This window comes from Cricetulus griseus, chromosome 3, assembly GCF_003668045.3.
Source record: "Cricetulus griseus strain 17A/GY chromosome 3, alternate assembly CriGri-PICRH-1.0, whole genome shotgun sequence".
Lineage (NCBI taxonomy): Eukaryota > Metazoa > Chordata > Mammalia > Rodentia > Cricetidae > Cricetulus > Cricetulus griseus.
In genome coordinates, this window is record NC_048596.1 from 128,476,132 (window position 1) to 128,548,220 (window position 72,089).

Here is a 72,089-nt window from a genome sequence, read left to right on the forward strand (position 1 = left end):
ACTGTCGAGGCACATGTATAGAGATTGACAGACAATTTGGGGAAGTCAGTTTTTTTCTTCCACCATGTGGGTATTGGGGTTTCTTTAAAGTCTTTATAGTTTGTCTATACCATACCATGTATGTCTACTATGCCACATTTTTGGTACTTTCCACTCATCTCTTGATTGACAACTGGGCTGATTTCATGTCCTGGCAGTAGTAAACAGTGCAGTTATTAACAGGGATGCGTAAGCCTTTTGGTGGTATATTGATGGGGATATTTTTCTGTATGCTGTGAATATGTGTTTCTCTTATTGGTTGATGAATAAAGCTGTTGCAGCCAATGGACATGCAGGATGTAGCCAGGCAGGAAATCCAAACAGGGATAGAGAAAAGTGGAGTCAGGGAGATGCCATGTAGCTGCCAAGGAAGCAAGAGATCTGGGCATCACTGTTAAGCTAAGACCATGTGGAGATATGCAGATTAATAGAAATTGGTTGATAATTAAGAGAGAGCTAGCCAAATAGAAGCCTGAGCAATAGGTCAAATAGTTTATAATTAATATAAGCCTCTGTGTGTTTATTTGGTACTAAATGGTTGTAGCAGATGGGAAAGAAACTTCCATCCACAGTATATTAACTCAAATCCTTTTGGTATATATCCAAGTATATGGCTGGGTCATATGCTAGTTGATTGTTCAGTTGTTTTGAGTGACATCCATGCTGATTTCTATAGTGACTCACAAGCTTAAAATCCCAGCAGTAGCAGATAAGTGTTTCTCTTTCCCAACACCTTCATCAGTATTTTCTTCAATGTGTTACCTTGATAGTAACCAGAGCAGTCTTAATTTGCTTGTCTCTGATGGCTAAGAATGACGAATACTTTTTCAAGTATTCATTGACCATTTGTATTTCTTCATTTCAGAACTTTCTATTCAATGCATTGTCCCATTCTTGGTTGGATAACTTGGGGTTTGGTATTTAATTCTTGGAGTACATTGCATATACTAGACATTAATCTCCCATTTGATGTGTGGTTGTTTTCTCCCATTCTGTAGGTGGCTTCTTCACTCTATTGATTGTCTCCCTTGCTGTTAGGTGTTTTTTAAATTTTGTGGACTCCAGTTTGTCAATCAGTACATCCTCAGCTTCTTTTATGCATAATCATCCATCATTTAATTCTTTCCAAAATGGCAGCACAGTTGACACCACACTTCATTCCATAATTGGAAAAATCCAAAGGGTATGCAGACCTTACATGTTCCTTTCCTCATTGCCCTAGCTTCCAAGTCAGTCTGAATGCTCCGTCATTTGCTGAGAAGCAGAGCATGGACCTGTAACAAGACAGGTCATAGCACATCTATACCCAGCAAAAGACTCCCAGACATTTCTATATGACTCAATATAGTGGGAGCTAAAGGCTTTGGATTGGCCTGGAGCCATCTGAAGAATGAATTTCTCTGATCTTGCCTCCTCATACCCTGAACTACATTAAAACATCAAACACCTTCCGACCTCAGTGCCTTTGCATGTCTTCACCATGTACCCTCCCTGCCTTCATGCGCATGCACCCTGACCTCAGTGGCTTTCCTTGGTGTTTGTTATAAAGGAGCTCTGTGTCCTTGGCACTCTGCACAAACCCCTGCCTCACTTCCACTTCCTCTCAGCTTTATGCACTGGCCATGTCTGCAGACTCTGAGCTCTGCCTATGACAGAGCATCACACAGGCTGTATGTCCACAGTTAGAGGGACCAGCACCAGGCAAGTATTCAAATAGAGAAGAAACAGAATGAGTAAAAGGGCGCTGCTCCAACTGAATTTGAGAGAGCTACTTTCTATGGCACATGTGGGTGTCCAGTCAAAGGAAATCATGGCCACCATTTGGAAATGAGTCATGCTGGGGATACAGAGCTGGGCACCAATCTCATGCTTGTTACCAGCCTGACCCAGTCTCATGCTTGTTACCAGTCTGGTGTAAGCCATGGGTGAGTCCTTCACTTCAAGTGGCTAAGATGTTTTGTCAAAAGATAGATTTTATCACACTTTCCTCTAGTTCTGTGGAGTTTGGTCGGGAAGTGGGGAGGCACCTGAAAAAGACCAGGGCGTGCCTTTGAAGCCTTGCCTCACCTCACATGCCTCCAGCCACTTAGCTTACACATTTAGCGCTAATTGCTCTATGCCCTTTGCCAACATGTCCCCGGGATGCTGTCAGCAAAACAAAAAAGTGGCTATTCAGCTTATTTGACGAAGGCAAACAGAGTCCCCCTTCTATTGACCACTCACATAAACATCCTCCCTGCTGGACTTTGAGTCCAGCTAGAAACAGACCAGGTAACCACGTATTTACTTTCTGCTATTTGCAAGAGGGGAAGCTGCTAGCCTGGCCACTCAGCCCTTTATGTTGGCCAAGGGCCAGGAAGTTAAAGTACCAGGGCAAAAGTATATTGCACGCGTACCCAGAAAAGCAAATATCAGAAGACATATGTCGTGACCCTACAAGCCATCAAAGGCACAGAGCTCTGCAACGGGCCTCACAGTGTGGTTTTCTTCCAAAGAGCAACACATGAAGTTGGACCATTAACTCAAATGACAGGTTTCAGATTTACTTCATTGGCAGATAGAAATTAAATTGAGGAAACCCAACCAACAAACACATTCAATTTCATTTATTTTTAATTACACAAGGGGTATGTGGATAAATTTTCACTACATTCAGAAAATACAGCTTAAAAAACAAAAACTTCTTGGAGCCTAAGGAAAGAAGCTCAGTTGACAGTGCAGTTGACCAGCATGCAGGAGCATTGTCATACACACCTATAATTCTAGCACTCAGGAAGTAGAAGTGGGAGAAGCAGGAGTTCAAGTTCACCCTTGGCTACATAGCAAAGAGTTCAAGACCTGCCTGGGCTACATGAGATACTGCCTCAAAGCAAACAAGCAAAAACAAAACAAAACAAAACAAAACAAAAACACCAACCAAACCAAACAAAAACCTCTCAACTAATTTTCCCTCCTTAGAAGATACTGTAAAGATCAATATTAAGTGAATCCAGCCATATCAACACCTCAACACCAGTTGCATTCCTCATCACTAGCAAGACAGTTCACACTTCACAGTCACAGTTCACAGTTGGGTTCCAGTCAGAGAGGGTCAAGACAGAAAAGGCATGGAAGAGCTCATAGCAGTAGCAATGTAGCTGGGGCTCCTTATATTTCCATGGACCAGGACCCAGACAGCATGGGCCAGAATCGTGGCCAGCCAGAACTCCCCATGGTCCTAGCTCTGCAGGCTACACCACCATGTCCCCAAAGCTTTCACAGCCTTCTGAAACAGCACCACTAGCTGGGTACCAATTGTTCAACCACATGTACCTGGGGAGAGTGGCATTTCACACTCAAAGAGAACCAGAAGGACACTGAGAATGAAATTGGATGGAAAGCGAAGCTGTGATGGAAGCGATTAGATATCAACCTCTATGAAACAGAGGGAAATGCTTGACTCAAATCACGTAAAAGGCTAACCAGAGTCTTTGAGAGAGGCTGGTATACATCTCTGTCCCAGGCATACTTAACAACTTTTGCTGTCTGGCTTGTGTGTTTAGTCTCTTGTGTAATCCTGCTCTTGCTCCCAAGGTTAGACGTGCATTTGGTCTCCTGGTGTTTTTATGGTGTTTGAATTGTTAAGCGTATGATTTGTCTAGAATTTTGTTTACAAGCATGAGGGAGTGATGGATCTCTTCACCTCTCTGGATGGGTAACAGGTTCCTTCCAACACCATCCATGGGGTAGTCTGACATTGCACTCTGATTTGAAAGACAGCCCTTACTGTATGTCAATTCCCAGATTGTCACCTGTGACTTTCTGGGGTGTGTTCTGCAGCACTTACCTATTCCTATTATAGATACAGATATAGATATAGATATATAGATATAGATATAGATATCAGTATTCAACTGTCTCTCCCTTTCTAGAAGTCAAGACTATCACCATAGTGATGTCCATTACTGTACATTTTCCAGAATTGTACTGATTCAGACACGAGGTGCCTGCCTCAACCTTCGCCAACTAACATAGACTAAAACTGTGTCTTCATCACAAGCACCTGTTATTCAGAATTCAGATTTCAGCATCTCTGGAGAGCCCTTACTCTCAGCTTCTCAGAGTCTCCTTGGCTAACAAGGATACTATCCACCTTCTATCCCTTCCTCAGCATCCTGAGAAGATGCATCAGCAAAGCTAGCCCCTTGCGTCCAATCCTCCATCCTCACCTACCCTCTGTGTTAGGAGATGCCTCTTCTGGGGACTCCCCTTGATATCCTGAAGGTCCTCTGGATGGCTCAGTGACTAGATTTTTTTCTACTTTTCTTGCTCCTTTTAGCAGCATTGTTTCACTGGGAATTGGGGGGAGGTGGGATGGGATTATGGGGCACACTCTTCCTCTTTAACAGAGGGCTGCAATGGGATGTTCTTGTTGTCCATCCCTACTGCTCAGCAGACAGTGCTTCATGAGCCTAAACATAGCACCATCAAGATGGCTCAGGATCTCAGATATTCAGTCTCTGTTCACAGAGCCAAGGCCTCTCTGCTCAATATTCAAGGACTTACAGGAGGTGCAAACATTTGTTCATTTATCTCTGCAAACTGGGGAACAACATCAGAACACAATTTTCTGAGAATTAGTGACACTACATTCTTAGCTCAGATACCATTTACCTCTCATTCCTCAGTAACTTAGACCATGCCCAAGTACGCACCACATCTCTTCTAAAGATCCTTTGGCTCTTCTCATTCTCTCCGTATTGTTGGTTTGTTTTTTAAATCAGACACATAATTTTGTTGTTATGGTTGATTTCTTTGTTGATTTGGGGGGGTGTTGCTTCCAGTAAGGAAAGATTCATATTTTCAGAAAATATTTATTGTTTGTTTGCTTGTGATCTTTTGGAGACAGGGTTATATTTTGTAGCCCAAGCTGGACTCAAACTGGCAGTCCTCTTGTCTCAGCCTCCTAAGTGCTGTGTTTACAGGAATGTACCCATGCCTGCCAAAATGCATAGTTAAACAACAGTGTTGGGATCTTATTTAGATCCATCGTCTCTTGATTGTCTCATGGAAACTGAATCAAAAATCACCCCAGAGATTGGTCCCTGAATAGAATTCACAGCTTCATTTTATTATAGTCATCAAAATTGATGAGGGCTATGGGCTTCTTTGTAGTGCATCCATGGGCAATATGACTGGAGGTCAGTCTGATTTCTTCCTATAAAACCAGACAACAGCCATTAAACAACAGCTGCATCACAAGAAGAAGACAATGAAAGTGTGTGCCACTTAGAGACATGTGGGTTAACTAACTATAAGAAGATAATGAACTTATAAGCTCTGTTTTCTGAGAAGATTTTTATCTCAGGTCAGATAAATAACTATATGTTATGATAATGTAGAGAGAGATTTTAGTTAGCTATTTAGTTACAGTTCTGTCTCACCTGTGCCTAAATGACTTTCAGATTACTTGGAGCAAAGCTATGCAAGGTAAAGGGCTTTTGTCAAAGGGAACATTGCTAATGTTTAGTAACAGTCTCCACATTTTGTGTGTGTGTGTGTGTGTGTGTGTGTGTACTCATGCTTTAGTTCCTAAGCATGTCCGTGTGTGTTTCATCCATCTATTAATTTGATTTGTTTCAAACCTTCCATACTTTGACATTGTGAAAAACTCAGCTGTGAATATGAGAATACCAATACCTGTTGAACACCCTGGTTTCAATTTGGGGGTTTGTAAACAAGAAATAACATTTCCCAGTCATACAGTGACATTGACCATGAGTTTACCTATTGAGAAAATGTTTAACTGCAAATGTAAATCTTTAACAAACAACTAACCATAGAGTAAAAGGATTAGAACCCAAGATCACAGATCATGGTTTATTTCATACCAGAGAGAGAGAGAAGAGACAGGAGAGAGAATGAGCACATTTTGTGTTGGGAGTATCACACAGAGTCCAGCAACGGGGAAATGGCTAGTCCTTTCCTTCTCTCCCCTCACATGCGATGCCAGAATTGACCTCCCCATGATAGAGGTGTGTGCTGACTTTCCCTGCTACTTCAAGTTCAGATGAGATACCAACACTTTCCTTTCCTCCCCCTAAGGGCTGGCTTGTTGAGCATGCCCATATGATCCCTGGGGTCATTCTGAAGGGAACCTTTCTAACCCTGCAAAAATGTTAATATTTTTTTAAAAAAGGAAAAGAAAGAAAGAAAAGAAATGGCACAGGGCCAAGAATTATAGTTGACCTATGACTTCATGGACAGAGTCAGGTATCTTCTGCATGTTGCACCTATGGCCTGCGTATGGGTCAGATGGAAATCGATGATACCCCCTGGAATCCAATTGTGGAGAGGGAGGAGGGATGAGCAAAGAAGCCAAGATGTTGCTACAGAATCCCGAAGAAACAGTTGACCTGACCTAGTGAGAGCATGGAGACCCTAGTCATAAAGTTGTGGAAACAGCATTGGACCCAACCAAGCCCTCTAAATGTGGGTGCCAGCTAGGAGGCCAAGACAGTCTATGGGACCTCTAACAGTGGAGCCAGTCTTTATCCTTAGAGCACAAATGGACTTTGGGAGTCCATTCCCTATGGAAGGAGACTATTGCAGCCCAGATACAGCAAGGAGGGCCTAGGCCCTTCCCAAATGATTTGACAGACTTTGAAGGTCCCTGGTGGAGGGCCTCACTATCCCTGGGGAGGATTTGGGGATGGGTTGGAGGTTTGTGGGGAACATGGGAGGATTGGAGGATGAGGGAATGGGGGGATGGATATGTAAATATGAGTAGTAATTAAAAATTTAAATAATAATAATAAAGAAATTCTAGGTAATGTGGCACACAGGTGTGAAAAAGTGTTCCCCCACGAAAGGTAGTCGTCCTTGCAAAAAAAAAAAAAAAAAGTCACTGATACAAGATGGATAATATATTGCGGAATCTCAGAGCACACACTGATGCCTCGATTTTAATGAGCCTGCCTCTGCTCAGCCAGGAAGCATCTGAACAAGCATCCTTTCTGTGAGTATGTTGACGGGAGAGCCTGGCATCACACTCCTTAGAGGCAACCAGAAATCACAAAGTAATGAGAGAGGAGAATCGGTCACATCCCAAATATTTACCTTCATTTGTAGGGAGCTGGGATGCAGGTGGAGGGAAAGCCCAATGTATTAGCAGCAAACCCTTCATGGGGCCAGCATAGAGCAGCAGCCAAGCAGAATGAATGGCCAGGAACCACTGATGGGTTCCAACTTTTCCTTCCTATTTCCCTGAATAGTTATCTCTAGATATAGTTGTCTCACATAAATTTCTTTTGGGGGGTGCTGGTGGTGATTGAGCTCCTGGCTTTCCACAGGCCAGGCAAGTGTACTGTGTCTCAGCTGCATCCCCAGAACTCTTTCCTACTTTTTATTTTGAAACAGAGCTTCACGACATTTCCCAGAATAGCTTTGATAACACTATGTAACCCAGGCACGCCTTGAAATTAGGATCCTCTTGACTCAGTCTCCTGGGGTAACAGGCCTATGTCACCAGGCCCTGCCTCCACAGACATCTTAAAGAAAGCAAGTTCTTCCTTTTAAAAAACTTGTGATCCCTTGATAAGAAAGACTAAAGGCAGCTGACAAGGTTTCTCAATGGGTACAGGCACTTACATGTGGGCCCAAGAATCTGAGTTTGATCCCTGCATCCCAGAAGGTAACAGGGAAGAATTGACTCCCAAAAGTTGTCCTCTGACTTCTATGAATGTGTCTTTTCACATGCATGCCTACACTCTAAATAAATAAATAAAAGTTGAGTCATTGAATGAACCTTCACAATTTAATAGAAAACAAAAAACAAAAAACTCTCCTCCTTAGACTGAAATACATTTTTGTGTATCAGGAAGTAAATTTTGACACACAGAACTATGAGACATCATTCCATTCTTTTGTTAAATAAAAAAGAGGCTCTTAACCTTTTCAAAAAAAAGACTATAATATCAGCAGTTTCTTGTTCTTGGAATATACACCAGAGAGAACTAGTGAGGATTTAAGTTTAATGCATCAGTCATTCAAATAAAGCTACCTTCCTATCACTACCAGGTACTGAGCAGAAAGTGCAGTGAGAAGTCCATTGCAACATCAGCCCAACATCCACCTATCCCATTTAATGGAACCAGGACTAGTATCTACAGGGAATGTACAGCTAATATCAGTTTATATGAACCAAGCCTCCATTGTTCTCTATGGCTAGGAAACTCCTTAAAGTACAATTTAACAGTATGTAAATTGAAATCCTTTCCTACTGAGTCAATCTTTTGCTGCATCCAGGAAATAAAAAAGAAAAACATTAGCCTGTGTCATGTGTGGTAGTCAACTGCATCATACATTGAGCTTATTAGCGAGTAAATATGTTCACGTGACATAGTTACAATGGTGAGGGGTATTTGACACATACAAGAAAGCGCCAAGAACTGAGCAATGTAACTCAGAGATCTTGTGGATCCCCACTGGAGAGTGAATTACAGAATCTGACTGCCATTCCTGAGCTATTATTTCCTGGGAGATACATCTCCATCTACGGTCCCCCAAGGCACTATCCAGACTTTTCTATTTTTCTCTCTGTATATGGGAGGAGATTGTTTTTCTCTTTCTCACATCTTGGGCTATAGAGATGAAGGTGGGTGATGGTTTAAGAGCTCTGTGACCTGCACCCTCTCCCCCTTCATAGTCCAACAGAACTAGCCTCCCAGTTTCAAATGCATAATTCTGATATTTCCAATGTGATTCCCCGCCTATGAGACCTTGGTGACTAGAGAAGGATGTGAGCAATAGCCTCCACTACTGAGCACTTGTGTGCCTGTCTAGATATGAACCACATGTTCTGCACCAGATAAGAAGCATAAATACAAGTCAAATGAAGACAATGTATGCTGCAGAGGATTTAGAGGAAGGGGAACACTTCTCCATTGCTGGTGGGAGTGCAAACTTGTACAGCCACTTTGGAAATCAATATGGTGTTTTTTCAGGAAAACGGGAATCAGACTACCTCAAGATCTAGCAATTCCACTCTTAGGCATATACCCAAAAGATGCACATTCATACCACAAAGACATCTGCTCAACTATGCTCATAGCAGCATTGTTTGTAATAGCCAGAACCTGGAAGCAACCTAGATGCCCCTCAGCTGAAGAATGGATGAAGAAAATGTGGTACTTTTACACAATGGAGTACTACTCAGTGAAAAAAAAAAAAACCAACAATGACATCTTGAAATTCTCAAGCAAGTGAATGGAACTAGAAGAAACCATCCTGAGTGAAGTAACCCAGACACAGAAAGACAAACACAGTATGTACTCACTCACAAGTGGATATTAGACATAGAGCAAAGGATTACCAGCCTACAATCCACAACCCCAGAGAAGCTAAGAAACAAGGAGAACCCTAAGAGAGACATATATGGACCTCTGAGAAGGGGAAAGGGACAAGATCTCTTAAGCAAATTGGGGAGCACGGGGGGGGGGGGAGCGGTAAGAGAAAGAGGAGGGGAGAAGGGGAAGGGGAGGGGAACTGGGATTGGTATGTAAAATAAGATTGTTTTTCATTTAAATAAAAAATTTATTTAAAAAAATAATCACAGAAAAGGGCACCACCACAATACTCTCACAAGCCACTGACATACTGTGAGGAGTAGCACTGAAGCTCAGCCTCTCAGAACTGAATTGTTCTCTTCTTCTCAGGGGTGTTTTGTTTAACTTAGTTATTAATTACAATGCTATTGGTTTGCATTAGACACATTTCTATTGCCATCATAAAACATCATGACCAAAAGCAACATAGGGTGAAAGTTTATTTTGGCTTGCACTTCCAGAGGGTAAGAGTCCATCACAGCAGGGAGGCAGGGCAGCAAATGACAGGCTCCCTGAAAACAGAGATCACATTCTCAGATGCAAGCACAAAGAAGAAATTGTAAACTGCTCATAGGTTGAGGCTACGAGCTCCCAAAGCCTATCCCCTGATGACTTCTTCCAGCAAGGCTGTACAAGCTAAGCCTCCCTAGATACTGTCACAACTGGGGACAAAACTATTTATTCAAATACCCTAGATGAACCTAGGAGAAGACATTTCTCGTTCAAAGGGAGGAATTGGGGCACTGTCAGAAAAATACTAGGCCAAAGCCCTGCAGGTAAACACCGAAACCTAAAACCTGCATATCTTTACTTCCAAAGGGTTCATAAGGTTCTCCCCCTCAACTTTGACGCCTGCACCATACTTCTCTCTCAGTCTGGCTCCACACCATACATACAGATCTCCTTAGCATACATTTCATGAAATTCCCAGTGTCTTATGGCTTCCACTGCAACACAGGCTTTACTTTCACACCTCCATGCAACAGCCTCCTACAGCCTCTTGCTCTCTCAGGGGATTTCCATAGAGGCTCCGCTCCCAACCACTGCCTGTTCCCCGTGGCTTCCTGAAGCTGCAGAAGACGAATTCATGACTCCTTCGCCCTTTCATCCTTCATGTCTCTAAAACCAGCCCTACGTGAATGACACTGCCAAGATGGGCTGCTTCCTTAGGATGGAGACAAGCCTCCTTGAATCATATTTAGCAATGGCACTTTTATTCAGTTGCTTTCGAGGAACAGAAAACACCCCCAGGCTCTCTTTCGGAAGTTGGAAGCTTATCTGGGCAGGGTCTTTTCCTGATGGCATCTTTCACTTGTCACAATACAGATCAGGGGTTCTCTCAGTAACTGGGCTTATATCCCCAGATTCGGGAGCAACTTTAAGATTCTTGGTTTTCCTTTTTCTCTATAAAATGTACATTTTGTATTTCTTTCTGCCCAATTTGTCTTTTTTCAATGTTGACCTGTGTGTTATCAATAATTAAGCATGGCAGAAACTCAACATAATGCAATCCTGAAATTTCTTCTGCCAAGAAAAGCTCATCCATTACTTTCAAATTTAGCATCAAGCAAGTTCTCAGGACATGGGCAAAAAAGCAGGCACATTTGTAGTTGGGTTTTTTTTTCCTCTTTAGGGGCCCACCACCCAGCTCTCAAATAAATACATGGAGATTTATTCTTTCTTATGAATGCCCAGCCTTAGCTTGGTTTGTGTCTAGTAAGCTTTTCTAACTTAAATTATCCCATTTCTCTTTAACTATGTTTTGCTTCTGGTATTTTTTTTACCTTTTTTATTCTATATCTTTTTTCTTTCCTTCTTATTCTGTGTCTTGCTATGTAGCTGTGTCACTGGACTCTGGCATCATCCTCTCCTCCTTTTCTTGCTCCTCTCTCTTCTCGAACCTAGATTTCTCTCACTCTTTATTCTCTCTGCCTGGCAGCCCTACCTGTTTCTCTCTCCTACCTAGCTATTGAACGTTTAGCTCTTTATTAGACTAATCAGGTGTTTTAGGCAGGCAAAGTAATGGAGTTTTACAGAGTTAAACAAATGCAACCTAAAAGAATGCAACACGTCTTTGAATCATTAAACAAATATTCCGTAGCATAAATGAATGTAACATATCTTAAACTAATATTCCCCAGTACATATTCTTTGTCAAACTATCACCTGAATGGCCTCTAGCCCAGATGCTAATATTGTTTCCCTCTGATACCTCCTGAGCTGGACTTTCACAGTACACACTGCTTTCAGAACTACTGTATTCCAAGCTTCTATTAGAATGGCCCTTTTAGCTTATTTTATTAAATCACTTTCCCAAAGTTACAAAGTCTTCCACATTCCTCCAAAAAGCAGCATTGGCAGGATCTCACCAGCAACAATGTACTCCCTGCTGTGAACTTCTCTATTACCTACATTTCTATTACTGTGATAAAACCGTATGACTATGGCAACTTTGGCTTATGGCACCAGAGGGACAGGAGTACAAGGCAGCAGGGAAGTATGGCAGCAAGCATCAAGGCATGGTGGCAGATCCAGAAATCTGAGAAATCACACCCACACCACCAAGTGTGAACCAGAAAGAGTGACCTGGAAGTAGGGCCAACCTCCAGTGACATGCTTCCTCTAGCAAAGCTGTACCTTCAAGCTCTGGCCAAACAGTGCCACCAACTGGGGACCAAGTATTCAAACACATGAGCCAGTGGAGGAAATTTCCCAAACTATCACATACCTTAAGAAAAGTCAGAAAGTCCCTCTCTGTGAGTCTCATTGGGTTTTTCTTTTTGTCACTAGTGATGCTGTTGACCATTCATTGTATACAATAAATGTTTCATGTAATCATAAATTATTTCATGTAATCATCAAACATCCATTTTCAAAATCAGAGGCTCAACTACATCAAGCAGTTTAGCTAAGATAATGACACTAACAAATGGTGAACCTATGAGTGCTGTCCTCCCCACTAGGCTGGCTGAGCTGTCCTTCTTAGGAAGTTTGATAAGGCTTTCTTTCTTTTTTTCTCCATTTTTTATTTAAATTAGAAACAAGATTGTTTTACATGTCAATCCCAGTTCCCTCTCCCTCCCCTCCTTCCCTGCCTACTACTAATACCCTACCTATTCTATCCCCTTTCTGCTCCCCAGGGAGAGTGAGGGCTTCCATGGGGGGGTCTTCAGAGTCTGTCATATCTTTTGGGATAGGGCCTAGGCCCACCCTCATGTGTCTAGGATGAGGGAGTATCCCTCTATGCGGAATGGACTCCCAAAGTCCATTCCTATGCTAGGGATAAGCACTGATCTACCATGAGAGGCCCCATAGATTTCCAAGGCCTCCTCCCTGACACCCACATTCATGAGGTCTGGCTCAGTTCCATGCTGGTTTCCCAGGTCAGCTGTTTCTGTGGGTTTCACCAGCCTGATCTGTGACAAGGCTTTCTTAAGCCACTGTCCAAATAGGTTATACCAGGCTTCCTCTCCCCTGAAGAGCGTTTTCTTCCTATCCTCACCGTCTCTTAGTATTTTTAGTTTCTGTCAACCTGTGGGAAACAGAATCTTACTGTCATCTGTATTTTCATTTCCTGGAGATGCATAGTGTTTTTTTAATGTCCTTTTGGGCAATTTAGGAATTTTGTTCTATAAATTATTTGTTTATGTGATTTGACCCTTTCTGTAATGGAATTATTTGGCATCCTGTTGTCAATTTTTTAATGTTCTGTATTATATATAAGTATCTATTGCAAATATCTTCTGTATATACCCGACCTCTTTTCTCCTTTACTTCTTAGGAGTATGGAGGTTTAATTGGCCATTGCTTGTTTATTCTTTTTAACTCCCTTTGAGACAGAGTCTCGCCATGTAGACTTGCTACCCTTGAACTCACTTAGGAAGTTTGCTGGCTTTACAGTCACGTGTCCCCATGCCTGGCTCCAAGAGCACAGAGCTCAACTGTTGTTTCCCTGATGCTGGGGATTGTACTCAGGGTCTTGAACATCCTAGGAATGTTCTCTACCACTGAGATACATCCATGTCTTGGATTTTTTTCAGACAGGATCTCATAACATAGCCCAGAGTGGCTTAAAATTTAGTCTTCCTGCTTCAGGGTGCTATGATGGCAGGCATGAGCCATCATGTCCAACTGAAAACATTTTCAGATTCTCATCTGCTAAGTGTTCCAAGAGATATTTTGTTATGAGGTTTAAACATGCATGTGCACACACACATTCGTGCATGCATGCACACACACACAGCATGCTTTAATTGTATCCACATCTCTATTTTTTTTTCAATTTTATCTTCTTTGAGTTCCTCTTGTGTCTTTGTATAAAGAAAACATTATTCCACCTCAAGTTCACAAAGATATTTTCCTACACCTTTTTAAGAAGAAAGATGAGGTCTTACTCATATCTTTGGTCTTTTCTCTGTGGGTCAGCTACCACAGAAACACATTATACTGTCCTTAGTTCTATCTCTTGGATGACCAAGAACATTAGAGAAATTTTTTAATTAGTTCAAGCCACTCTCTTTATCTCTATCCTCTTATAATGGAGGGACAAACTGCTTCTCTCTGTTTAGACATTTCTTTCTCTCTTTAATGTGCACAGGCTTGGATTTCCTGCTTGTGTTTGTTTCATGCTGATACACTCTGTGTACACTATAAGGCTGCTCTAATCCTTTTTAGAATGAAGTAGAGCATAAATAAGTAAAAGTCCCATCTCAGGAGCTGCCTTTCTTCATGCCAGAGTTTTCAGGCCTTGGGCCTGTGGGGACTCCACTTAATAAATTACTGATTGTGTGTATCCTGAAGGTAATGGAGCTTCCAGAGGTGCAGAACAAACCGCCAGGGAGTAGTTTAAGTACTAGAAAAATCTGGCCTGATACATTATTCCAGATCTATATTTATGTTCATGGCTTACAAAGCACCCCAGAGCCCACTGGGATGAGAAAAGCTGCATGAATCTAAGAAAATATTATTAAATGGATTTATTTGGGGTTGCAAAAGAGTATGCAGCTCTCTAGAGAACCACTGGAGAGGAGTGAATTATTTTCTGCAATCTCTAACACTTGTCTTCCTAAGAGTCTCTCATTGAACCCCTGGTGCCCACCCTAATAGTGCCAGTTAATCCTGTTGCTATAGTTACAACAATTAATTATGTGCTTAACTAGCCTTACTTAGTACATTGCAGCAATTCAATTAAAAACTGATATTGTTTCCACCTTAAGCTTTGAAAACTGGCCATAACATGGGTTCAAAGAGTCCTGGAAGCTGTTCAGTTTCCTGGTGGTGGCATCCTTGGCTAGAACTTGATGGGATAGGAGGACACTGTTGTTCTTACACAAGATTTTGGTATCAGAGACAAACCATTTGGGAGACTGACTCCAACAGCTGAGTGAATCATAAATTAATACCCTGTGGGCATCACTACTTAGAAGAGGTTTTACCCCCTTCTTAATTTTAGTAATGCATTTAAATTTGAATGGGAATATATACATGATCCTAAATTAGTGGCTGTGGCAACCCTTGCTCTGCCACTTTGGAAGCCTCAGAGTCCTCAGCAGCTATGCCATATGGTGAGAATTGCCTTAGGGGCCAGGCAGACTTTGGGGCAGGGGAACACATCAGCGCTCCAAAGTGACTGAGACCATAGAAAGCTTCAGGGGTCTATAGTTGGAAAGACAGCATTGTTCCTGACCAACAGTGTTGGGATGAACACCCGATAACTTCAGTGAGGAAGGTGAAATTTTGAAAAGACTTCTTTTTTTAATTAAGAAAGACATCCAGCCACAGAACTAACACTGATTTTCTGTTCTGTCTACATATTTTAAAATAACTTCCTATTACTTTGTCCCCATGATAATGAGAGCTAATATAGATGAACTTGGACAGACTGGTAAGTGGTCTATGTGATTGTTTCTGACATTTGACTTTTTCAGATATAGAATGGGGTCTGTCAAAGCACAAGGAGTCTCAGCTGGATGGCAAAGCACTGTCCCACCTGACCTCCGGCTCTGCCTAGTTCTTTATCCTCTCAATTCCTGCAAACACCATTTCACTCTGACCCTCTTCCCTTAATGACCTCATGGTCTCAATCAAGCTCTAGTCTCCACCTTTTGGAGAGCACCTCCATGATCTAACCCTGACTCTCCATCAACCTGGGCCACTAGCTGCACCATCGCTGTGCCTGTCCTCCTAACCATCTTAGCTTTAACACAAGATTTACCTTCTTTTCTGCCACGAAACCCTGAAACCTTAATTTGTGTTTGCTCTTCCATTTCACCTTCCTAGACTCCCCACAGTCGCTCACTCACCGGGCTCTTACCTTGGCCTGGTGTCACATAATTTCATGGCCATCTCTCTATGTCCTAAGTAGACAGTTGATGGTGTCATTGTTGAATGCAAATTAAAAAAAAAAAAACTGTTCTTTTCCAAAAGCCAGTCTGTAGATTTGCTAAGAAATTGAGTATACATGCAACTTCCTCTTCAGCTTGTCATATGGCTTTGGTCTTAGAGTACCATCCTCTTTCTCTAGTTTTCAAAGAGACTTGGAGATTCTGTATCTCCAAGTAAGCATAAGTAAGCATAAGAATTTGTCCAGACCCACTGGATGCTGGCCTCCAGAACAAGTTTTCTGTTTCTTCACTTAGACATGGCATCCACCCTTTATAGACATGTACTGTCTTGTGTGCAAAGTCAATGCGTGGTAGGCACTGAATACATTTAATTTCTAAATTAGAATTTACTTCTTTTCAGTGAGATTATTATTTTTCTGCAGGCATTCTTCTAATTGAAGGAAATATTTCAGAAATGTGTGTAAGAGAGAGGGAGGATGTTTACATATGCACTCACAGAAGGAAGACTTTTATGCTGTATTGGGATTTTCTCAGTAATTTACGAGATATTTATTAAGTGTCTTATATCTGCAAGGCGCCATGTAGGTGTAAATATTATCTATCTACTAGGTAAATATTCATTAAAGAGTTCATTTTAATATTCATTAAAACAAGTAGATGAATTATTTACCCACTTGGGGGCCATGATGAGCTCAGAGAAGAAAGCAATACTTTTTGTTACCTGTGTGTACCCTGAATGTCTAATGAATGTTTACTGGGTGCTGGGCACCAAATGGGACTGAGTAATGCAAGACAAGGAATATTTTAGGCAATGAATTCCTTGGAAGCAGATTAACTTCTTGTACTGAGGGCCGGGGGTAAGGGAAGAAGACACTCATGAACTACATTAGTCCTGCAGGGTCTTAAACCTATATTGATCATTTGCCTAAAGTAAGCAGACCCAAGACCACTGGATCAGGGAGATCCTTCCCTTGGGATACTCCTAGGAAACCTACTGGCTTCAATAGCAGCTATAGACTTTATAGCTGTGACTTTCTGATACTCTGAGAACCTCTCCCCCATGACATACACATATCCATTCAATATCAAAGACATGCTTCCAGGAGTCAGTTAAGTCTTCTAATTGGTGGAATATGATCCCTGTGAGAGGCACGTACAGGCCATCACCAAGATCCCTGGGGACAACAGAGGTGCACCTGTCCAGGTAAACTCCATCGTGCTGACCAATTGCAGTGTTGTTCTCTGCTATTGCTAAGGCATTCTAGAGCCCCTTGTTTAATTTTCATTACTCGGGCTTGTATAGAGATGGGCTTAATCATACAAACCCAGCTAAAGGAAAATAAAAAGAGAAAAATTCTCCAAGAGTGAGAGATAGCTAGAGATTAGCTACCTGAAGTTCACCATAGGTGGTATCCTCTGAAATCTCCATTTTAGGAAGGAGAAAGTATCACAGTAACCCTCCTAAGCATTTGAAATACCATGTGAAGGAAAGAAGGAAGGCACATCACAATTTCTCCTCAATGTTTAAAATGCCACACACACAGGAAGAAGGTGGAGGTAGCAGGGTTTGTTGAAGCCTAGCAAGGAAACAATGGCCTCTGTAAAGCATGGCCATTTTAAAAAACAAATTTATTTATTCTTATTTATTTTCTTTTCTTAACTTAAAAATAAGTATACTCTGTCACATATTCTATTTTTTAAAATGGGGAGGGGGGTCCAATTTGTCTCTCTAGCTTTGAATTGAGACACAGCATTTTTGGCTAAAAAAGAAAGGCATACAATTGTTCCCTCCCATAAGAGTTAATTTTAGCCGGGCGTTGGTGGCACACGCCTTTAATCCCAGCACTCGGGAGGCAGAGGCAGGCAGATCTCTGTGAGTTCGAGGCCAGCCTGGTCTACAGAGTGAGTGCTAGGATAGGCTCCAAAGCTACACAGAGAAACCCTGTCTCGAAAAAACAAAAAACAACAACAACAAAAAAAAAGAGTTAATTTCAATCAACCTGTCAATCACCTAGAAAGAAAATGATCCCTTAGGAAATATCTTTGTTCTAGAGATTTGAAAACAGTACTAAGTTTCACCACATTCCTGGGCACAAGGGCCCCTTTGCCATTGCCCATTCTCACCCTGCAATTACTTTTCTCTGCAATGGGATCTTTAGCTATAGCTAATCTCATCTCTTACTACCCTATAATAAATTCTCTGGATTCTACACCCTGTGGCTATACCATCATATTCCTCCCCAGCCAGCTCGTGAAATACCAAGAAACAGCTCAACAGAGAACTCACCCATGGGTCACCTCAGGCTCATTGTTGGGATGGGCTCAGTGATGACACTTCTGAATAGTCCTCTTTATTGCCCAAACACCCCTTTTGTTAAACACTGAATCCATGTTAGGAACCCACCCTGTATTTTATCTGTTTTCTCTCTTGGGACATGTGCTACAAGCCACTTAGATGATGGATGACGCGCCCGCCCCCCCAAGCCTTGTCTACCTTCTCTCTCTTCACACAGCCACAGTTTCCAATTGTGGAAGCCAAATGTAGGAGATGCTCGCCACCTTGAAGTCCCATCTTTGTGCTCTCAGAATCTTGAGGCAAGTACTCTTGAGTCAGTCAGGCCATGCACTTCCTCTCTTGCCTTGCACATCATGGATTGTTTCTCTGGAGGCTCCCTGGTCCTTCACCCAAACTCAACCCTATCTCTTCTTTCTCTACTGCTGCAGAATGCTTGGGTGAGATATTCCTGTAAGTACAACTTAAGCCAACCAATGACAGGGAACTTCATTTACTCACCCACGTTTATAAGAAGAGAAGGAACAATCTGTGTGGGTTTACAAATGGCCTTGCCTGTTCTCAAAGACCTGGATCAGAGGCTGAAGTGAAGGAGAGGTGTCGCTGTGAACTGAATGTTGTTCCCTTAAACCCATCCACATCTTCTATTGTGACGAATTAGTATTGGTTACTAATACTGAGCTGTATCTGTTACTTCCCTGTTGTTGTGATAAAACAGCTTATAGAAGGAAGGCTTTACTTAGTCTTAAAGTTCCAGAGTGTTCAAGTCTGTAATGGAAGGGAGAGTATGGAACAGGAAGCTGAAGCCACAAAGTAAGGGAAGCAAATAAGTAGGGGAAGCTTTTTAATCTCAAAGCCAACACAGAGAAGGCTTCAAACAACAATCTTCCTCCAGCAGGGCCCAACCTAAACTTCCCAAACAGCACCATCAATTGAGGATCTGATTGTTCAAAAGCCCAAGTCTTTGAGAGAGTTTTGTCATTCAAACCACCACAAGAAGTAATTACGATTATTACAAGATTTGGCATAATGTGGTGACATATGCTTTTAACCCCAGCACTCAGAAGGCAGAGGCAGGTGGATTTCTGTGAGTCTAAGGCCAGTCTGGGCTACGCAGTGAGACCCATATATATATATGGGCACATGGTGCAGCCTTAATGTAACAAGGTTGAGCATCCTTAGGTAAAGAAATAGAGACATCAGAGGGCTTGATTATCTCCTCTCCATGGGAGGACATAGTGAACAAGTAGCTGTCTGTCTACCAGAACCCAAATTGGAAAGGGACTTGATATCGACTATCCACCATCCAGAACTGTTAGAAATGAGTGCCCATCACTTAGGTCAACAAGCTTAGGACATTCTTGGTATAGACTGCTAGTCAGAAAGCAGGGACATCTGGGAACCACATGATGTGCTGGGTCCATTTGCTTACACTACTTATTTCTATACCTGAGTAACCTTCCGTATCTGCATATCTATCTTCAGGTTACCTTCTGCAGGACTAGATTTATGGATAGGTAATGTTTACATTTGACTTTGTCATGAAATACTTTGCTTTCTCTGACTATGGTGATTGACAGTTTTGCTGGGTATAGTAGTCTAGGCTGACACCCATGGTCTCTTAGTGTCTGCAAAACATATGTCCAGGCCCTTCTGGATTTTAGGATCTCCACTGAAAAGTAGGAGGTGACTCTAATAGAACTGCCTTTATATGTTACTTGGCCCTTTTCTCTTGTTGCATTTAATATTCTTTCTTTGTTCTGTATGTTTAGTGTTTTGATTATTATGTGGAGAGGAGATTTCCTTTTCTGATCCAATCTATTTGGAGTTCTGTACCTTTGTAGGCATGCCCTTCTTTAGGTTGGGAAATTTTTTTCAATGATTTTGCTTAATATTTTCTCTGGGTTTTTGGGCTGGGTTTCTTCTCTTTCTTCTACTCCTATTATTCTTACATTTGGCCTTTTCATAGTGTCCCAGATGTCCTGGATGTTCTGTTAAGAATTTTTTAGATTTAACATTTTCTTTGACTGATGAATCTATTTCCTCTACTGTGTCTTCAACGCCTGAGATTCTCTCTGACATCTCTTGTATTCTGTTGGTGATGTTTGCATCTGTAGTTCCTATTCACTTACCCAGATTTTCCATTTCCAGAATTCCCTGCATTTGTGTTTTCTTTGTTGCTTCTATTTCCATTTTCAGGATTTGAGCAGTTTCCTTCATCTGTTTCTTTCTTCTTGACTTTCTTGGCATTTTATTAGGGATTTATGAGTTCTTCCAATTTTTGTTTGCATTTTCCTCAATTTCTTTAAGGGATTTTTTCACATCCTTTTTAAATACCTCTGCCATTTTTATAAAGTCAATTTTATGATTGTTTTCTTGTGCTTCAGCTTTTTTGGATTGTTCAGGTGTGGCTGTTGTAGGATAGCTGGGCTCTAGTGGTGTCATATTGCCCTTTCTGTTATTGATTGTGTTCTTACGTTGGTGTTTAGGTATCTGGATTCTGGACAATTATAGGTCTAGGTATTGACTGCTACAATTGTCTTGGTTGGATTTAGATGGGTGTTTTGTTCCTTGTTCCTTGGTTTTTCTTTTCTCTCTGGCCTTCTGGCCTAAATGGCCAAGGGTTATGGTGACTAACAAGTCTTCAGGTCCAGAAGGGTGTCTCCTTTGGGATTTTGGGGGTCTGGGGTCCCTAGATCCAATCTGTGCTCCTGTAAAGCAGAAGTCTGCTTCGGAAGTTGTAGGCCTGGGATATGGAGTCTGCAGTTGTTGGGTAAGTTTTAAGAGGTGTTGGCAGGCAGTGGGTATCTGACCTCTTTTGAAGCACTCTTTTGTGTTCTTGTGCCTTGGTGTTTGCTTGGTTTGTATTGAGTTTGAGAGGTTTCATTTTTATTCGTATGCATGTATTTTACTTTACTCTAGAACAGTGGTTCTCAACCTTCCTAATGCTGCAACCCTTTAATACAGTTCCTCATGTTGTGGTGACCCCAACCATAAAATTATTTCATTGCAGCTTCATAACTATAAATTTGCAACTGTTGTGGATCATAATGTTAATATATGATATCTAGGATATCTGACATGCAATCCCTGCGGGGACCATGGCTTATAGATTTAGAACCACTAGTCTAGAGGCAAAGAACCAAGAAAATCTCTCTATCTATCTCTCTCTCTCTATATATATATATATACTCTCTCTCTCTCTCTCTCTCTCTCTCTCTCTCTCTCTCACACACACACACACACACACACACACACACACACACACACACACACATATATATAATATATATATATATATATATATATATATATATATATGGTAATTTATTAAATGAGCTTTAAGACAGTGACCCTAGTCAAATCACACTAAGAATGTGAGAAATTGGGAGTTTCTTCTTCCTTGAGCCTGCTGCCTCAACAGTCAAATAGGGAGTAAGCCCACAACAGCTGCCTGTCACAAATGCTGGCAGGCTGCCTCCGTGCTCCCAATTGGGTGCCAGAAACCCACCTGGAAGATTCCTGGAGAGCCACTGGTCCCTGGTCCACAACAAAAGCTTGGAAATGCTAGGTCCACTGTCAGAGATAGAATCAGCAGCAGCAAGAATGGAGGCCAAGCAAGTAAATTGCAAGATAAACTTCTTTCTGACACACCCTTTTTAAGTCTGGGCTGCTACCAGAAGGTGTCACCCACATCCAGTGTGGGTATTGCTACATCAATCCAAACAATCAGGATGGTTCTTTAGCTGAGACCCCTCCATCCTCAGGAAATTCTAATTCACAGCCAATGGAAATTAACATCAAACATAATAACAGAATGCATGGGTCTGTATTTTATTTTATGTTCTGATTAGCACACACAGAACTGGATTTTATTACAGCATTTTCAAGAAGAATTTGTTTTTGCTGATTCTCACCCCTCCTCTTGTCCGCTATGACCTTAAATTCTCCTTGTTCCCATCTCCCTCCATCACCTTTTTCTGCCTTCATGTCTCAAGTATCTGGTTTCAGCTTCACCTTCGTCAACAGAGATGGTACATTTTTAATTGACGTATTTAGTCCACTGACAGTCAACACAGTTGCTGATATTTTGAGAGGTTTTGCCACCATCACGCTTGCATTTTTTTAAAAAAGATTTTGAATTCTCTTCCAGTTCCAACTACCTTGCCTCCTTAGTTATAACATCTTTCCATTTCCTTTAATGACTACCCAGTGATTGTAACAATCTGTCAAAGTCCAATAAAAATGGTTACTTGACTCACTTTTCATACATGAAAGAACTTCGAAAAGTTTAATTCTATTACCTTGCTGTCCTATTTTGTGTGGTTTTATCTATTTATTCCCTGTGTATTTTAAGTTATTATTGTGGTATAGATTTGACATTTAAATTTGTCTACATATTTGCATTTTCTGATTCTTTTCATTTCTTGTATTTCCATATTTTTATCTGAGATAAGCTTTCCTTCTGCCTTAGAAAATCCTTTAATATTTCTTTTAATGTGTGCTTAAAGGCAATAACTGTTTCGATTTCAGTTTGTCTGAACGTGTTTGTATTTTCTTTCATTTGAAAGGGAGGTTATTTTACTTGCTAGGACTCTAGGTGAGGCTTTTGGGATGTGTTTACAAATAAATACAGAACCCTCCAGGACAGGATTAGTGCCATTATCAAAGAGGTCCCAGAGAGCCTCCTTGTCCTTGAATATATTATAGTTTTTTTTTTTAAAAAAAGTCTATCCAACCATGTTTATGCCCAAAAACATATCCAGAAACTGCTTTGACCAAGTAATTGTAGCAAATCAGGGGAAATAAATTAAAATGTAGAGAAAGCAGCATGTAGTAAGATAAGCATCACATCATTATTTGTAGGAGTGAAAATTGGAAACAAATATAAAGTCTGACATCCAAGCAATTATCAAGTAAATTATGCCCATCTATATAATGCAATATATTGTAAAAGCAATAAAGTGATGTTTCTGGGGAAAAGTTAGTGCAAAAATTCTTTGTATTATTACCAAAAGTGACTTCAATCTATTGTGTGATATTTAGTTAAATGACAAACCTATAATCATAGAAAAAGGCCTGAAACTAAAACTGTAACTCAGCTAACTGTTTTCTGTAGGCAAGAGTCACCGCTGTGTTATTTTGCAATCATTGGAACATATGGTTCCCATACATGACTAGAGTAGATCCACTTTTCTTTTTCTTTTCCATTTGAAATTAGAAATTTAGATCAGTTAAAGACATTCAAAGAATTAAAATCACCATCATTGTCCTTACAAAAGACCTATCCATGGAAATATTATAAAAGACTCATTTACACTAACCTACATTTTTCTATGTCTCAAATCACTGAAAAAACCCCTGCACAAAATGGCTGGTTCATACTCAACAAGTCCTCACAAAATTCAGGAGGTGGGCCTCTGAGAGGCAGCAAGATCATGAGGATGGGGCCCTCAAGGATAGGATTAGTGCCCTTATCAGAAGTCCCAGGAGGCTGCTTGCCCTTTACAGCACCTGAGGATGCAGGGAGTCAGGAAGTGAGTTCTCACCACACACAAAGCAGCCTGTTCATGGATCCTGGAGTTCCTAGGATCCCAGTTTGAGAATCGGTTTGTAAACCACCAAATCTATGACATTTTTTAAGCTGAAATGGGCTAAGGCAGTGATATAAACACAATGATCTTTATGCAAAATGTGTGTCCCAGGATTTATGTAGAAAATTACATTCCACACAGATTTCATCGGGAGTTAAGAAAAAATGATATCCACCATTCCACATAATACTAATCACTTTCTGAACCTCATTAGGGGCGGTAATAATGCTTCCCCAACAGGAATTAATTTTATGCTAATCATATATGTCAGTGACTCTCACAGCTGCTTCTCAAAAGCCAGGATTTTGCAAATTAGTTGCTTTCTTATTTGGGAAAGGTGTGGGATGGCCCAGAAGCAAAGGCATCACTGGGGCTCACATAATTTTTTGGACTTGTTAATTAGCCTAACAGTCTTGTTTTATCATTTCATCAGAAGATGGTTTGGGGCTTAAGCCATCCTGAGGTCATCAATTCTGACTCAGCTGATTAACACTGGGCTCGTCAGATAATTGGAAAGGTCAGACAAAACACTGTCTAGTCTTTCTCCTAAAGCAAAAATTATCGTTTGTAATTTTTTTTTCTAAGGGATACTCCTGCCCTGGCTGGAAAGAGCTTGGGAATTAAGCAGATCTTAACTTCGATCCTTGGTCCCTGATGTGTGGCCTTGGGAAAAAAGTTGTCTTTATGAACTTAAGTTCTCTATACAGTAAAAATGGACATAAACTCACCTCTCAGATGGTAAAGGGTACATGATATACATGAAGCATGGTGTCCAGAATGCTGTCTGGGTACAATGCATTTTCATTGGTTTAAACTTTCTTTCCCAGCACTCGGGAGACAGAGGCAGGCGAATCTCTGTGAATTCGAGGCCAGCCTGGTCTACAGAGCTAGTGCCAGGATAGGCTCCAAAGCTACACAGAGAAACCCTGTCTCGAAAAACCAAAAAAAAAAAAAAAAAAACAAAAAACAAAAACAAAAAAACCAAACAAACAAACAAAAACAAAAACAAAAAACATTTCCTAGAGGCCAGGCGGTGGTGGCGTACACCTTTAGCAGAGACAGGCAGATCTCTGTGAGTTCAAGACCAGCATGGTCTATAAGAGCTAGTTCCAGGACAGGCTCCAAAGCCACAGAAAAAACCTGTCTCGAAAACACAAAAGCCACTGGTAGTGGGTCAGTATTTACCCCTAGTACATAAATGGACTTTGGGAGCCCTCTCCACATAGAGGGATACTCTCTCGGCCTAGACACACTGGGGAGGGCCTAGGCCCTGCTCCAAATATGACAGACTTTGAAGATTCCCATAGAAAGCCTCCCCCTCCCTGGGGAACAGAAAAGGGTTGGGACAGAGGGTCGGTGGGGGGGGCAGGGGAGGAGGGGAGGAAGAGGGAACTGGGATTGACATGTAAAAGAAGCTTGTTTCTAATTTAAATAAAAAATTAAAAATCAAAAAAGAAAATAATATGAAAAGGCCAAGAAGTCTCAACTTCTAAACTGACCAAACATTCTTCACTTTGAAGGTCAGGCTAGGTTGGCTGCTCTTGGTTTTCATCCTTAAAAGTCCAATGCAATGAATGGGGAGGTATGTCAACGAATAATGTGCTTCTTGTGAAAGTATGGCTACGAAATTTGGATGCCCAGAACCCACACAAATGTTTAACAAGCATTGTGAGCTGTCTGTAATCCAGAAACTAAGGAGGCAGAGACCGGGTATCCCCAGGGAAAGCTGCTGCCCAACCCCATGTACACATATACAAGCATGCATTTACACTTATGAACACACATGTATACCATATATGCCATGTATACCAAAAAGGTGAGATGTGGTACAGCACGTGACTTTAAGTGTGGGTGGGAATGGTAGAGGGATGAATGCATCAGCATCCTAAATTGCAGCAAAAGACAGAGGCCTGGCATGAAGGATAGGATCCAATGAAGGGATGAGGGGAGCTAGTTGTGTTGATGTATGTCACTAATGTTATTAAGCACGTGGGTAGGCAGAGTTAGATTCAGAGAAGAAAGTAGAGATGAGGCATGCCCCGCCCCCTCTGTCTTTTAAAGACTTACACTCTAGAAGGGAAAGCAGGAAGTGGAGTGATCTGAGAATGACTAGAAATTGGACAATTGAAGATGCTAAGGAGGAGCAGAGACCTCTTGGCCAGAGAAAACATGCTCCAGACAAGGGACAGTTTCAGTGAAGAGAAGCCAAGTAAGAAAAAGAAGTGATGTTGAATCAGGCTGCCAAGGGGCTGGGAGTCATGGTGGAACCACTAAGGATTTGTACATAAAGTCACACATGACTTTAGAAACCCACTGGTTTTTATAAACCTTGATTATCACATTGTATAGTCTTTTAAGACATTTAGTTACACTTTTAATCATAAAACAATTATAGGTTCACATGTGTGAAAAATAGGGAGGTTCTCTACAGTTTCTCCATTCCACTAGTGCTGATATTTTGGCAAAGCATCATAACCAGTAAAGGGACAGTAACACAGTGAAGATGCAGAGCATTTCCATTACCCTGTCTATGACTACACCCACTTCCTATCAGACCTCAACCTCTTCTTAACCTACTAATCCATTCTCCATTTCTATAATCTGATTTAAGAACATTTAAAGCGCCTTCTGATACCTATATGCCCTATATTGATATTTTATATTTCATTTCTGATACTGGTGAATTGCATCATAATTTTTAAAAAAGATTTATTTTCATTGATGCATATGTCGGGAGGTGGTAAGCATGTAACTTCAGGTACCCTCAGAGGCCAGAAGAGATTATAAGAGTCCCTGGAGCTAGAATGATTCACAACTACCCATGTAGGTGCTGGTAACCAAACTCATGTCCATTTAACTGCTGAACCCTCTCTCCAATCTTTCATTACCTTTGAGTATATATTTTCTTATATATTTTCATTAATTTTGAGAATTTCATATTGTGTATTTTTAATCATATCCAGCCCTAACTCCTCCCATTAACTCCTTCAGATCTACCTCCATCTCTCTATTCCTTCCCAAATTTGTGATCTATTTTTTAAAATATCCTATCAAGTCCAATTTGTGCTGTCCTGTGCTCATGGGTGTTGGGCCATCTACGGAAACATGATCTACCTACTATGGATTATACCCTGAAAGAAAACTGCTTCTCTTGAAGCTTCAACAGTTTTTAATTCCTCAGTTAAGACGGGACCTCATAATACCCTACCCCTTCCATGCTAGAATGTTGACAGCTTGATCTTGGGCACACAGCCATAGGTACTGTGAGTTCAGGCATGCAGCCATGTTGTTAGGACCAGAAGACACTGTTTCTCTCTGGCCTTCTTGACCTCAGGCTCTTATAATCTTTCTATCCCCTCTTCATTGATGGTCCATGAGATGGCATAGGTGAAACAATAGAGAGGTCTCATTTTAGCTGAACAGTGACTTATTCTTTTCACTTTGACCAGCTGTGTGTTTCTGTGTTAAACATTCTCCACTTTTCAAGGAAATGTCTGTGGTGAGGTCTGAAAGCTGACATAATCTGATGGGGGATTTCCTTCTGTATATATGTTTCTCTTATTGGTTGGTGAATAAGACACTGTTTAGCCTATAGCCGGTAGAGGCAGAAAGATAGGCAGGGCTAGGAGATGAGGAGAATTCTGGGAAAGGTAGGCAGGAGGAGACAACATGTAGCTAGCCAAAGGAGTAACAGTTCCAGGCATTCTCCAGTAAGCCAAGACTATGTGGAAGTACGTAGGTTAATAGAAATTGGTTAATAATTAAGACAGAGCTAGCCAGTAAGAAGCCCTAGCCATTGGCCAACAGTTTAATAATTAATATAGCATCTCTGTGTGTTCATTTGGGGCTGAAGCAGTGGAACCTGGTGGGACAAGAAATCCCACAACAACCTATGGGTATATGGATGTGAGTGTAGAGGGCAGTTTGATTATTTCCATTCAGCAAAAGAGTGATAGTGGTTTCAGTCCTGGCACCTGTAAGCTCCCCAAACATGGGTTACTTCAGATTTTTCTAGATTAATGGAGTACAGTACTAGAAGTATTCCCATGAAATAGTTCGAATTCCTTTGGCATCTATTGTAATGTTTCCATACTCATTTATGATTCTGTCTCCTTATAGCTTTTTTCAATCATCCTTAGTGTTCTTTATCCGTCTTCCCTCCTCCCTTCCTCAGGGTGTCCTTCCTCCCTCACCTATCTCCATATAAAGTCCTCCCCCATTTTCTCATTCATAGTATCTGTACCCTGCTATCGTCCTCTTGACATCTCCTTCGCTCCCACCCCCACTCTGGAAGCTTTTTTACTTTCCTAGTTTCAGTAGTTACTCTGGGATATCTACAAACCTCTGTATTTGGAGCTAGAATTCCACATTGTTCAATACAGCACTTGAAGTCCTGGCTGGAGCATTTCAGCAAAGCAGAAAGATGAAACATCAATATACCCTAATGAGCATCTTCTTACATTGCCAAGTCAAACAGACTGAGAAAGAAATCATAGGAATTACTCCAGTCACAACACACACACACACCTTGAACTAACCAAAGAGGCAAAATGTGAAAGACTTATACAATAGAATCTTCAAACACTAAAGAGAGAAATCAGAAAGGCATCAGAAGATGGAGAGACTCCCATGAGCATGAACTAATAAGAGTAAAACTGAAAAACGGTCATCTTCCTGAAGGCAATCCCTATCAAGATCCCAATACAATTTTTCACGGAAATTGAAAAAAAAAAAGAACCTTAAAGTGTGTATAGAAGCACAAAAGACTCTGGATAGCCAAAACAATCCTGAACAAAAACATTGCTGGATGATGGAGAGAGGGAACCACCCCCTGCCAGCTCTCTTCCTCTCTCCCATGCACATGTACACACACATGCACACAAAATAGATAAAACATATAATTCAAGCTCAGTTCCTGCCTTCAGGTTCCTGCCCCACATGGCCTTATCTTACTGAAGAATGCCTCAGCATCCTACCTTCCCAGCAGCAACATGGTATCTCTCTCCTGGCTCCTCTCTCTGTTCCTCTTCCAGCATTCTCCTAGTCAGGTAGCACTGCCTGCCTGACTGCATCCTCCTGTCCATTGGCTGAATTGGTTTATTCATCAACCAATAAGAGAAACACATATTCACAGCATACAGAAGAACATCCCCCATCAGATTTCTTCATAGTCTTTTTCAAAACAGCAGGGAGAGAGAGAGAGAGAGACAGAGAGAGAGACAGAGAGAGAGAGACAGAGAGAGACAGAGACACACACAGAGAGAGAGACTGGGCCTCATGTGAGCTTTTTAAAACCTTCAAGCCCACCCCCCAGTGACATACTTCCTTCAACAAGTCCACACCTCCTAATCCTTCTCATCTTTTCAAGCAATGCTACTCCCTGGTGACAAAGCATTCAAACATATGAACTTATGGGGGGGGTCATTCTTTTTTTCTTTAATTATTTTTTTATTTTAGAGGCACTCATATTTACATATCCTTCCCCCCATTTCCTCGTCCTCCCATCCTTCCATGCTCCCCACCAACTTCTTCCAACCCTAGGGCCTAGGCCCTCCACAGGAAACCATCAAAGTATGTCATATCATTTGGGGGAGGGCCTAGGCCCTCCTTGCTGTATCTGGGCTGTAATGGTATCCCTCCATAGGGAATGGGCTCCCAAAGTTCATTTGTGCTCTAGGGATAAACAATGGCTCCACTGTTAGAGGTGCCATAGACTGTCTTGGCCTCCTAGCTGGCCCCCACATTCAGAGGACTTGGTTTGGTCCAATGCTGGTTCCCCGGCTTTACGATTAAGGTCTCTGTGCTCTCACTAGGTCAGGTCAACTGTTTCTGTGGGTTTTTCTAGCACAATCTTGGCTCCTTTGTTCATCCCTCCACCCCCTCTGCAACTGGATTCCAGGAGTATGGTTCAGTGCTTAGCTGTGGGTGCCTGTTTCTGCTTCGATCAGCTACTGGATGAAGGTTCCTGGGATGGTAACCAAGGTAGTTATCAGTCTCATTATAGGGGAAGGGCATCAAAGGCAGTCTCTCCACCACTGCCTAGATTCTTGGTTGGGGTCATCCCTGAGGATCCCCTAACATTTCCCCTGTGCTAGACCTCTATCCAAACTTGTACTGTCTCCCTCTATCTAGGCATCTCTTTTCTTGCCCCTCCTCTAAACTGAGAACCTTCTGTAAGGCAAAGGACACAGTCAGCAAGACAAAATGGCAGTCCACAGAATGGAAAAGGATCTTCACCAACTCCACATTTGACAGAGCACTGATTTCCAAAATATACAACGAACTCAAGAAGCTAGCTACCAAAACACCAAACAATGCAATAAAAAGTGGAGTGCAGAACTAAATAGAGAATTCTCAATTAAGGAATCTAAAATGGTTGAAAGACACATAAGAAAGTACTCAAAATCCTTAGCCATCAGGGAAATGCAACTCAAAACAACTCTGAGATACTATCTTACTCCTGTCAGAATGGCTAAAATCAAAAACACCAATGACAATCTATGCTGGAGAGGATGTAGAGAAAGAGGAACACTCCTCCATTGCTGTTGGGAGTGCAAACTTGTAAGACCACTTTGGAAATCAGTATGTTGGTTTCTCAGGAAAATGGGATCAGTCTACCTCAAGATCCAGCCATTCCTCTCTTGGGCATATACCCAAATAATGCACATTCATACAATAAGGACATATGTTCAACTGTGTTCCTAGTAGCATTATTTGTAATAGTCAGAACCTGGAAGCAACCTAGATGCCCCTCAACTGAAGAATGGATAGAGAGAATGTGGTACATTTACACAATGGAGTACTACTCAGCAGGAAAAAAAAAAACACAATGGAATCTTGAAATTCTCAGGCAAATGGATGGAATTAGAAGAAACAATCCTGAGTGAGGTAACCCAGTCACAAACAGAAAAACATGGTATGTACTCACTCATATATGACTTTTAGACATAGAGCAAAGGATTACCAGTCTACAGTCCAGATGAGCTAGTAAACAAGGAGGACTCTAAGAGAAGATTGTATAGTCCTTCGAAGAAGGGGAGGAGGACAAGAACCCCTAAGCAAATTGGGAGCATGGGTGGGGAAGGGAATGGGAAGGGGACAAGGGAAGAAGGGGAGGGGGAAGGAGAACAGGGGGTCATTCTTATTCAAATTACCACATACCCCTCTCTACCTCAGACCACTTTCTTTTCTCTGTTGTCTTCTTCATCTGATATTACTACTACCATCTTTCCTTCCTAAAAGTATTTACAATATTTACCTTTTTTCAACTTTTGCCTTTAACATGTCTATGAATTATATTTGTAGTGAATTCATTATAAACAGCATATAGTTGCGAATTTTGTTTCAAAATTCATCCTGTCAACTTCTGTCCTTTAGTTTAAATGTTACATTTAGTGTAATTTCTGATATAGTGTAACTTAAACATGCCTATATGTTTGTATTCTGTTTATCTTCTCAGATCTTTTTTTTGTTCCCCCAATGAATTGATATTGTGTCTTCATTAGAGTTACTGTTTCTGTTATGAAACACCATGAATAAAAGCAATTTGGGGAGGAAAAGGTTTATTTCATTCACAGTTGCATAAACAGTTCATCATCAAAGGCAGGAATTTAAGCAGGGCAGGAGCCTGGAGGCAGGAACTGATGCAGAAACCATGGAGGGAGTGCATCTTACTGACTTTCTCCCCATGGCTTCCTCAACTTGCTTTATTATAGAATTTAGGACCACCAGCCTAGGGATGGCACCACCCGCAATGGAGCTGTTAGTGATTTTTAGTGATTTCTCTAGGTGTTACATTATGAAGAGAATTGTATATATATATATATATATATATATATATATATATATATATATATTTACGAATAGCTTAATTCAGTTGTTTTATCAATTACAGTCAAGCATAACAAAACTCATTTCCCTTTAAGCCTATTTACTTATCACTATTGTGCAGCCTTGTTTATATGTCATCTTGACATGGACTAGGGCAATCAGGGAAGAGGGAATCTCAAATGAGAAAATGCCCCTATCAGATGTCCTGAAGGCAAGTTTGTGGAGCATTTTCTTAACTAAGAATTGATGTGGGAGAGCCAGCCCATTGTGGGCAGTGTCACACCTAGGCAGGCAGGTCCTGAGTTCTATAAGAAATCAGGCTGTGCAAGCCTCAAGGAGCCAGCCAGTTAGCAGCACTCTCCACAGCCTCTGCATTAGCTCCTGCCTCCAGGTTCCTCTCTTGCTTGAGTTTCAGCACCATGACTTCCCTTAGTGAAGGAGTGTAACCTGGGAGTACACTTTCTTCCTCAACTTGCCTTTGTTCATGGTATAATAGTAACAGAAACCCTAACTAAGTTGACCATTTATAATTTATTTTGAAGCATTTTTCTTCACACTTTAAGAACAATATCACACAGTCTAATTTTTTTGTTTTAAGTATCAAACATGGTTTATAATCTCAAGAGAAAGCATACAGTATGTACCTATACCTGCCCATGGCATTTTTCTCTTCTATCTGGTATTTCAAGATTTTTTTTCCTAGAGTTTCTGCTTGTAGAATTTTTAGCCATTGCTTGAGAGTGGGTAGGCTAAGGATAAATTTGTTTTGTTTTCTTATTCTGAAAATGCGTTGTGTTCCCATTCCTAAAAGATATTTTGGCAAAGTATAGAATCGCATACTGGTGAGTTGGTTCTTTTCCCTTTCTTACTGTCACTATTGTTACTGATGAAATCCGTGGCCATTTTAATTGTCTTTCCCTGTATAAAGTATGGCTTTTCTCTGGCAATTTCCGAAGTTTTCTTTCCTTTTAATTTTTAGAAGATTAAATATGTGTCACATCTTGGTATGTTTTGAGGACATGTGTCATATATTTTGCCAGGTTTTTCTCATCTTTTAGATCTATAAACATGTCTCTTGCCAAAGTCAGAGCACTTAGCTGTTTTTCTTAGAATACTTCTTGAACTTTCCCTCTTTGTTTTCCCCTTCCTGGGAAATAACAAAGACATTTTTTTGTTGTTTTGTTTATTTGGTTGTCCCACACACACACACACTCTCTCATAGGTCGTAGCTCTGCTTATTTTTCTTTATTATTCTAATTAGACAATTTCATTTTTTCTTGCATTTCCCTTGCTTTTCTTTCCTCTCCATCCCTCCACACAGTCCATCCCCTGACATCTGACATTCTTATTTCAACTTCTGCAGTTTCCAGAGATGCAGCTTTCATCTTTATACTATTGTATCTTTATAGCTCATATATATATATATATATATATATATATATATATCATAAGGATGTATACGTTATTTGTCAAAGGTTTTGTTTGCATGGTTATGAGCACATCTGTTCCTGCTCAGTAAAATCCTGTCTGTTTATTAACCTTCCTGGGATAACCTTTATGCCTTAGTCTGTCACCCTGATGCTCTGTCACCTTGATGCTGGCATTTCTTGCAATTTTCATTGAGGTTGAAGTACTTCTAGTTTCATTGTATGATGACACATATTTTTCTATTGAATGGATTTTGTCTTATGTTCCAAGACTCAATGTATTTTTTTTATTTTAATCATATGGTTTTGCCAACCTTCTTTGAAATCACTCTGCCAAGGATAGAGTTGGTGCTTGTAACTTCCAGGTGGGTGTAGAAATACCAGTTCTCCACTTGATCTTTGTAATACCGAAGGAAGAGAGGACTCCTGGATACTACTAGGTGGAGGCAGGCATTCACCTCCCTCCATAGTCTCCACTGGCACTAGAGTGAGCTGGGTACCCATAAGCAGTAGGCATAAATGTCCTACCTCTATACTTGATGTGTTCTCTACTTGGCATACCAGAAGGTGCTGTTGGGTTATCACATTATAGCCTTATGTGGCTGAAAATTAATTCCCAGATTTTGCTGGAGTTCTTAATAGTGAAGTCACAGGGGGTGCTGTGACATGTTGGCAGAGCAGAGTAGTTGCTGTGTGAAAGCCCCCTTTCTCTCTGGTTCAGCTACAGAAAGGAAGCTCTTCCTGGGGCTGTTCCTGTCTGAGTCCCTTTACATTTCCAAGTTACTGGCTTCTTTAACACCTAATCAGGGGTATATGTTACAATGCACAAATCCAAAGAATTCATCCATATACCATTCCTCAGGTCCTGACAGCCTTGGTTATGTATTTTCTTTACCTTTCAGAATCATTTATATCATTTTTAAATGATGAACAATATCCAAGGAATTGAAGTACCCATCGGAAGGCTAGGAGACACATGTCTGCTCTGTCTTCTCCTCTATCATCATTGCTTTGACAGGAAAAGCACATAAAGTGTGACATGAGGGGCTTTTTGTATTCACATGAACTTGTTATGTTTTATGTATTGAAATACAGACTAGACAGGCAGAAGCTTTGTTCTGATCACACATCTGCCAAGCTGTTAGAAGCAGCCCAGCTAGAAGCCAAAAGACTAGCTGTCTAGCCAGGATTCTATCATCTTTATTTATTTTATTTAATGGTTAATGTGTATCTGAGTGCATGTGTGCACACGTGTGGGGTGGGGGGTGCAGATGCTAATGTGAACCCAATAGAAGCCAGAGGAGGGTGTCAGGTGTCCTCTGGGTTTTTTGTTTTTGTTTTTCTTGCTGGAAGTTTCCATTCCCCTGGGCGCTGTGGTTACAGACTCAGAGCTGAGGTTACAGAGTGGGAAGGTCTGCCAGACCTTCTGAGATCCAAACCCAGGTCCGAAGGCTTACAGCGTGCATGTTCATGCTTCTAACCACTGAGCCAGCTCTCCAGGTCCTCCTCTGTCATCTGTAAATCGCACACCAAAGGGTTCCTTTACCACCAGACATGTCTGTGAGATGACTGAAACCTCAGTGTTGACCTCAGTGCCTCCTTTGAGGTCAGGCCAAGGTCATCTGACTGTTCAGTAACCATGTTCAAGCAACTAAGCCAAGTGTCTGCACTCAAGCTTAGCTGACACTGGGGAGACAATTTTTTTTTTTTTTTTTTTTTTTTTTTTTTTTTTTTTTTTTTGCACATGTGGGCTGTGGGGTAAGAGGCTTAGACAGGAAAGAAACCAATTGTTTATTTATGCAGACTAAAAGAAAAATTGCTTGGACTTGCTTGCTTCCTCTAGTGCTTAGGGGCTGGCATTTGTGGTTGTTCTTGGTGGTCACAAATGCCAAAGGTGAGAGAGAGAGAGAGAGAGAGAGAGAGAGAGAGAGAGAGAGAGAGAGACAGAGAGACAGAGAGAGACAGAGAAGGAGACAGAGACTGTTGGCTGGAAGGGAAGGTAAGAACATTTGATCTCATTCCATTTCTGACCCAGAGTTCCTAATATTTGAGTGAGATACTCTTGGGTAATTCTAAGGTAACCACAAGCTGAAGATGTGGGGGATGTTGCAAGGATGTATTTCTCAACAGCCCTTTCCAAAATGACTGTGACGTCTTGTGCAAGTGAGCATTTAAACCCCTTTCTGCATCAATTCAAACAAGAAGGTAAGCCAAACCTTTGAAGACACAAAGTTGCTTCCTCTCAAAGACAGGCTTTCAAGGGGCCAAAGGCAAGATGCTTAGATAACTTGACCCTTCGAGGTAGCCTCAGAGAGGGACGATTTTTAATTCCCAGTCCAGGGGAGGGAAAACATCAGGGTGCCTTTCTTATATGCACACCGATTCCTCACTCGTTTATGCTGGGGGATTCATTTTTTTTCTCGCCTTTACTTCCTGTCCCTGTCCAGTGGATAACCAGTGTAGCCTCCCAGCTTCCAGGAAGGATGTCAGCAGAGCAAAGACAGCGCCGCCCTGTGGAGCCATCTGAAATTTGATCCTCCAGGTACATGAGAGAGCCTCAGAAAAGGCCATGCTGTCCTGAAACACACACACACAAAAGAGTTCCTGGAGCTGGAGTGGATGGGAGTAGGAGGCGATGGGCATGCACAAGAAGCAGAACTGCCTGTGCTCTCTAAGCAGGGCTGGCAGGCAAAAGGACGTCTGAGTGTTAGTCCAGGCCCACAGAGCAACAGGCACTTAGGAAAAACCCCTGTTCCAAGGAGGACTTGGAAGAGCAGGTCCACAGTGGGAATTCCGTGTGGCACAAAAAGAAGCTGTGTGAGCCAGCTCTGTGTCTCCCATTGAGCCCAGAGTCCTTGCCTGATTTTAGAAGGGGCATTCTTAAAAGAGATGGCTAGATGAGGAATCGAAAGAATGATAGTTTTTATTAAGAATATTTGCTGCTTCCCCCTGGGTTTGTGGTTCGTGGTTCACACTCTCAGGGGACTTCACGGTGTACACTTGTTGACCTGATAGCATCCTTTTTAATGACAAAAGCCAAATTCTCAGAATCTCTGAGACTTAAACCGGGTCCCATGGCAAAGTGACAGTAGAGCAGGGGCTGCAGCTACATCTCACTCATCTCACTCCAGATCCAAAAGTCCCCTGACTCGCCCAGTTTTCTGTCAAGGCCAGTCACTGACCAAACGGGTGCTATGAAAGCAGAGATTTGTTGAAGGGACAAGATTAAAGGGACTCACTAGGTCGCCACCTTTCCTCCTTCAAAAATAGCTGTATCTTTCCAGCCCTCGCTGCATTCCGGGGCGGGGCGGGGTGGGGGTGGGGGATAGTGTCTTTTTAACAAGTCTGCTCCTCACGCCTCTGCTCATTTCAACTCATATGCATTTGCATGTGAAAATTGCCTTCCTAGCTCCTGAACTGATGTCTGCATGCTCGAGGAGAGAGACCCCTTTCTTTGAAGCTTGAGAAGACATTGCTATGAAAAATAATTATCGTTTCCATTCGGATACTCACCCTGTGGCCTCTTGTACCTCACACATCAGAGTGTGCCGACAAGAAACCACACACCCCAGCAAGCATTCACTTTATTTTAAGCACCGGCCTTCTGAAACAAGCAGGCATTGCATACCTTGGATTTGCCATGATAAAACCTGGACCTCACAACTTGCTTTCTCCTGTTTATGTGTCTTGTGTCATTTTCTGATATCTGCTAGAATTTGATTTCCTAGTTTACAAATCCATTTTGCAGACACTGTGGGGGAGGGGGGTTCTCTCTTTGTATGAATACAAGAATACCTCGAAGCCCAATGAACAGGATAACTTGGCTGAAGTTAATAACAAAGGTACAGAAGGCTCCTTCCTGCTAGCCATCTGTCTCACCCTCTACCTCCCCATAGCAGGGGTCCAGGACACAGGTAAACAGGAAGGTGGGGGCTGACTCACTTTCACAGCCTGCTTGTGGTGAGGATAACAGGGGTGGTGAGTCTCTCATGTGATCTCCCTTTTCAGGGTGGCTTTCTACTTCATCAGTGGATTAATCCTATCAAAAACACACGAGGTAAATATGGCCATTCCCATCTGAAATATGAGAAGTGCAGATTCAAGGTATGTTTTCTGCAGACACATAGTAGGCATGGTGTGAAGGCACAGTGTTGGCAGACTCTGCAAGAATGGTGTTTCTAGAGTCTGTATGAGGATGTTTATGCAGTACAGGGGTGCTGAAAGTTCTGTAGCTCTGTGTGACTCCCTGAAAGTCCTAGGACATGAGAGAGAGAGAGAGAGAGAGAGAGAGAGAGAGAGAGAGAGAGAGAGAGAGAGAGCGCAACAACACCTGGACCGCAGCACTACTAGCTAAGCAAGGGCAGTCCATGTGACACTGTGTTGAGAGTCACTGCTGCCCACGCTTTGTACCTGACTCAAAAGGGACAGACTAGGGAGCCACACCCAGAGGGGCCTTCACACTGAACAAAGCTCAGGGCATCCAGAATACATAGCCAACAGCCCCTCGTCTATATTAAATACAGTCATCCCCTGTGGGTTGATGAGGTTTTGGCTAATGAAGGACCACAACTGCAGCAGCATGAGACAATAACCAACCTGAAAACTCCTTATGGTCTAAATGCTGTAGCCATGTCAGTAGCACTAAACATTACCAAGTGTTTGTGGGTGTCTTAGCTGGAATTTCTATTGCTGTAATGAAACATCATGACTATGACCTAAAGCAATTTGGGAAGGAAATTGTTTATTTCATCTTACACTTCCAGATAACAGTCCAAAACTGGGGAAGTCAAGGCAACAACCCAAACAGGACAAGAACCTCAAAACAGGAGCCAAGGCAGAGACCATGGAGGGTGCTGCTTCCTGGCTTGTTCCCCATGGTTTGCTCATCTTGCCTTCTTACAGCACCCAGGACCACCTGCCCAGGGATGGCACCACCCCCAGTGATCTGGGCTCTCCCACGTCAATCATCAATCAAGAAGATGCACTGTATGTTTGCCCACAGGCCACTAGGGTCATTTTATCAGTTGAGACTCCCTCCTCCCAAATGACTCTAGCTTGTGTTAAGTTGACATAAAAGCTGGCCATACAGTTGGGATGCTGGTCTAATTACTCCACTCTGCTGCTTGTAACCCATGAAATAAACAAGCTTGGAGACATCATAAAGAAAGAGAAGATTCCACTCCTCATGTCCCATCAGGACAGCCATATTGCTCTGTGTCTCTTTCCTGAATAAGCTGTTGACCCTCACGGTAGTACCATTGTGGTCACTAAAAAAGGCAAGATTAGACCCCAGAGAAGTCATGTGATGCCCTCAAGGTCATTACTCCAGACATTGGCAGGATCAGGTCTCACACTCAGGGTTTCACACTCAGCATCAGGTCCAGAGCTGTCCAATACTTACCAAACACCAAGAACATATGGCAAGCCTCCTGGAGAACACCAGATGGTCACTGATACAAGCATGTCCTTTGTACATTTGCCACACCCACAGAATAACATACAGACAAACATGCTAACTACGGTATTTCAAAGAAGGAAATTGCCTATCTGGATGTTAGTTTGGAAAAGCATCCTCCTGGTAAGTATATTTAGGGCCTGCAGCAAGGAATTTCAATGACAAACAATACTTTGGAGTGCAGAGGTGAAGTAAGACTTGCCTCTCAGTTGACTTTTTTTTTTCTCTGCCCAGTATATGCAAAGCTCTGTTGCACAGACAATGACTTCTGGAGTAGATTTCTATCTTCAGCATAATCTGCAGGCGGGGCGTGCATCAGTAACTGTCTGAAAGCCTTTGGACGATGTAAGTATGGGAAAGCACCATTCCACGTAGCAAAAAAGGAAATGAAGTGGAATTGGTGGCTGGAACATATGCAGCCGAGAGGAAGCACTAGGCTCATAATCTTCAAACAATGGAAGTTACATATCTTCTCGTATCTGGGCACAGTAACCCATGAGGAGAAAGCTGCTGAATATAAAGTGGGGGTACCAGGATTCTCTATTCTCCACTTGCGATTGTGGTGTAACCCCCACCAGCCTATGAATTCATTGATACAAGCCCAGAGGCAGAAAGAAGTCCCTTGGAATTCCTCAAGGATATTTAACCTATTTGCAATTCAGGGACTAGGGACTGGTGCAAACCTCTACTCTGGGAAGCAGAGCCAACTGTAGAAGGAGAGTTAGCACAGCTAACCCTGGGAGGGAGGCTATAGGACTGGACTGGGATCATTGAACTACATGAATGAGTGTCTTCTAGCAGCTGCCTCATCTGCCTTAGGTGTGCTGGGTGTGGCTGTGTAGACGACCCCACCCATTCAATGACCCCACTTCGAAGTTTTAGAAAATAATCTTGGTGATATTTAGCGTATAAAAAGGTTTATGATGTGTTGGTAAGTCAAACTGAAGGTCATCAAGCAGAATGTCTGCACATCCTTTCCTGTCTCATTACCTGTGGTAGTGTTCCATAAAATGACTGCACTAGGAGAATTAGTGAATGCTGAAACCATTGCTTGTTCAAGGAAAAAGAAAGGTTAGGTTCCCGCCAGCCACTGATCACAACACTATTGTCATGAGCATCTTGTCAATCTTGATCAATATATTGCCTTGTTTTATCCACGGTTCTGCCTAGAGAAACCCCACTTAATGTAATTTTTGATGTACTAACATTAAGCTCGCCAACATCCCTGTGCCCGAGGCCTGAGGTTTATATAACTAACATATCTATTTCCTCATCACAGCCTTCTTGTGCCTTATGGCCTTGAACTAGCACGTTGGATTTGTCCCATGAAAATGCATGGCACCAAACAGACATTGACAAGGTACTTGTTTACTGAACACAGAGGACCATTTAAATCATTTTGGCCCTTGTCATATGTTACGTTAGGCCTTAGCCAAATTTGGTTGCCCCAACGCTGCTGTGAGACCTTGGGTGACTGTCCAGGTTTTCTGCTGTTTCTGTCTTAGCTTGCACCTTTAAGAAGTCACACGCTTGCATTTCCTGCCTACTCTAGCATTGCTATTTTCCTTCTCAGGGTTTTGGTGAGGCTGAAGAATAGACAGTTATAGCTGTATCCTCTCTTATTGCACACAGACAAGATTTAGACATTCCAGATTAGGACTGCCATCAGAGTAATCTCTGTCATTACTTTACCCTGATAGTGGACATGTATATTGGACATGTAGTATATATCTATTGCTTATTGTTGCTCTCTCTGGTAGTAGGTTTTAATCTGTGTATGTTTACCTTTCCTTTTCCTGGAGTATACTTGACATTTGTTATCATTGTATATAGTTTTTGCATCAGGCTTAAAACCTTCTTCTTTAGACTAAAAGGGGAATTGTAACTGTCTTGCTGGTGAATATGTAATGGTGGCCACACCCCTTTGGGCATGGCTTCAGGCAGATGGAAGCAGAAAGAAGGAAGCTTGATTCCTGTGTTTTCTTTTTGCATGGTCTTTCTCTTGGGTCAGCCTATCCAACAGTAAGGGCAGAGAAGCACTCCCACAGTTCTTTAATATTATCTGTGTAAGTATTCCCCAGTAAATACCCATTTATCATTTATCTCGGGTCTAGTGAAATCATTACACCCCCAGCTTTCAGTCATACTAGTAGATGGCCATGAAATTCCACAAATACTGACTTCAGGTTGCAAATGAATTTTAACATGTAAGTGAATCCCAAATACAGATTCCATAAACAGTGAAAATTAATTGTTTTTATAACCACAAACAAGTGTTGAACTTAAAAATCACAGCTAATCCCACACAGGAGAAGAATAATGATTATAGTCTATGCACCTGTCCCAAGTACTTAGTGTGTTTCAAGTGTCACAATCTAAACTAGCCTCTCAGTGAGGTACACTTGCTTCCCTTTGCTGATTACAGATAGCAAATACAGTCAGATAGATACCCGTTCTGGTCCTGGCCCTGGCCATGAGTCCTACAGATACCACACATGCACAAAGTTTGTCCCCAGTCCTCTTACCATGCATCTCTAAATATATGTGAATCCCTCCATTTCCCCAATCTGAAAATTTCATCCTTTCTTTAATATTTTTTTACTTTTATGCATATATGTGGTTGCCTGAGTGGTGGCTGTGCACCATGATGCCCACAGTAACTAGAAAGCAGAATTACTGCAGTTATGAGCCACCTAATGTGGGAGTAGGGTTCCAAACCTGGTTCTTCTGTAAGAGTAGGAAGTGTTCATAACCACTAAGATATCTTTCCATCCCTTTAATAAAAAAATTCATAACTAGTACTAAGAAAACTGTAATATTTTCAATGAAATATTCAAACAATTTTAGAACACAAATTTACACAGTAGTTTGTGCTGGGATGTTAGGGAAGAAACTCAGGCTCTCGGGCATGATAAGTAGATGTTCTACTACTAAGCCACACTCCTAGAACCAGGATTCAAAGGCTTCCTCCCTGCCCCCACAAATCTCACAGCAGAATGTTATGCATACTGCTCATGTTCCTATCTAGCATCACTAGAAAGTGGGTTTAGCATCACCAGAGATATTGCTGTCTGCTGCTTAATTTTCTTAAGATATCTATTTTTAAAATTATAGATGACATGCTCACTCTACAATGTTTATTCCAAACCAAAATGAGTTATCAGAAAAGACTTCCCAGTTTTATTTACAAAACTTCTTCTTCTTCTTCTTCTTCTTCTTCTTCTTCTTCTTCTTCTTCTTCTTCTTCTTCTTCTTCTTCTTCTTCTTCTTTTTCCTTCTTCTTCTTCTTCTTCTTCTTCTTCTTCTTCTTCTTCTTCTTCTTCTTCTTCTTCTTCTTCTTCTTCTTTTTCCTTCTTCTTCTTCTTAAGACAGCATTTCTCTGTGGCTTTGGAGGCTGTCCTGGAACTAGCTCTTGTAGACCAGGCTGGCCTGGAACTCACAGAGATCCACCTGCCTCTGCCTCCTGAGTGCTGAGGCTAAAGAAAGGCATGCACAACCACTGCCTGGCTCAAAATTTCTTTCTAATGTCACTTTCAAGCCTAGAATTAGTTGAGAGAAGTAAAGTTTCTCCTATACATTGCTTATTGTTCAGAATACATAAGACACTGCTTCATGATAAAGAGAAGGTATATGGGGGCAATTCCCTCCTTTTCTAACAAACAATTTGAGGGAGAGTAAAGGAACTTTTCTTGTATTTAGTGCATGTCTTAACATGATTTCATGAATTGTTTCCAAGTCCCACCATGAGCCATAGTCCTGACAGTCTAGCTTTCTAGCTCCTGTTGCTGTTAAGCCCACTATGATGCCTCATCATGACTATAACTAGGTGATACTTAGAATCATCATGGATGTGGATCTCTGGGCATGTCTGTGAAGGACTGCCCAAATTAGGATTATTGAAGTGAGAAGACCCACCAAGAATGCAATGAAAAGATGAAAGCAAGCTGAGCACAGGTATGAATTCCTCTCTGCTTCTTGACTGTGGATGCAATGTGACTTTCTGCCTCCAGCTCTTGTCACTATGTCTTCCTTCTTGTGATGGGCTGTATACCTAAACAAACCCTTTCTGCCTTGGGTTGTTTCCTGTGGGTATTTGTTACAGCAATGAAATAAGTATCTACCTAGTGCATATAACTTCTATGTTTAGTGCTAAGGAAAAATCTAACAGGGGCTTAGTAAACAGGAACATTTTTTTTGTCACTGTCCAGGGCATGGACCTCAATGTGTGAGCTGGCAAAGCAATGCTGATTTCAAGAGATGTCAACTGTGATCAGAGTAGGAGGTCCACCTTGAACCAAGTCAGGGAAAGGTGTATGATCTGTGTAATGGAATGGGATGAAAGGGAAGTGGCAAGTACTCACAGAAAGTGGGCTGCTTCTCCATAAACAGCTCTTCCTGTCAAAGGAACTATACTCTGAAGTTCTCTCTCAGACACTCAACTTTTTAAGGGACTGTCATAGTTATCACACTACTGTATATTTGGCCAAAATCCTGAAACTCAAACACCAAAACCCAGAATGTTGTACTGTTTTGTAGATTCCTCCTCAATAAGTCTGGCATCTCACGTTCACTATCGACCCCAGGTTGGCAAACTCCATGAAGCTACTGACTCCCTGAAAACAGGCCTGGCCAGCTTCTTTCAAGGAGGCAGAAGTCTACAAGTCCAGAAGTTAGGACCCTGATTGCACCGTATTGCCTATGGGGAAAGCATTTAATATCATTATCCACTCCCAACACTGAGTGACAATGTTATCTATCCCCACTGGGCAGAGAGATTTCAAGTATGAATGTGATCTTAATTAGATGCTCCTCCTTCCAACCCAGTTATGAAGATGGTTTCACTGAGGTCAGAAGAAGATGGGAGAATTTGATTAAAGTCAGTCACCAGGAAAATACCATTAGTGTAGATGTGAAACCTGAAAAGGACATGACAGGCTCCAATCTCCTCACCCACTACATTGACAATTATGTTCTTAATGGGGGTTTCTATTTTGACTTTCCAGCATGTTCCCGATTTATTAGGAAAACAATCCATTTGAATGATGTCCAATTTGAAAATATGAGCCTGAAAACATGCTCAAACCTATTCAGGCACTATGCTGAGTTATTTGTCTCCAACAGTAAGCCCCAAACTGCTAGCCCCTCTTAGCTTTAGTTTCATTACTCTGACAGCTGAACCAGCGTGCTCTGACTTGAATGTCTGGGGTGACAAAAAGAATTGTCAGGTTATGTGCAGTAACTTCTAAATTATCTTAAGCCCTGTCGGAATGTTCAAGCATATACACAATACCTGAGTAGGTGGAACGCATAAACTCAAGGTTGCACTTGACCAGGTAGCAATGTCATGAGAAGCCAGGTGTCATCCTTGTGATGTAATGGGGGAAATAATCATTTAAATTATATTTAATGGATCAATTCTACAGTAAAATGAATCTGAAATATATATACTCATAAGTCATAAGTGGGGTATACTCTACAAAGAGCATGGCAGCTGAGAGCAGATGGACAGGCAAATCTGAGAACAAACAATATGAAGGTCTGTTTGGCTCATTTTTACTTTGTTTTATTGTTTATACAGAGTCTCACTATGGAGCCTTTTGCTGGCCTGGAACTCATAAGAATCCATCTACCTCTGCCTCCTAAGTTCTGATATTAAAGGAGTGCACCACCATGGCTGGCAGTTTAAAGTCTGTTTTATTTTTTAAAATTGAATAAAAAGTAGTGGTAACTATCAAGATGCCTCAGTTGATTCATAAAAACCCTCTTAGTCCAGTATCCTCAGGACAGCTGTGAGGTGGGCTGTGCCTACCTGACTATAAAGATAGCAAGACAAGAGTCTTGAAGCTTACTCCTTCCTCAACCATCACACACAGAATTCAGTCTCTGAGTGATCCAGGCAATCTGAACATCTTTTCTTTATCTCTCTTATTTTTAAAGGCATATTTCAGTAAAGCAAGTTACTTTGTAGTTGCAGTATTGAACCATTTCACTTCCCAAACTAGTGTTGGAATGCCAGAAATTGAATTTCTAAAGACACAACAACAAGGACATAGGAAAGACAGAGGATAGTAGTGCAGAAGCAGGATTTGTGGATAGTTGGAATCCAGAAAGTTTGGTTGAGTGGGTACCTGACCTACCTCATGGAGCCATCAGAACCTTGGACAGATACACTTCCAGGGTGCCTGAGGGTGTAGAACTAAAACAGATACCAGCTGCACACCTTTTGCATGAGTTCTAACTTGTGTTATAATAAAAACCCAGAGACAGATACTGGGGGTAAACACTGAAAGATCAGAGAGACATAGGAGCAAGCCACAGCTTCACTTTACCAAGTCAACTTCTTGGCTGAAAAGAGAGCGAGCTCCTGACTCCTCCTTCCCTATACTCCTCTCTCTACCCAGCAATATCACTTCCTGTCTCTGTACAGACCTCCAGATCTATATGGTTAACTAGTGGCTAGCTCTGCCCTCTGTTCTTCAGGGGAGCTTTATTTGTTATAGTTCAAACAAGACATCACCACACACACCAGCTGCCTTTCCTTCCTTATGTAGACATCTCTGTCCAAGGGACAGTTGTCATGGGTACTGTGGCTTCACTACACCTTCCACTTGCTCAAAGCCCCACAGACCCTTTGTCCTGCAGGAACCTATAACCATGAAGTCCAGGGTTCCTATTCAGACCTGAGCCTTACACTTCAGGGTGGATATGCTCTACAACCTAGCTTTGGGTGCCCATTGAGAATGCCTGGCAGTAATGGATCCCCTTCCTGGCCAGGGTGCCCTATAGTTGTTCCGCCAACCTGCCCAGTCTTCTAACCTACAGCCCTCATAACCCATCTGGACCTCAGAGGGCTCATCCTCACTGAGCATAAGTGGAGAAGTCCCTCACTAAGTTCAATCATGGCCACATAGGTTTCCTTTTAGCAATGTGGTGCTGTTGCTGCACTCCTGGGATGGCATCACACAGACTACAGAAAAAAAGCACAATAGATTACAATAAACCATCAATGTATAGTACCTGTGTACTGTCTGTGCTTATAGACATCCGTACCCCTGTGCGCATTGTGTATTAACTCACACTGACTTATGCAGCTTTAGTCACTGGAAGGAATAATGTGTTCTGTTGTACTTTGGCGGTTAGCCTTATACCTGTCATTCACTGTGACTATTGGCAAGTCATTCATGTCCTTGACTCTTACATCATGAAGGAACTCTCTTCTCTTAACATTCTGGTTATTGATCCAGTTTCAGTCATTCAGTTTCAGTATTTCACAAATACTAGATATATGGTGTTACAAAGCTTAACAAAATGATCTGTGTTCAAGAACATGATTTAAACCCATATGATTTTTGTATCATAAGAACTACAGAGAACTAAGAGACCACCCCAACAGTATGACCTTAACACTTTTAACAAGATACCAACCATTACCAGACCCTTCCTTGGACCAAAGCTAGGACTAGTAAGGGAATTAATAAACTTTAAGCTTCATGATAGTTCACTTAAACCATTCTCAAGAGAAAGGCCCATGTATAGTTCATGCCCATGGTCATATATGCTTATCAAAATGCTGAACTCACTCCACCTACATCTCTGCTACCAGCTTCCCATCATGTCATCAGCACAGAAGTGTCTATGAGTACCTTTGGAGTCTGGCTAAAAAGCAAGTTGAGTTGAAATATAGTGAGATAGGCTTGTGGAAATACTGGCATATTGCCTGCAGTGACTCCTATAGAGTTGAATTGTTAACACATGTCCTTCTGTGCAAATTACTCCAAGCATATAGTCACAAGCCATGTGGATTTATTCAATATTGAAACACCAAATACAAGGCATATGTCCACATATGACCATATTCTACTTCCTCAAATACCAGAAGCATACTATTAGTGCACAGAAAAATGAAGATGTCTAGAAGGCTATTCTACCAAATTTCATAACTAGTCTTTCATAACAGGAAAAAAGCGTGGCAGGGGTTTGCAGACTTTGGTAACCACCCTAACACTTTACCTGTATAGCTGAAAGCTTTAATCTGTGTACTCAGTGTAGCAGCTTGGAAAACTAAAAGAAATTGCTCATATTACCAAGAAAAGTTTAACTAATAGGAACAATAAAACATGAAATTATTTTAGCATTCTCTGTATTGAAATGTCTGAAACATTTGTTCTCTTTAAAATGTGTACCTTATGACTTTTTCCTACTCTTCACATATCTAATAGTTTTAGTTTTGCTGCCTTGTGTTGTTTTTGTTTCAAGGCAAGGTCTTGTATACCCCAGAATAGCCTCAAACTTACTATGTAGCAGATGACCTTAAACTCCTGGTCCTTCTGCCTCCATCTCACAAGGTATGGATTGAATGTGTGTACTACCTCACCTGATAGGCTTATAGCTAATCATTCATTATCATTTTATATTTTTATCCACATTCCTGTCTCAATGTGAGAAACTTGTTTCTTGAATTGCCTTGGAACCACAGAGATCCTTTTGGAAGGGAACTACCAAGGAATCCAACTCTACATCCATTTGATAGAGGACTACTATCCAAAATATATAAAGAATTCAAGAAACTAGATATCAAGAAAACAACTCAATTGAAAAGTGGGATACATATCTAAACAGAGAATTAAAAAGAGGAAACCAAAATGGCTGAGAAACACTTAAACACTTTTCAACATCCTTAGTAATCAGGGAAGTACAAATCAAAACTACTTTTCATCTCATACCCATCAGAATGGCTAAGATTAATTAAATAAGTAACAGCTCATGTTGGTGAGGATCTAGAGCAAGGGGAACACTTATCCATTGCTCATGGGAGTGCAAACTTGTGCACCCACTGTAGAAATTATGTAGAGGTTCCTCAGAAAGATTGGAATCAATCTACCTCAAGAGCCAGTTATACAATGCTGCATCCTATAACACAGACACTTGCTCAACCACATTCATTACTGCTCAGTTCACAATAGCCAAAAATTGGAACATGCTAGATGTCCCTCAACAGAAGAGTAAATAAATTATGGCACATTTACACAATAGAGTATCACTCAACTTAAAAAATGAAATCACAAAATTTGCAAGTAAGTTGATGAAACTAGAAAAATAATCCTGATGAGGTGGCCCAGAATCAGAAAGACAAACATGATATGTATTCACTTATATGTGGATATTATCTGTTAAGTCATTAATAAACAGGCTACAGTTCACAGGACCACAGAGGTTAGGTATAGAGTAAGAAACTATAAAGGGACAGATTGATCTTCTTAAGAAAGGGAATAGAATAGTTATAGATGGAAGGAAGGAAGGAAGGAAGGAAGGATGGATGGATGGATGGATGGATGGATGGATGGATGGATGGGTGAACGGGGATAGGAGGGATGGAATGAGAGGTCAAGTGGGGAGGGGGAATGAAGGACAGAATATGGGAAGAGACAGCTAAAATTAAGGTTCATGTAAGGAGTAGTATGGAAAGCTAACACAATAGAAACTTCTTAAAATACATACATATATGAAGGCAATCTAAATAAAATCACCAAAATAATAGGGAAGACAGAGCCCCAACTGGCCATCACTTGTCACCAAATGAAGCTTCCAGTACTGGGATTGGGGTACATCTAATTAAGTTGTTGACAAAAGGAGTTCAACTGAAAAGCCAAATAACTCAGGATGTTGCCAAGACTGTAGGTTGCTCTCTACAAACTGATAGCAAGGCTCCATTGCTGAATACAGCAACTACACAACTCACTGAACATAGAGAAGTCAAACTGGTGTTTATGTAGAGCCTTCACCTCTATAAACTAGCTTCTTTGGTACTCTGCATACTGCCAACAAAGAAACGTAAGTACCACACAAGCTACAGGCCTTTGGTCTACAATGGTGTCTTGCCTACAAGTGCACATCAGTTGCACAAAGTTTGTGGTAGTAACCAACCAATATCTGATTGGACCTAATCCGACTCCATAAGATAGAACCCATATCCAACACCACCTGGATGATCAAGAACCTGAAAATAGATAGCCCAAGGTCCTAGGGTGAATCCAAATACTACTATTTGAGATATGTATGTGTGTATGTATGTATGTATGTATGTATGTATGTATATATGTATTATGTATTATGTATGTATACACACACATATCAATAAAATGACTTCTAATGACATTCCATATAGTTAGACTAGTTCCTTGTTCAGCCATCATCAGAGAAGCAGCTTCCTTCCACAGCAGATGGGAGCAAATACAGAAATCTATAGCCAGATGTCACACAGAGAGTGAGAAACCTTAGAATTCTCGTCCCCAAAGGCGATGTCTTCCTCAAATTCCTCTTCTCTGGGGTTCAGGAGCCACACAGAAAAGGAAGAGGCAGAAGGAATAGAGGATACCAGGAAAACAAAGCTGTCTACATCGACAGGATAGATGCATATGTGAACTCACATAGGTTGATGCGGCACGCACAGGGTCTGTATCAGATGGGGGTCCTAGAGCTAAAAGGAGAAGTGGATACATGTCTCTGTCCCCAACCCAGAAGCTGTCTCCAATTGATAACCATTTGCAAATGAAAATTTAGTTTCCTCCAAGGACGTCGCAACAGGGAAACAATTACTACTCTTAAGGGTAGGCTGCACAACCAGAAAATGGCCAACAGAAAACAAACTCAAAGCCATCCTTGGACGTTCCTTGTCTCATAATGCCCTGTCAAGGCTTTTCCTCTTTGTTAGTGAAAAGAAATTATCTTATTATTTTTATGTTTATTTTGCTCTATTCACATATTTTTCTTTTGTGTTTTAACCATATAGGTCCTTTGTAAACACATTATAGCTTCCATTTAGTGTTTTTAGGGGGATTCCAGAGTGTGTAAGTAACTGGGTCTGTGATTCTTGTGCCTACTCCTGGGCTCTTTTTCTTCTAAGTGCTTGTTTTATCCGATTCCAATATGTTATTTTTTGTTTTGTTGTATTATATTATATCATATTCCCATAGAAAGACAAGAAGAGGGTGGGCCCAGATGAGAGGGGGGTATGGAGGAGCTGAGAGGAGTAGAGAAACAGGAAACCATAGTCATAATAAATTATGGGAGAAAGGAATCTATTCTCAGTAAAAATGAAAAAGAAAAGGCCATGCAGACAGCGTTCCCTGCTCCCCACCCCTCCCCCCTGTTCCCTGGTAGCCAGTTCAAGGGAGTTCAGAAACTTCAGATCACTGCCCTCTGCCAGCCCAGGAGAGTCTGGGACTTCCATCCTCTTTCTGTAGAAAGGAGTTTTTCAAGTGAAACAGAGAGCAGACCACCCCACCATATTCCCTAAGTAGGAGACAGGGCAGGAGAGACCAGACCAATCAGTGTTTGCAGAGCACTGTGCCTCATGCTTGTGGAACACAAGCAACAGGTGCAAGACATGGGCCCTGCAGGTCTTGCCATGGGTTCTGTACAAACGGCATGATTTCCAACTTTTCATTTGGTCAGACTCCCAAGAAGGCAGTACTCTATATCCCTCACCTTGGGCCACTTGGAACACTACCAGCCAGGGCTCAGGAAATGCAACCTGCCACCACATATGCCTCTATCAGTCAAGGGACTGTGCATCCAAAGGTGATTCTGTGAGGTCATAACGGAGTGGAAAACTTCCCTATGATATAACCCACTCAACAACAGAGCCACCCTCACGTCACAACACAATGCACATGGGAACCCTGGTGTGAATAAACTTTCTGTGCTCCCAGCCGCAGAGAAGGAAAGCACAGAACCACAGACAGGAAATGACACTCCACAGAGGTAACAAGTGGCTACTGTGCTACTTCATGTATTTCCCACGCTGCGACTATGGTTGTTTTAAATGTACTTTTAAAAATAGTTTGCTGTAAACAACATGACTCATGATGGTGGCAGGGGCCTCATTTATCTCTTCTTTCCCACCTGCCTGGATTGCACCAGGAGACCACATGACCCAGACCTTGACTGACCTGGACCATTAAGGCCTGAACAGTCTAGGATGTTCTCTAGCATTAGAGATTGCCTAAGAGTGCCTTCCCCAGAACGTGACCCCGTGATTCAGTAACACATGACTGAACTGGAAGTTGCAAATTGGTCGTTTCGTGTGCTTCAGATATCAACACTGTGTCCTCTACCCACCTCACACACTCAGGCCATTTATCTTTTCCTTAGACCCTCTGTTCTGCTGGCCATGTGCAACTAGAGGCTATGAGGCTATGCCAGGAGCTCTTCACCTGCACATTTCTAAATACCAGTCACCAGCCCCTGCTGCAAATCACCAAGGACACACACACACACACACACACACACACACACACACACACACACTGGAACAACAGTGAGGCATGTGCCAGGTGGGTCCTCAGATTCATTAAGCAGCTCCTTGCTTGGCTGGTACCTGGGAAGAAGGCTAAACAAATTGGTTAGTAAAGATTAAAGATTGTCTATCAGCTTCAGCTTGCCAGGAAAGCAACTATCAAGAGCTTCCTGGGCTAGCAAGATGGCTGACTGGGTTAAAGGTGATTGTCACCAAGCCTGGAAACCTGAGTTCAACCCTGGAAGCTCATAAGGTAGAAGGAGAGGGACATTCAAATTGTCCTCCACAGAACAAGTATGCCTGGTGCATTTGTGGGCGTGCGCGCACTCCACACACACACACACACACACACACACACACACACACACACACACACACACACCATACACTGTGAATAAATGTTTGAAACAATTCAAGATTCCCATCAGATGAAGGATCCATTTCTGTACATAGCTCACTACTGAGAGGTGCCTTCAGCCACTCCACCCTCACCCCTGCATCTGTCTATTCATCTTCATCATAGACATGACTGAAGATAAGAGAGGAGCGAACATTCCAAGTGCCTGGCCATCTATAATTCAGTTTTATTTGAGCAGAGCAGGGGGAGTTTTGCCTTCAAACGCCTCAGTCTTCCACTTGCTCTGGCCCTTCACCATGAGAAAAAGAAACTGGGCCTGCTCTGTTTGCTACCAGATCCTTCCATGTGCACGCTTTCCATCTTACTTCAAAGGATGCCCAACATTGCCTTTAAAACACAATGCCACAAGTACCAGCCCCTCCTGCTGATTCTTAGCAAAACAGGAGAGAATCCAGCTCCTGTGGATGGGAAATTTGTAGGAGTTCTCTGAAAAGATATGGATTAAATAAGGGTAAGTTTTTAAAAACATTTCTTAGTCCCCTTAACCAGAATATATCCTAACCATGTGTTTTGCTTTTGATTTTAGAGATTGTGATGACCCCCACAATTACCTTCCCAAGGGTTCAATGTTTCAGAATCAGACTTGGAAGAACAGCTTACTATTTTGGCATGGGGAACAACTTAGTATTCTCCCTCAATCTTAGCAAAGATTGTTTAAAAGTTTATTGTTAAAGAGCTTATATAAAGACTTTTATAGGCCCAGACTAAGAAAAGAAAAACACCAACTACATTAATATTAATCAGAAAATATAAACACAAGACCCTAAATCAAGGATAATTGGCTCAAAACTGCCCTTGAAAAAAGATCTAACCAAAAAGATATTATCTCTCTTGAGAAAAGGGTCTTTTTATGTGCGAAATTATAATACTTGTATGTGTACATGAACACAGAGCAGGTAGAGAGAATAATAGGGTGGGCATTCATGCTCCTTGCTTCCAACACTGAAGCTGTTGTTCTCATCTCTAAAAAAATAAAGTGAGCTTACTAAATTAACTCTAAGAAATTAAAAAGATCTAAGCCAAGAAATGCCTTTGGTAGCGCCACCTGGTGGATTCATCTAAAAGTGCCGTGGTCCCTTTCTCACAGTTAAATTGGTTTGGAGAGAAACAAATCCTAGCATGTAATGACCATTCAGTCCACTAATTCTCCCCCTGGCTCTCTTTCGTTTCTCTCTGGGTATCTTTAGTGTACTTTCCTTCCCTCTTAACCAGCTGATGCTTAAGGTTCTGTGTCTCATTTCACAGTCTTTCCCTTGCATTAGAGCAATTTTACAGCAAGATTTACAGCAAGGACAAGAATAAAAACTATTGTAAAATGGCCACAGACAACATTACACAGAGCAATAAAACAAGCCGTCATGCACAGCTGGTATTGTGCAAACCACCTGTCCCATTTGTAGCTGCTCGGAGCAACTGCTCTTTCACCCATCTGCTGTGTTTGGAAAGACCTGTCTGTCACCTATCTACTCCTGTCAAGGTCACCAGATCCAAGACAAGTTTCAGAATGTGTTGACCTCCCATGTCAGGCTAACCTAGCATATTCATGAAAGCTCGGCCGCTTCTATCAACTCTATCTCTGAGCTCTGATGAAGCCTACGCATCAGAAGTTTCACCAGGAGTCTTCTGCAGCTGCAAGACATACCAAATCCAACCCTTGCACTTTCCCTAAACATTGTAAATGCAATATACCAATGGCTGCACAAGCAGTATGGAGAAGACAGGAGAGCCACACTTTGTGGAAATAGCTCCTAGTTAATGAGCAAACCTATTCAGTGTAAGGTAAAATACTTGCACATGTTATTCCTACAGCCTACAAGACTCTAAGCTTGGATGAGGGCATCTCTCACCATGTTCAATAAACAATTCTCTGGACTGCTGGCAAGAACTTGACCTAGCAAGTGTGCAGGATTGTTGGGAGCATTCGAGGTGATCCTAGTAACAGGTATAGTCCACTAAATTTTTGTTGTGGGCCAAATATCCTCATGAGAGTTATCGACATATTAACTCATCCTTTCGGTCACAACCAACCCATGATGAGGACTCTGTTAAGGACTATGTAGAGAATGGTGGCTCCCAGAAAGCTTAATAACTGACCAAAGTCCATACACAAGTTGCCCAGAAATAATAGTCCAGAGACCTGTGATCTCTTGATAACTTACTGTGATTCATTCTTTGACTGGGTCTCATGTAGCCTAGACTGGTTTCAACTTTGCTATGTAGTTGAGAATGGCCTTGAATTTCAGATTCCCTTGCCCCCATCTCTAGAGTACTTGAATTACAAACAGAGACCATTATGCTTAGTTCAGGGTATCAAACTCATGTCTTCTTGTATGGTAGGTAAGCACCCTACCAATTGAGCTACATTCCCTACCCACCCACCCCCAAACTATTTGTTGATGATTTATAATTTTGTCATTTCTGTTGCTTCTTTGAGAATTTCATTTTCCTCATATTTACCTCCTCCTCCTTCCAGATCCACACATCATGCCTCACCCATCCAATATTTTGTTCTTTGTTTTGGTTTTTAATCCATCAAGTACAATTTGTGCAGCCCACACACTCTTGGATGTATGGCCTTCCTCTATAGGTAGCATAGTCAACTTACCAAAGAAAACTAACTCAAATGATGGGGTCAGAGGGCCAGGTATGGTGGTGAATGATTGTAATCATAGCACTCAGGAGACAGAAGCAACAGGTTCAAGACCAGTTCCAGGCTACCCAGAGCTACATAGTGAGACTGTGTCTCAAAAAAGGGTGTTCTTGCTTGCTGGAGTTGTTGCTTGTCTAGCATGGATGATGTCCCAGATTCTGTTCCCAACACTGGAAAAATAAATTAATTTAAGAAAAAGAAAACTAACTCTTTCTGAGCGTTAGGATGGGATATGGTATAGGTGTCCCATTGAGGAAGAGCATTGCTCAATCTCTTGTTCTCTGTTCCCTGACCAGGTGTGGCTCTCTCTATTAATTGCCATCCACTGCAAAAAGACTCTACTCTGTTGAGAGGTTAGATGCACTCATCTCTGGGTGTGCAATTAGGAGTAGGGTTAATGCTATTTACATTTAGCAGGATATTATTAGTAGGTTCTCCCCTAGGGCTTATGACCCCTCAATAATACTCATGCAACTATTGCATCAGTGGGCATGTCTTGCCAGGCCTGTCATTGTTCTAGCTTGCAGGGTTCAGATCTGGGTAAGATTGATAATTACTTTCGCCTCCAAGAGCATGCATAGCGCCTCCCAGTACTACAAAAGCTAGTGAGCAGGGATGAAGCCTCAAGAGAAGTGAATGCAAGCTTGTTTTCTCCATGTTCTAAGACTCAGTTATGTAGTATCTTCACCATACTATCAAGTTCTGGAGGATAACCAAGGGTAACAGCAATAGTCTGCAATATTTGAGATCTGTGAGAACTCACTGATGAACAATTCCAGAAGAGTCGTGACCATTTCTGGCACTGGGCTATTTGTTTGTCAAGTGTCAGAATCAACCTTTTCTACAACTCTTGAAATTAGCCGAAGACTTGCAACCACTCTGGAACTATGTGTTTAAGAAAAACCACACAAATTTCAGGAAAAGCAATTATTTGTGGCATTTTGAATTTACCTTACCTATATTCCTCACTCCTTAGGTCTAGATTGGAAGTTCAAAAAAAAAAAAAAAAACGAGTTTACATTTCTGGTGCAGACTTTAAGGCATCAGGATCAAAAATTATTCCCCACGGAAGCACAGGCCTTTTCTCACTGGAAAAGGACCTTTAAATGTGCTTGCTCTAAGAACTAAAGAAAGTGAAGAGAATGTCTCATCAAATACAGAATATTCATAAAGAGATAGGGTTCAAGCACATGTACACTTATACACACAATGCATTTAACTAATGGAAATTCTATAGTTCAAAATCCAACAAAAAACAAAAAGTTCAGCATAGGCTTTTAGCAGCAAAATTTAATAAGCAGAGGTACATACTAGCAAACTGGGAAATAGGTCATTACTGTTGTGCAGTTCTGGGGCAAAAAATTTCTGAGAGCCAGAGGTGGCAGATAACATCAAGGAAGTGGTGTTTTCCAGACACAACAGGGCAGTTGCACACATGAACTTACAACACGTATGTCAGCAGGCACAAGACCTGCACAAGCTCCAAACAGACAAAATCCTAGCACATGGGTGAAGGCTGAAATCCTGACAGCAGCTGAAGAACTGTTAGCATTGGATAACTTCTGGAAGAGGGAGTCCGTTTTCTTTAACAATGTGACCCCTGATGTGATGATCACATGCCAGGTCAAGCTCCACCCAAAACTAGCTGAACAGCACAAACTGAACAGTACAAACAGGAAAGGCAAAAAAGGAAGAAGAAGAAATCTCAAAGTTGAAGAAGAAGGGATGGGGGGCATGGAGAGGGTAGTAATGGGAGGAGTTGTGGGAGTATATATGTTCAAAATACCTTGTATTGAATTCTCAAAGAATTAATAAAAACATTACTAAAAGCAAGTGGTGAGTGGCCTGAAAAGCAGGAGAATGAAGAGGGGCTCTCAGAACTTTGAGAGATCATCAAAGGAAGCAACATGCACCAAGATGATCTGGGAGAGGAGAAAGAAAATAAAAGAATGTCAGAAGAAATGATAACTGAAAGCATCTCAAAAGTGATAGAAAATGTTAACTGAGCATCCAAGAAGCTCAACAAAACCTAATCTCAAAGCTATACAATCCAAACGCATCATGACAAAGCATTTTAATGACAAAGAAAAACACCAAAGACCAGGAGCAAGCAACTACCAGATAAAGACCTATATAATAAGATCAACAGTAGATTTCTCATGACAAACCATTACAAAATAGAAGATGTTCAGAGGGATAACAGTAAAAGGAAAATGATTGTCAACAACATAACAAAAAATTTCTACCCAATGATATTATATGTAAAGGAGAAATTACAACTTTACTGAAGATAAAAACAGAAAAGAAAATCAATTGTTAGACATTCCCTACTATAAGTTCTTCAGACAGAAATGAGAGGTCAAAAAAGAAAATCCAGGTAATGAAATAAAGAGTACCAGCAAAGAGAATCACGTAGGTAAATAAAATGGGGTATAATTGCATTTTATGCAGATCTCTTTGTTTCTGTGTCTTTTAAAAGTAAGTCAAATTAGGAAATAATTACAAGTATGTTGATTGGCGTAAAGCATAATTTCTATGATAATAACAGATCAAGATATGAAGGAGGGAGTGGGACAGCACAGTGGGAAGGTTTTTATATAATATTATAATTAAGTTGACATTAATGAAAACTAGATTGCAGTAAATTAATAGGTTAATTGGACCCCCAGGGCAATCACTGGGAAAATATCTCAAATACTATATATATACAGTAAAAGAAACACCAAGGGAATTAACATAAAACACTAAAAAGTATCTACTTAACACAAAAGAAGCCTTCATGACAACAAAAGGTATAGGGTGCATCAGATACAGATACAAAATGGCAGGGGTAAATCTTATACATCAGGTGCGAATGGAAAGAAAGTCTTCGAGTAAAGGCAGAGATGTTAATTAAAAGACTGCATCATCTAAACCCACAATCTAAGCTGCTACATTACAAACAAAACAAAAATAACTAAAAAGCATATTAAATGCAAAGAAAGAAGAAAAGAAATAATAAATATTGAAGTTGAAACAGACAATGGAAAAAGCAATAAAAAAAATCAATAAAACCTAAGCTGGTTTTGCGTTTTGTTTTCGTTTTTTTTTTTTTTTTTTGAGACTAGGTTCTAAGTTGGTTCTTTAATCATCTGAAAAACTGTCCAAACAATTAGTTAGGCCAATGAGCATGGAAATGAGAAAGGAGACAGAAATGATAAAATGTGAAGAATAAGAAAGATGTCCCTTCCAGCTTTGCAGAAATGCAGACAATGTCCTGAAAAGTATAGTAGTGTAATAATCTAATTCATAGATGAAAGGAAAAATTTAGAAAACAAAAATTGACTCTAGACTGAATTCCTAGCCAGACAACTTCCTACAAAGAAAGTATAGGACAGGGTGATTCAGATCATCAGTCTTACCAAACATCTAAAGAACCAACATTAACAAAGAAAAGAACCTTCCATAACTTTTTCCATAAGATCATTTTCATCCCCCTAGTACAAAGTTGAGTCAAAGTCATGGGAAGGAATGAAAATCACAAGCTATATGAAAACAGATACAAAAAAAGTTTAACACAGAGGAAGCCAAGCCCAGCAATGAACAAAAATCGTTATATATTGTCAGCAAGTGAAGTATATCACAGGAATGCAAGGGCACGGCGGCATTTGAAAATCTCTCCAAGTGGATCACTACAGTCATGGAGCAGGAAACAAAGACCACGTGGTTATCTCAACAGCTACCCGGTGAATGCACAGAGAAAATGCCACAAGTGCTTCACGGTAAAAATATTCCACAAATTAGGACACTAACTGAATTCCCTTGAGTGGATGCATGAACATACCAACATTACTTCATAAAAGACTGAACATCCCCAAACCCCAGGCAAGGATGTCTGTTCCTGCTACTTTCCAATATAGCCCTAGAGGCTCTAGCTAGGTCTATGCAGGAAAGAAAAGAAATGACAATAATGAGATCCCAGGTTGGAAAAGAAAAAGTACAACTACCTCTGTTAACAAATAACATGACTTTTATTTTTTTATTGTTCACTTGCTTGAGAATTTCATACATGCATATAATGTGTTCTGATCAAATCTATCCCCCATCTGCCATCCTCCACTTACCCCCCATACCCTTCCACCATGTTTCCATCTCAATTTCATGTGTTCTCGTTTAAAACCCACTGAGTCAACTTGGTGTTGACTGTATGTGCATGGGTATAAAGCAATCTACTGGACTATGGGCAGCCTCTCAAGGGCAGAATGCCTAAGGAAAACTGACCCTCTCTCAGCTGACATGAGTTTTAAATACTGAAAATGCTAAACAAAATAAAACTAATGATTTATCTAGTAAGCACATTCTATAAGGTTTTTCAAAATACAATATTAGAATCCAAAAGTAAATATCTATATTCTATAAAAGGAGAAGGAGGTGAAAGAATATAATTAAAATCTATTGTATAGAAATAAAAATAAGCCAATTAGGAGGAAAAATAATTATTAAATATTTTGAAATACACCTAAGGAAATAATTGTATAATAACAGAATACTTAAGAGCAGTTTTAAGGAAGGAGATGAAAGACCTGGACACTGGCAAATATAAAATATCAGTAAATTAAACAAAACAAACGCCTAAATAAAGGGAAGCACCTCTTAAATGTTATCCAGTGACTGGAAGAGATAGATGTTGTGCTTCAGATGGGATTTGCTCCCCAAGTTGATCTATACATTAGATATAATCCCTATTAAATTCCAACTACCTTACCTGAAGAAACTGACAAGATAATTCTAAAATTCATATGGATATATAAGGATAGTCAAGAGATTCCTAAAAATTAACAATAAAGAAGGCAGACCCATGCTTTCTTGTTTGTTACAAAGTATACAAATCAAGATGATGTGGTACTGTTATAAATGTCTACCTCTTTGTCGGTAGAGCTGGATGAAGGGTATAGCAATTAGAGAAAAGGAAATTATGAATTTGAAAGAGTGGGTATGGGTACATGGGAGGGTTTGGAAGGAATGAAGAAATGATGTAATTATATTACAATCTCAAAAAACAATTATTGAAAAGAAGGAATAAACCAATGTTCGGCTGGGTTTTTACAAGAATGTCAAGTTCACTAATTAAGGAAAGAATAGTTTTTTCAACAAGTGGTGTATGGACAGGTGCATAGTCACATGGGAAAGACTCATCTTGGCCTCAATCTAACATCATATACAAAAATATAAGTCAAGTAAGCAAAGTCCCAAGTACAACTGCTAAAGCTAGAAATACCCTAGACAAATGCACACATTCATGTGATTCTTTGCAATACACAAGTTCGACTTTGTCAAAACTTCAGACTTTTTGAGTCAGTGGTTTACCAGGAACGGCAAATGAACTCAGAGAAAAAGAAGAAATATTTGCAAGTTAAATACTAATAAGGTCCGTGTAGCTAAAATGTAGAAATCTGCACATCTGCGTGCTTTTTCAACAGATTTGCTTTACTTTTTTCCCAGGTCCCTCTCCCGCCTGCCTGTGTCAAGGCATGTGTACCTAAGCACGGCCACCTGAGGAGGTCAAAGGCATCAGAGCCCATTATAGGCATCAATCTCAGTGCTGGGAACTGAACTAGGACAAGCTTAGAAAGCAGTCTATGCTCCAACAGCTGAACTATCTCTCAGACCACACACACACACACACACACACACACACACACACACACACACACACACACACACACACAATCAGTATTAGGACAAATGACCTAAGTGTAGACCTTCCATTCTACACCACCAACCTGCTAGGCAAGATTCACCCTTGGTGCAATAGTGACTTGACTGTTATGAAACCAACCAACTACTCTCTGATTAGGTTTGGGGACCTATACACGTGAGGGAATTTATGCTTGACATTGTAATTCTAGAGAGAAAAAAACAAAAACATGCCTGTGGCTAGGGAGGTCATTGGCCCTAGGGGGAATTTATTGCTATTACTTTGTTAACAACATGGCATCAAACTGCCTTTTAATTTTATACCCAAAGTTGAATTCACTAGGCCTTGATGAGAGAAACTTCTCTTTTCAGTGAACTGTGGCAAGGCCAAAAACCTATGGCTGCTCAAGATACTGAGAATGAGTGACAGTTTCATGTTCTGGTCCTGAACAGGACATTTATACATTTATATATATTATATATATTATATATACACTTATACAACCCCCTCTATGGGGGATTGTCAAAGACAGTGTGGGAAGAATGTGAGAGCCCAAAGATCAAGGGAAGGGTTTGGAAATGCTATCTTCTTGGTATGCCATGGCTAACACAGTAATGAGTTCACAGTAACTACAGTTGCTTACACTAGTCCTGCACAAGACTGGGTCTGTAAACACTCAGTAATTGATGGGAGAGAAACTCATGGATCCTGGTGGGTGATAAAGAAAGGGGAGCCACTGTCTTCATCCGTGTACCCACCACTGAGCCAAACAGGTTCCAGTGTTCATGTGGACAGACATGCTTAAAATCAGTAGGTCATAAAACAAAACAAAATGTCATGAACATGGAGGTAAGACTAGTAGGTAAGAAAAGGACTTGTCTAGGGAAAGGGGGATATAAGAAAAGCTTGGGTTGACAGTAGACAGAATGCATTATATATTCTTATGAAATGGTCAAAGGGTAAATTTAATTTAAAAATCTATAATAAGACTCAACCAGGAGTTGAGAGGGGGAAGAGGGAGGCTTCTGAGGACAAGATGACAACTTTTTCTTTTGCATTTTGTTTTGTTGTTTTAAATATTTTTTTAATTCTTTAAGAATTTCATACAATGTAGTTTGATCATACCCCACCCAAATTAGCTCCTCCCAGACCCACCTCCACCTTCCCAACTTCCCAAACTTTGTGTTCCCTCCTTTTTTGTTAATATCCCATTGGTTCCAATTTGTACTGTTCTTATATTTCCTGGGAGTGGGGCTACCCACTGGAGCACAGCTGACCAACCAGGAGCCACACCCTCAGAGAAAAGTGACTCTTCCTCCTCTTGAAGCCATCACATCTATTTAGCTGAATAATAAATAGTAGGTGTGTTCACTCCTGGGCCCTGTGAGCACACTTAACCATGGCCAGCCTTCGAATAGGAGCTAAGTGTATTCTCCTGTGGGTAAAGCCTTAGTCCACTAGTGCACCCATGGTCATGATTGTCTTTCACAGAGTTCAAGCTGGTAGCACTGTTGATGACTGTTTTCCTCCATCAGCCTGCAAAACACCGTCCAGAACCTGAGAGCCTGTCAGCAGGTAGGTGCTTCCTGATCAGTTCCAACTTGATTTCCCATAATCAACATGTAGGGTGTCTTCAGGTGTCTGTGAGTCATACCATCAAGTTCTGGTGGGCAACCAAGAGCAAAGATATTAACCTGAACTGTTTGTGGTGTCTCCGGGACACCTCTGATCACCAACTCAAGATGAGAAATCCCATACCTGCCACTGGGATTTGTATTTGGCAACCTATGGCTTCTAGGATGAGCAAAGTATCCTGGGCAAGGTTTGCCCTCCCCACAGAATGTTAATGTGACTCCAAAGAATATGAGCTGTGCAGATCAAGTGGCATGTGCACCTCAAAAGGTTAGTGTGGCGTTTTCCACTGACTGATGGAACAGGCTGTCCCTGGCCTCTGTCTCATTTTCCTAGCTGTCCACAATAGCTCAGATGTGGAAACATTGCTCCTCCATCCATTGCCCTCATACTTTCTATACTGAAGCACGAGCATGCCACCAAATCCAAGCCTGCCTTGCTGCATGAGAATGTCAATCATTCCCCACTCTCTGTGTACCAGTGTCAACAGTTACAAAATTCTACCTCTGACCCATCTATCCTTCTACTACCCCAAACTACCTCATTCACTCCTGCCTCCAAACTATCCAAGTAGTTCTCACATGCAAACTCCACCCAAGCTTCCCACTAGACACATCCCCTAACCCCACTACTCTTCCCATAATCCTTCCTCATACACTTGAAGGTAGAGCCCCGGTAAGATTTTACTAACAGACCCTGTCAACCATCATTGAGCCAGTTAAGCCAATAACACCATCCCTAAACCTAAAACAATTAGTAATTTGTATCATTGTTGGTAGCTCAGGTTTTGTTGTTGTTGTTTGAGACAGGGTTTCTCTGTAGCTTTGAAGCCTGTCTTGGAACTCACTCTGTAGACCAGGCTGGCCTTGAACTCACAGAGAAATGCCTGATTAAAGGTATGCACCACCACAGCCAGGAGGTAGCTCAGGTTTTAGGTTTTAAAGCAACAGTGGATTTTAAAATAAAATAAAATCTACAACAGTGGATTTTAAAATAAAAGTAAATAAAAGCAGAAAAAAATATTGTTAGATCATGGCCTGAGGCCCTGCCCAGTTGTTAAAGAAGAGATTAGTAGATGGAACAGGCATGTTAGAGAAATCTTACCTCTAGAGGACACAACATACTTCCTTTCCTAAACTGAATAAGGAAACCAACAACTACTTCTAATGACTACCCAAAATCCAGCTAGTCCTCCCTTTGCATAATTAAGAAGAATGCACCATAGAGCACAAAAAGCAACAAGAGGACAGCTGCACAGATTCCTCCTTAGACACTGTCTTTGTCTGTTTAAATGAATCGTAAGATGGGCTCCACTTCTCATCATCGGAGAAATCTGTCATCTGTACTCAGAATTTATCCTTGTTAGAAGACATCTGAAGAAACCTCCTGGGAACTTGCAGGAGTTAGGAGAAAGGTCCACACGTGCTGCAGAGAGATTTGCTGCAGCAACAGCAATCAAAGGTGTCTTTGACCTTCAGGAAAATCCCCCTCTCCTTGGGACTTGGCCCTTGACCTTCTGTTTAGCTAGAGACTTTGCTGAAAACAGAGCATCCTGCTGGCATGGACCTTCCCACGCTAGGCTGCTTCCTTCCGGGTCTGAGCTGTGCTCCCACCTGACCTCCTGCCCCACTGAACATTAACTGAGAAAACTTCAAGGCATGGCCAGGCCTTAAGGCCCCACAAGCCTAAGGCTCCACAGTAGTGCTCGGCCCCAAGTCTCTCAAGGACTCTTCCTGAAGAAAAGCCATCTGAACTCACAAACTCTCAGTGCAAGTCAGAAACTTAGAAAGTGTATGTCTGACTCCTAAAGGGTAGAATCCAACACTGTGCCAAGTGAGATGACCTCACCTGACATCTTTATAAGAAGAGAGGGAATTAAATTTCACAATGAGGAAATTTTTAATCTTGAATCTTAGGGTAAGAAGAAATTTCTAGTTTGACGATACTGTTTCTCTAATACCCCTGCACTACCTGCTAACCTTCCCCCTTTATAATTACAATGGAACCATGGCTCTATATCTGGGCATAGTTTAATAATAGTTTTTGTCTTCTTATTTGTATACATAAGCACTTTATAAACCTCTTCATTGCATAAACAAAATACAATTTTAGGGGAAGTGATTCACAGAGCCTTATCCCTTATGCTAAAGTATTGGTTACTGATAGATTCTGGGAGAGTTGGAATCATTGTCTTTAGTTGTGTGCCCACTGTTGAGCCCACAAAGCTCCACACATAGCTCCAAGTCCATGGCCACACAGCCATCCTTGGCTAAACATAGTGGGTTACTCAACAAAATGAATAGACAAGAACATGAGAAAGAGATTTGCAGGGATAAGAAGAAGATGGAAGACGGTGGGGTGAGGATGGTCAGTAACATCATATACACATGTGAAATTGTTAAATTAAAGAACACATTTCATTAACTTAAAAATATGCACTTTTCCAGTGATGGATGTTATAATAGTCCCTAGTGCTTCTTGATATAACAAAACACCTGCTGTGACAAAAACAATTTTAGGAAGTAAATGAGTAAATTTTAGCTCATAGTTCAAGGTCACGATCCATTGTATAAAGACAGGCAGATATCAGGAGCTTGAGTAAGGAAAGAGAGAGATGAAGGCTGCTGTTCATCCCCCATGTCTCACTACTATTATTCACTTGCAGCCCATGGGGTGCCTACATTTGGGGTGGGTTTTCCTCAGTTACACTAACCTAGAAAAATTCCTCACAGACATGTCCAAAGATTTATTTCCATGGTAATTCTAAATCCCAATAAGTTCACCAACAAGTTCTTTACTGTAAATAGATGTTAGATTGGAGTGCCAGCTGGAAAAGAATGGGTTGAAGCAATCAATTAAACATGCTGGTATCTTTCGAGCCTTGACAGTAGGGAGAGATTTGCACCATTGTGGTGGAGATGACCACATGAAGAGGTGAACCATGAACAAAGAAGGGTGACCGGGATATTTGTGAAGCAGCACAGTATTGCCTTAGAGCTAAGAAAGCCCAGTGAGCACGGGGCCTCATCTCTTGACCCATGAAGCCGAGACCACCCTGCAAGTTCTAGACCTGGTGCAAATTAGATTTTTACTTTTATTGACAGGCAATAATGTGAAGAGACACTAGATTTCCTCACACTGTCCATCCCCCTCCCTTCTCTCTGTCCAGCTACTAGCCGTGGATGGCTGGTTGGATGCAATGCTATGGGAAACAAAATGCATTATGTTCCGGGACCAGTGTGCCTATTAACTAAGTCCTAGTTAGTAAATTGAAAACAGTGATTTATACAAATTCTAGGAAGTTATCTCACCAGCAAGGCATACAACCCCACTGCCCTGGATTGCTTTTTCATCCTACTACCGTTAGACATGCAGATATGATACTGGGAGCCCTAGGAGCTATCTTGGGTCAGGAAAATGAAGGTATTTGCACCAACACTGGAAGGAACCTGAGAAGCTGATGACTTCACAGACCTGCTGCATCTACCTCAAACCCCAGTCCTTAGACCCCTACACTTTCATATATGGGAGAAATGCCTGCATTGCATTTAAGCTCCACTGGTTTTGGGTCTGGCTCTCCTACATGCTACCAAATCCTATTTGTAGCAATATTTGGACTTTGCCTCCAGTGGATTCTATTAATTTCAAAGCCATACATCATCCACTAGCATCGATGAGTCTCACAACAGCTTTGAGAAATTCACACAAAGAATCCTATACCAGCTCATGCAAAAGCTGTAAGGCCCAAGGCAGGCATAAGAACAGGGAAATTTGTGAAGAGTTTCTTCCAGCCCTGCATACTCCATGTAAAATGAGTATGACTGGCCTTTAATCCTGTGTTTCCCCAACCCTTAGACAACCAAGCAGCTCATCCTTTACCTCAAACATGGTCTGCATTCTCTGACTGTATCTTTAGGTTCACTTAGCTGAGAGCTCGGTACCACGCTGAATAAAGTAGTCTCTCTCTCCCCTCTGCCTCACCCTCCCTAAATCATGCTTTAGAAACACACCTTCTGCTTTTGCTGACTGGTAGAATGTGACAAGGCCAACTATAGCCCTTGTACCTTTCAGTGGCAGCTCCCCTACCAGCCACTTGGGTCATGGAAACCATTGGGGGTCTGCTGCTCACCGGGGTCTGGTGCCTGGATTGAACATTAGGCCCCCAGCAACGTTTCCATTGAAGTTTTTTGCTGGAGCAACATGTGGTCAGCCACATAGCAGCATGCCCCACACAGTACACAGAGCAGGCAGGTCCTCCCCCCCCCCAAGTGGCTCTCAGACTACTACACCAGACACAGCTCCCTACAGCACCACCATGGCCGGGCCTAACACAAACAATGGGGAGATTGCAGATTAAAAGAGACTAAATTCTGGAAGCATCTTAGCTAAGAGAAGAGCCTTCCTCAGACAAGATGAATACAAGACAGCCTGGCCAGAAGCAAAACCAAACCAAGGAGGTCCAAACTGAGGAGTGATGGGCCCATACGCAACACAGTGGTGAAATCACCCTGGGTCACCAAAGACCATGTTCTCAGTGCCAGGAAGTCTCCTGGCTGTGCCTTTAAAGGCTGGAATGAATTAGCAGCACATGCAAGGGCTGGAAATCAATCCTCCTAATGGGCTCCACATTGTTTCTTTCCTTGTTAGCATTCTTTACCCAGTCTATGGCCTCTACGTTCTAAGAAAGATGTCAAGACCAGGAGATGGTCCAGAGCAAAGCAATAAAAATGATAAAAGGGCAGAGACCGAGTGGCTGAGAAAATGTGAGTAGAGAATTAGAAACTAGTGAAGACAGGGTCACAAGGGACCTAACCATGACTTTTGCCTGAAGAAAGGTCAGGAGCATCCAGAATCTGGAAGACTCCCTCCACACGCCGGCTGCATCCAATGAATCTAAAGGGTAGGTATTGTGAAACAGTGCCTCTCGGAGCTTATTTTTTTTCATTTCCATCCAGCTGGTGGTATGTTAACCCGGCCAGAGTTTAAATCAAGTACACATTTGCCTCTGGAAATGGTAACCTTACTGTGGTTTTAGGTTTCACTGGGCTAGCACTGAGATTCACAGAGTCTAAAATTTTGTATAAAGAGAATAGAAAGGGACACCTCAATCCCAAGAAAGCTTATAGAACAGGCTCAGAGGGGTACACGGGGAAAAGAATGGGCTAAAATTAGACATCAGGTCCTTTGTAAGTCAACTACAGTGATGAGCTTCTAACCCAGGCATATGTGGATGACCACAGTGGGGAAAGAGTCATGGTCCTTGTTATTGGCCTGATCCAGAGTGGTGTCATTGGGAGGTGGTAGCATTTTTGACAGAGGCCTTTAAGTCATCCATACACCCTTGAAGGGTTTGTACCATCCTGACTCCCTCCTTCTTTTCTCTTTACTTTCTGGCCACAGGGCAGATAGTATTATCTCACTATCTGTGCCTGCTGTGATGTGCTGCCTCTAGCTAGACCTAAAGGAACAGGAACAACTGACCAGAGGAGGGAACCTCTGAAACTATGATATAAACAATTTGGTTACTTCAAGGATTTTGCTTGTTAAGATGAGTGACATGTGGCCTGTCCAGTGCATCTCAGGTGAGTTTAACAGTGTGGAATTGTCAAGTTAGAGTCAGGCATGGGACCAAGGACGTAAGCATGAGGAGCATGAGTTAGGAGGGCAAGGGAGTCTCATGTACAGTGCCGTCAGGTATTTCCCTCTCAACCCAAGTGATTTGCTGTTGAGTTCCATGCCTTGGGTTGCATAGTCAGAGTAGAAAGTGCAGTGCTAACCCTAGAGAAATATGCCATAGCAACATAACCAGGAGAAAAACTGAGGAAGTAGTTCTCAAAACACTAGATGTTGTTCATTTAAAGTACCATTCACTCTTAGCTACACAGAAGGGGACTGAAGTCATAGGAAACACTTCCACGTGGCCAGCCTCATGGAGACTGTGCTAATGCTTCTGGGAACCCAAGCCACATGACTCCAGGCATTAGAGTCTCCCCACAAGGAGAAGCAGATGTGGATAGTTATGTACACTCATAGTACATCTCAGAGAGTCTACTTAGCCCACATCTTCCACCTGGGGCTCAGAGAGGTCAAATGACTTGGCTCATTGCAGAGCAACAACTTCCAATAGTGTTCCTTTGATTCCAAGGCTAGAGACTGCTGCATTAGCCAGTGTACAATGCAACAGATGGCAGGGACCCAATACGGGAGTCAGACATGGGCTAAGGAAGTAAGGCTTCTAAATGAAAAGCAATGAGCTCTGGAGAAAATAGAAAAAGCATTAAGTGATCTGGGGAAACTATAGGTAAGGAAGAGGCAGGATAGACTCACCTGTGACCATCTTTCCCCATGCCCTAAATGCATGAGAGTCAATAAGAACAGCCTTTTGAGTGCCTTTTGAGTGACAGCTATTACATTAGTCAGGGTTCTCTAAAGGAATAGAATGTGTGTCCATGTGTGTATGTATGTGGTGGGGTGTGTGGGTGTGAAAATCTCTGCACATACACAGATATTATGTATGTATAATATATATACACACTATATAAATGTTTGTGTATATATGTATATTATATATAATGTTATATACACTCTGTGTGTGTGTGTGTGTGTGTGTGTGTGTGTGTGTGTGTGTATGTGTGTTAAATAAATTTGTTAGAGTGACTTACAAGCTGTGGTCCAGCTCATCCAACAATTGCTATCTACCAATGAAAAGTCTAAGAATCCAGTAGTTGTTCAGTCCATGAGGCTACATTTCACACCTGTTCTTCAATTCTTCAGTATATGCCTAAATCCCAAAGAAGTAGGCTCCAAACCCAGTGAAGGAATGGCCAGTGAGAGAAAAAGGCAAGCAGGCAAAAAAGAGAAATCTTCCTTCTATCACATCTCTCGAGTTAACTATGATGTAGTCAGGTTGGCAACTAAGAATAATAGCCACCACAACTATGATGGCAATAGGGATGAAACTCATAAGGCACTGACCTACATGCATATGCAGCTACAGATTCTTGGATTCATATGAGTACTTAAGATGTAAGAATCCAGCAATTCAATCTTTGCATATTAAAGAATGTTACCATCACACTAACGAGACAGGCAGGAAATGCAGTGTCGACTTTGGAAATGGATTCAATGAGTTTGGAAGCAACAGATAAAGAATAAGAAAGCCTTTCCTACAAAGCAGTTGTGGTCCATTCCTAGAGGAGCACATGGTACCTCCTCTGTGTCATCTCTCTCCCATAGAGCAGTTCATGGTGCCTGCCTCCCTGCCATCTCTTTCCCACAGGAGTTCTTGCTTTGTATCGACGTCATGCCTGATACTCAAGACATGAGTCAGGATGGCAACACCATTGCCCTTTTGGAGATGATCAACCTGCAACACTCCTGGTCTTAGATGTTACATGTGATGCACTTTTACCCAGGAAGAAACCCTGCCATTTGGAAGTTGATTTAGGAACGCTGCTCAAAACTTAACTAGACCCTCTCCAGAGTTCCCACAGGAATTAGTTCCTTCCCAGGCAGGAACTAAAATAGAGAAGTCCTTTCCCCGAGTCTCTGCTTCCTCTCACTATGCAAGTCTCCCTCCCTCCCACATGCACTCTCACTGTGACAATCTTCACAACATTGTATGACACAGCTGGGGAACTCTCATCAGAGACAGAACACTCCAGGCTACCCAATCTTGGACATGGAGCCTCCAAAACTAAAAACCAAGTAAACTTTTGAAATATGCATCATTACCCAGTCTCGGGTCTTCTAGACTGCAACACAAAACCTAGGTGCTTAGGTAAAGAGAGAGGTGTTTCCCTCCTCTGCATGCTTCATTCTTGAGTGCACAGTCACAGGCCCTTCTGTGGAGGACTATGAAAATAATCAGCCTTCTTCCTGGAAACCAAGCTCCTCCTGGAATCTCTTGAGTTCTGGTCAAATAACTGGCTCAAGACTGAAAACTGCTCAGGGCATCCTGTGCTCTCCTGCTGTCACAATTAAGGCCCTAAATGCAATCCTGGGATTTTTCTACCTTTTGGCTGCAGCAGGTAATTCCCCTTCCAAACTGCCAGAGAAACCCTGTTGCTTTTACTCTCAGCTTTAAGTTGGAATTTAATCACCATCAACCATTCATTGTCTTCTTTTCTCTGTATAGATAGTACCACCAAAAGCTGGGTAATTTTTAAGCTTCCACCAAACTTTTAAGTGCCTTGAAGACTATGTCCACCAAGCATTCCCTTTGTCTGAAATGCTAGTCCAGCTCCCATCTGTGACATTTTTAACAGTGTTTTGTCCATGCCTGTGGCAATCAGGGCTCCATCTGCCATGAGATAGGGGCTTGTCTACCAGCTGACTGGTGGGCCTCTCCCTTTTAATTCCTATTTCAGAATCTGCATTGGCAGCCCACTGCTGGCACCAATGGCTATTGGTCAAGTTTGATGAGAAAAAGACTTTGACACAGAGAATAAAGAAGCTTTGAGAGGTCACAAGAGAATTGGAAGAATTTTCAGGATACCTTCCAGGTATCTGAGAGGCTGGCATGGCCTAGAGCAGTGGTTCTCAGCCTGTATGTAGGTCGCCACCCCTTTAGAGTTGCACATCAGGTATTTACGTAATATTTCTTAACAGTAGCAAAATTACAATTATGAAGTAGCAACAAAATAATTTTATGATTGGGGGTCACCACAAGCTGAGGAACTGTGTTAAAGAGCCACAGCCTTAGGAATCCTGAGAACCACTGTCCTAAAGACATGGTTGCCAGGCCCTTGCGCCTTTCTATCCAACATTCTCTGGGTGCAGACTGCCACTGGGGAGAACATAAGACCTGCAGAGGGTGAGATAGTCCTTTAAGACTCAAGGACACAATAATCCCAAGGACAGAGTGACATTCTTGAGTGGTGAATGGGCAGCATTCCTGGACCCTAGGCCATGAGCACCTTGACCTTGAAGAGAAACGGCATCTGCTCCAGCGAGATAGGCATAGGATTTGTACATGATTACACATCAGAAGACAACATTTCATTTGGAACAAAAGTCAGAGAGATGAGGAAATAACCCAAACCACATTTAGCACCAAAAATCTACCTCAGACTGTTAGACATGCATTAAGTATAAGCCACAAGCTTGACTCTGGTTTTTAAAGAAAGGGAGGGACTGTAATGTTTATCAAGAGCTATGGAATTCACAAGTCTCTCTATCTCTGTCTGTCTCTCTGACTCTGTTTCTGTGTTTCTGTGTCTCTGTCCCTTGCTCACTCACTCTCTCACTCCCTCTCACTCTTTCTCCCCCCCTCTTTTCCCTCCTCCCTTCTCTCCTCCCTTCCTCTGCATCCCCTACCCAGTATCCAGCCAAGCATCTCTCTTTGTGAAGTCAGGGCAGCATATCCTCCCTTCAGCCCAACAGTATACAGGCTTTGCTTCATGAAGAAGACAACAGCATCACCACCACACTGATGGTTCCTGGGAAGGTGTGCATTTCTCAGCAGCCTCTCAGAGCCCACTATGAAGCTTGCTCCAGGCCCAGCTCCCAAGCATAGCAACTAAATCAGCTGAAGAACAGTCTACACTTTCATGTACAAAAGGCCAGCTGCATAGGAAACACTTCCCAGGCAACTTCCTCTTCCTTCTACCTTCACTGAGACAAATGTCTGAAAACATTTTCGGGACACCTATCTATCTGTGGGTAAGGTTTTTAAAAGTGGGTGTACTAATTGCAATAATCTACTGCAGTTTTGGAACATTTGTTCAACAGTCTTTGAGGACAAAAGACTGTTTTCATTTGGTGAAAAAGCTGGTGATAAATTAAGGTTTCTCATGCCCCATAGAAAATGCCTTTTTGTTTTATTTCCAGATCTCTCCCTCTCGACATTCAGGGAGACATATTTATGAAGAAAGCAAAACAGATGATCTGGCTGCATTGCTGAAGGAGGGCTGCATCTGTCTCCAAGCACTGCAAGCCACTTAGCCACGATAAATCTTCCCAGCCCAGAGATGTTAGCATGCCAGGATTCTGAGCCTGCTCCCCAAAGAACTCATTCCCACTGCTCATGGGGACTCAGCAGGCCCCCAGCATCCCACAACCTCTGCCTTCTGCTTTGGTTCCTCCTGACCTCACCTGTTTACCCACAGTCCCTTCCAATTGGGGAGGTCAGGTTCCTTCTCCTCCAGCATATTCTCCCCATCGTTTTCAGATCTTCACTTTCACATACTTTGTTCCCCTCTTAAGGACTCTGACCTCCCTCAGGAATGGAAGAACAAATGGTGGGATTTAAAACAAGTTCTACTCAACTGCCTTCCTTAATGTGGCATTACATAAACATCCCTGGGGACCAGCTGAGACACTGATATGGTGAATATGCACTCTTTGGGAGGCAGACTGAGGCCTGCTTACTTATTAAGTCAGCCAAAGTGTTACACTCCAGCTGAAGTTCTTCTAGAGCCAGGGGAGGAAGAAAATATTGTTAAATGAGACAGCCCAAGGGTCACCAGCAGGCTTTCTAGCAGGAGGAAGGGGTGCAGCTGGAAGGAGTGAGGTTACTGATGCAAAGTCAAACTCAAGTTACCTTCATGGAATTCATCCTTCTAGGCTGTTTAAAAAGACAGCAAAGCCTTCCCTTCCAACAAGTTGATAGAACAAATGCAAACTCTGTCTTCTTGGTTCAGTTCATACTTTAGCAGGCCAGGAGACAATTCAAGCACAGGTATTTTACTTGGAGGTAAATCAGTATTCACTGGGTGTAGTTGCCAAAATGAAGCACCACAGATTGTATGGTTTATTCACAAAACTTTACTGTCTCACAGTTCTGGGGGTGAAGATGTCCAAAATCCAGTTAAGGTGTCAGAGGCATCAGCAAGGCTGGTTTCTTCTCATTCCTTTCACCAAAGCTTGTAGGTCACTGGCTTCACCATGTCTTCACTCATTCATAATAGTGGCCAAGCAGGACATTCACAGGGAAGAACCTGGACACTTGGAGGATCTTTGTGGGGAATGGCAAGTCACTATGAGCACTAATCACAGGTACCTTAGATATGCCTGGCCTGATGCATTGGGACAGCACTAGTGCTCCCTAAGGGCCGGGTGTTGCTG